The sequence below is a fragment of the Mustela lutreola genome, chromosome 2 (genome assembly GCF_030435805.1).
Source record: "Mustela lutreola isolate mMusLut2 chromosome 2, mMusLut2.pri, whole genome shotgun sequence".
In the NCBI taxonomy this organism is placed as follows: domain Eukaryota; kingdom Metazoa; phylum Chordata; class Mammalia; order Carnivora; family Mustelidae; genus Mustela; species Mustela lutreola.
Window position 1 is genome coordinate 142,863,150 of NC_081291.1, and position 72,089 is coordinate 142,935,238.

The following is a 72,089-nucleotide window of genomic DNA, read 5'->3' on the forward strand; positions in this document are numbered from 1 at the left end:
GTGATACTGGTACGATGGAAATAATGCCTACAGCATACCCACCTCACCAGAGGTGTGGGGAGGAATATTCCTTACTCACAAAAGGTGCTTTGAGATCTTTGGAGGAAGGTGATAAATTCAGTTATTACAAATAATATACTGCTGTTACGGCAGCCTGTATATAAAATTACAAAAAGTATAAAATAATGTTTATTTATTTATTTTTTAAAAAGATTTTATTTATTTATTTGACAGTAGGCAGAGAGGCAGGCAGAGAGAAAGGAGGAAGCAGGCTCCCCGCTGAGCAGAGAGCCCGATGTGGGGCTCGATCCCAGGACCCTGGGATCATGACCTGAGCCGAAGGTAGCGGCTTAACCCACTGAGCCACCCAGGTGCCCCTAAAATAATGTTTAAATGCAGCTGTGCTACCTTTTTTTTTTTTTTTTTTGGTGTTTAGCCCATCAAGTACTAAAATACAGTGGGAGGCTGCATCCTTATGTAAATATTTGACTTATAGACATTTCACTGTTAGTTGACAAATACGATGTGCAAACCAGAAGTTCTAAATAATTAGTATTGAGTAGCATTTGTGGTGACGATTTTTTATATAAAAGCTGAGACCTCTGGCCTATGAAGTATCTAGGAGAAAACTAATTTTTGATAACCCTTCCTAATTTGATTTGTGGAATCCTGAAGACAAAGAGATCCTCTTGGTTTACTTTCCTGTTGCTCAGTGACCAAAAGTCCTGGATTCGAGATTTACTCAACACATTAAGGGACCTACTGTGTGTTGAGCATTGTTCTAGGTATTAGAGATACACAGTAGTGAACAGAACTGTGGATTGTGTAATATTTAAATAATTTTGGTCTCTCTAACTACAAATAACCTTAGATATGGTAATACGTGACATATATTTTTGTGTAAATGTAAAACTTGTTCCTTGTCTCATCTTTTAGAAGCAATCTCTAAGAAAGGGAAAGGAAAAGCCAAAACCAAACAATACTGCTATTTTCCATCATTCTCCGTATCGAGGTTGCCCTCCTCTTTCTTAATGCCCTCTACCATCATTTTAAGGCAACACATGCCCTTTTTGCCAGGACACCCTACATTGTACAGTCTATTGACTGTATCATGCAGAGGAGGTGGGTAGGCACTGAATTCCAGCATCTACCTTCACCTGCTAAGACATGTGTTTTGCATCTACCTGAGGAAGGGGTATCTTTTTCTAATTTGAACACAGCACTGTAGCACCACCATGGCTCTCTTTGTTCTTCAGAGTTCTCTGGCAACTGACTGCCATCTGCCCTTGACATGTATTTTCATGTTATATTGAATAGCACTGCTCTGAGTAGCAAGACAGGGAACACTGGGGGATGGGGTGAAGTCAAGGCTGTAGAAGTGAACCAGCAACCCCGATCACCTTCCAGGATTTCAAATAATATCTAGATAAATGAAAACTAGCTGAGGCGTGATGCTGTGTAAAATGTTCTGCAGCAAAAAGGAAGCAGTGACAGAGCAACAAAACTGCCTTTTCGGTTTTAGCAAACTGGAAGAACTGTCAACTCACAACAGGTTGCCTTAGTATTGCATTGCAACTGCAGAACATGATATAGTCAGACCACATGGCTCAACCTTTTGGCCGAGCTCATTTGTAGGATTTGATATCAGGTGATTTGATATAGGATATATGTCCTGCTGAACCCCAGGGATGGCCTTGGGTATTAAAGTGTTTTCCTTTTCCCGTTGCTAACTTCGCTGTGGTCTGTTGACATTACATCATGTTGCAAACAATGAGTGGTAGAGTCTGCAGTGTCAGGATGTAGTGACCTGATTAGTCCAAACTCCTGCAGGGGAGCCGTGCGGATAGATGAGCCCCAACAAGACCTGAAGAACCATGTCGTTTTGAAATCCCAGGTGGATGGGCCACACCCTGAATACACCTTAAATCTCTTGTTGCTTTGAAGGTATAGTCATTGCTCAATAACTCCCAGGATGGAGTTAATTAGTTCTTTATATGACTTGATTATAACAAAGTGAGAGTTTAAATGTAACTTATTAAAATTGTGCAAATGTGGGCATAATATAAATATATTTTAAAACTTGGAGTTAATATCATATAAGAGCAGGGAAATGATCCAAATGCCTTAACACCTTCTAAAATGTCATCTCTTTCTAATAGTAGTCAAGCAGTTAGATTCATGGCTTAACATATAAGCCTAAAGCAAATGAAACATATGAAGAAATATGATTATTTTTCACTATACAATTTATCATTTTACTTATCAAGTAAAGATTCCTATGGTATTTATTAAATTGATTAATGATTATTTACAAAAGCCTTTGGAGAGTATTGCTTTCAATTTTATTGAAATTGAGAGCATCACTTTTCAGTTTTCAAGGTGGGGAAATGAAGAGATTAGTTAAAATACTCCATGAATCCAATACCTAGCACAGATAAGAATTAAAGCAATTGTGGAACTTTATACACAGAACACTCCTAGTAAAAATAGTTTACTACTATAACTGATATTAATGTAATTCCCTATCTGAGGCAATAAATGTTGCATGAATTATATTGTTTGTTTTCTGTTTGAGGACAAATACTGCTACATGTTGCTAGTACCATGCAGTCAATCATGATGATTGAATGAGTCAGTTAATGAATGAGTATGAGAGAAAACCCATAAGAACTAACTTCGAAGCACCCCATTCTAATCCGTAGGCCCTCCCAGTTTCTCTCTTGCTCATTGCCTTCCCAGATTATTGATGTCTTACATGAGCAATCAGGAAAAAGGAAGCAATCCAGATGGGAGGCTAGCTATGGTCAGATGCCTCTGAAATGAAAAAAGTATTTGCAGATGTTTCAACAAGTGGAGGGGTAGGGCTGAGTCTAGGCCACAGGAAACAACTTCCACACCTTGGGGCTACTACAATAAAGGTATCATCACTCAGCAGCACAGGGTTCTGTTGGAAACTTGAAAAGGCACTCAGGATTGGAATGTTGCATGAATCCAGACTTGCCTCAGGAATGCCACAAGTGATCAGAACTAAGTATAGAAATTAATGTGATTTGTAAAAATAGCAATAAGGATCATAGTTATCTGGGAATCAAATCCTTTCATCACTTTAGACAGAGCTAATGAAACTAGAAGAACCCATCATTGATTTTGAGAGTCTCCCTCTAAATTAGTTGGCCTTTGGCTTTTGGAGAGCAAAGTTCAAATTCCAGTTCCTGCCTGACAGGAAGATCAGTCAGACACAAAGTAGATAGATAGTCTTTTAGACTCCAATCTGAAATAGCTGTGTGTAAAGAAGATTGGAGTCGAAGAAACTGTTTTCAGAGTTGCTGAATTCATTCACCTACTGTGTGATATTTTCCGTTGTGCCTTTTGAGGCCATTTACTAGATTTATGATATTTGCCTTTGTTAGCTAATCCGTTTAGATGTTTCTAAGAAATTTTAGACTTTTTAATGAAAAAGTGCTAAGTTCTTTTATGTTCTGTGCATGCCCTCTTCCAGAGCACATTAGTTCTCTAGCTGAACAATGGATGATGGAGCACATGATCATAACTACCAGCTGCTTAATAGGATACTAATAAAATAGAAAGGCACTTTAAAAAGTGCTTTGAGGGGCGCCTGGGTGGCTCAGTGGGTTAAAGCCTCTGCCTTCGGCTCAGGTCATGGTCTCAGGGTCCTGGGATCGAGCCCTGCATCGGGCTCTCTGCTCAGCGGTGAGCCTGCTTCCTCCTCTCTCTCTCTCTGCCTGCCTCTCTGACTGCTTCTGATCTGTCAAAAAAAAAAAAAAAAATCTTTAAAAATAATAAAAATAAAAAGTGCTTTGAGGGGTGACTAGGTGGCTCAGTAGGTCAAGCAAGCTGCTGCCTTGGCTCAGATCATCATCTTGAGGACAGAACCTGCAGGGAGCCTGCTTCTCCCTCTCCTCCCTGCTGGTACTCTCTCGCTATCTCTGTCTCTGTCTCTCTCTCTCCCAAATAAATAAAATCTTTATAAAATAAAAAATAAAAAGTCCACGGAACTAGGCTCAGCCATTTACTGTTTTTGTGTCCTGGTCGTATTACTACATGAGCCTATTTTCTCATCTCTAAATATGTAACAACTGGAGAATGGTTTTGTTTTGGGCTCAGTGAACAAGGAAGAGATTTTCTAAAACAATAATCTGAATGCTTGGCAACATTGGATTTGTTCCATAAAATCCTAAGCTTTTCAGTTGAGAAGAACTTATAGTAACATAGCTGAGGACTTGACTAATAGAGATAAAGTTTTTAAAAAATTACAAGGAATAGAATAAAATGCTGACGATATTACTAAAAGTAACCGGGATATATAGGAGATAGAGAAAAATTAATTAACCCTAACATTATTAGAGAATTATACGTATGTTGCTATTCTTAATGAATTGTCTTTTGTAAATAATGGAATTCAAAATACAAAGACTAAATGAGAATGCTGGCAGCAAATCCTTTTGTTTTTGTTGTTGTTTTTAAACCTAAAAAAGCCACAGAGGTGTGTCAGATATTCTGAGATTCTCTATTATAGAATTAGATCATTAGCACAAGGAAGAGATTTAAATGTCAAGATCACATTCTTCATTTTATGGATGAGGAAGCAAATTCAGAGAGGAAAATCAATTCATTTAAAAACAGTATTACTGTTGTTACCATCTTCATCACTACAGGTACTATGCAAGGCACCGGTGTCTGTTCTGGGAATCCAGCAGTGAATAAGACAGATGTGGTCTCTTGCCCTGAATCACTCAGTTAATGGAGGAGCTAGAAACAGAAATGAGTCTGTGGATTTCTAATTAAAAGAGCTTCCATTAATCAAGTACTGACTCCAGACCAGGCCCTAAGTGTTTCACCTACATTAAGTGACATAATCTTCGCTAATTTACAGTAGGATGGAGTGTGTCTTCCCACTCCTGTTGTCTCCTTCCCTGTGAAGGGAGCTCCATTAACATATGAGTCCTGGCTTTTCTCCCTGCCTTATTTACTCTGCCCAAGGGGAGATGAAGTGACATCTGAGTTTGGAAAGAGTGACTGTGCCTAAGTAACTCAGTCCCTTCCCTTCTCTTTTCTTAGGACAATTGTGCCTGAAGGGAAGCTTTGTCTTTTGCACTTCTGGGCCCAAAGATGAACAGGGCAGAAGGAGGCCTCTTCAGGTCTTGTGAGTGGGGAAACAAATTTCATAGCGGGGGTTTTACATTAGGAAGCCCACTTTCCCATAAATAGTAGCTTTCTCATCAATAAAATTTCTGTGTGTATGTATGTAAGAAAGAAACATGGATAAAATTAAAAGAGCAAATAGGCAAGTGTGTCCTATCATATTCAAATCACCCCAAACCAGCCAAGTTCTACCCAGTGTGCATGTCTATGCTCCACATTCTGACCCCACCTGCCCCAGCACTGAGGAAATAATATCTGAAAATAATCTCAGCATACCCTTCTTAGATCATATGCCCAAGCAGCGAAGCAGCTTTGCACGGCAGCCTGGACCTTTCTCAAATGGCACCAAAAATTAACCATCACAGCTTCTACACAGATTTCGCCCAAGTTCCCACGTTTCTAAAACTGTGTTTGCTGCTGGGCTTTCTAGGAGACAAAGTGGTGAAATGAAAAGACCTTGGGATTTATAGAAATAGAAGCCCCAATTTGACTCCACCTGAATAAGTCTGTCTAACTTGGAACCTCTGTTTTTCCTCTAAAGAACAACATAGATTGCCTTAATAAGCTTGCACGGTCATTTGAGACCCAAAGAGGAAAATGTATGTACCGGTGCTTTATAAATGATAAAGGACTATAAAAATGTTAGTTGTTTTATAGGTTTAAAGATACAAGCTCTAGATAGTAGTTCTCATGTTTACTATGCATTTTAAGCTTGCCTTAATGCCAAGATGTTTGTATGGCTAGGTGGTTGATAGTGGCCTAGGTGATAATCATTTAAAGACTAAGAGGGGCACCTGGGTGGCTCAATGGGTTAAAGCCTCTGCCTTTGTCTCGGGTCATGATCTCAGAGTCCTGGGATTGAGCCCTGCATTGGGCTCTCTGCTCAGCGGGGAGCCTGCTTCCTCCTCTCTCTCTGCCTGCCTCTCTGCCTACTTGTAATCTCTGTCTGTCAAGTGAATAAATAAAATCTTAAAAAAAAAAAAAAAAAGACTAAGAACAACTCCACCAACTAAGCTCATCTCTCTCCCAACCAACATTATTTACTTAGTATAATTAAAAAATAAAAACCTCTCTTCTATTGCTGTCTACATTTTTGCCATTCATCTTTGGTGTTAGGTGGTACCTCTCAGTGACATTCCTGTAAATTCTGAGCAAGTTATAAAATACTTTTCCCTTAAGAAGAAGCAGCAGCAAATTTGAGAAGTAGGGGCCAAGTTGGGGAGGTTGATAGAGAGGCTAAAAACAAGTGAAAGGCATGGAAGGGTCAGGGCTGTCAGTTTCAACCAAAAGTTCTGATTTAACAAACAAACAAACAAACAAAACAACAACTGAGGAAGTAAAGGAGAAGGTAGCCAGGAGCAAGGGAACATTGTTTCAAAGTGGCATCCTTTCCATAAATCGTCTTAAGGCTTGCCCCCCACCCCCTGCCCGATCAATCTACCCTATCTCAACCAAGAGTCAGAAAAAAATGAACTACATCCCTGTCTCTCTGACTATCCAACTGTATGACCTTGGGTATGTAACTTTGCCTCCCTTGGTCTCATTTTCATTATCTGTAAATGAAAACTTTGGATAAATATTCTCTAAAGTCATTTCCACAAAAAAATATTCTGTAATTCTAGCAAAGAGCCTGTGAATTCCCTCCTCTTTCGACATTTAAGTCTTACCTTCCTCCAGGGGAAGAATTTATCTTAGAAATGTGCAAAGAAGTAGGTGTGTGTCTGTGTGTATGTCTCTGTCTATATGACTATGTGTTAGCATGTGTGTGTAGACACCAATGGTAAAGTTAGAACATCATAGGCCGGAGAGAAGCATTTCTGGAAAATTAGAACAGAAATTAGTCAATTGTATACTATCTTATTTGAACCACTTCTCTTATAAACAAAGAAACTCCCCAAGAAGTTGTTCCAATTTTGGTTGTATTCAGACACATTCACAGTTCAGTTAAAAAAAACTGTTGAGCCTTACATATCACACTTGAAATATTAAAGAATACATACTGGCATTTAAAGCAAGCACCAGCCTAAAAGCATACAGACTTCTTGATAATTGCTCTGTAAGTCACCAAGAGAATAAATGAATAAAATGTCTATAATAGTTGTTAAATTCTCAAAATGATACAATTTTCTCCTGAGTGTACAGAAAAGATTCTCCATGTTTTTCTGTATGGGGATAATTTTGCTCACTGCATGAGTAGGATGAAGCAAAAAGAATAACAGAAAGAGGTCAACTATATGACCTCAGGCATTAGAAACAGAACAATTTAGGGAGAGGGATTCATTGATTCAGTATTAATCATTTCTGAAAACCTGGTGGAATCAAAGACATTCCCATGTCTTTCATGTACTTTAATAAGCTATTAATAACTTTGGCATCTATTAAATAAAATTCTATCCTACAAAGAGATAGGAATACTATTGTCCTGCTTCTTGTTTATATAGATGACCTATCTAATTACTTTCTCTATTAAACATGACTACTGCTTCCAGAACTGAAAACTATAAGCATTAGACAAGGCTAGAGATGGGAGACCAGAGAAAATCAAGAAGTTTGGGGAGGGAAGAGAGTATACAGAAAAGACTGCAGTCTTTGAACAGAGATATGGGCTTAAATCCTATTTCCACTAAATCTAAGATTTATTTGATTTTTCTCATCCATAAAATAGGGCTGATACCTGCCTTACAGTTGTAAAAATTCCTGATATTGCATGTGAAGTACCCAACAGCCACTCAATACACAGTCGGCATTATCATTATTCCCCTGTTAATAATGTGCCCATGGGGCAAATAGCTAGCTGTTCTTCCTGATTTAAATTTGAAATCATGCTCCTTCCAGGTCTTAACTCCTATGAAATTATGCTGTTTCAGAAAAGTTATGGAATATTCCTAAGACTACCTGGGAAGATAATGATGGTTTTTTAGAATACAGTCTAATTTCTGACATAAAGAAAAGAAAAAGAAGAGGGGAGAAGGAAGAGGAACAAAAGGAGTGGGATTAAAGAAAAAGGAGGAGAAGTCAAAAGAAGAAAATGAGCAGAAACAAAAAGAAAAAGGAGACCTAGGTCTTTGTACCTGCATTTAGCCACATTCAAGAGTTTACTTAAGCAGTGCCTGGATGGTTCAGTCAGTCAAACATCCTCCTCTTGATTTCAGCTCAGGTCATGATCTCGGGATCATGGGATCTAGCCCCACAATTGCTCTGAGCTCAGCTGGGAGTCTGATTGAGATTCTCTCTCTCTCTTTCTAAAATAAATAAATCTTAAAAAAAAAAAAAAAAGTCACTTAAGTCCCCCCCCGATGGTTTTCATGAAAATCCCAAGGCTTTTCTTGTTTAACTCATCCAACTGTAATAGTTCTTTGAGCTGAAATACCTTTTTTTGGACTTTTTCCAGACCAGCAGATTTCTACTCTTCTTCTAGGCTCTCACTGAATCTCACTGGAGGACCAACATACCTAAAGCATATACTATATGCTCAGTATTTTGCTAGGTGCTTTACTTGAGCTGCCTCATTTACCATGGGTGTAGTCCTGAGAGGGGGAAATTATCAATCCTTTATAGAAGGAGGCAACTAGGAACTAAGTCAATTAGCCAGAAAAAGAGTCAAGCCTGGAATGGATCCCAGGACTGAAGGATCCAAAAGCATTCATTTTATTCTTTGCATCACAGTGCATATAATACTGACCGTCTCTATCAGAATGAATGAGGGGTGGAGTGGCAGAAGGAGAGGGAGAGAGAATATTTTTTTAAAAGATATTTATTTATTTAAGAGAGAGAGAGCAAGCATGCACCTGCATGGGGAGGGGGAGAGGCAGAGGAAGAAAGAATGCCAAGCAGACCCCAGCTTCTTGGGGAGGCTGACAGGGGCTCTATCCCATGACCCTTAGTTCATCACCCCACCACTTAACCAGCTGAACTACCCACGTGCCCCTGTTTTGTTTTGTTTTGTTTTTTAAGGTTTTATTTTTTTAGGTAATCTCTACACCCAACATGGGGCTTGAATTTATAACCCTGAGATCCAGAGTCTCATGCTTTACCGACTGAGCCAGCCAGGCATTCCTCACTCCATTTTGTTTTAATTTGTTACTTTTATTCTCTCATCTGCCAATTCTATTCTGTTAAACATTTGTTGAGCATCATCTATGGGTGAAATACTGGATTATATTCAGGCTTTTAGTAGGCTATAATTTTTTTTAATTTTGTTTTGTTCTTATTTATTATTTCCTTGTTTTTTAAATTGTGGTAAAAAACACATAACAGAATTTACCATCTTAACAATGTTTAAGTGCACAGTTCAGTAATGTTAAGCATATTCACATTTTATGCAACTGTAAATCATTTTGTTAATGTCTGTAATTCCTATAGTGCTTAATGCATGTTTGCTGAATAATCAGGACTTTGCCACCCAATCTTAAAACTGCCAGTCCCCAAATCCCAATGCTCCTGAGTGCACCATGCCTGAAGGGATCCTAGGCAGCCCTGTGGGCAAAGACAGAGTTAATATTTCTACGTTCCTACTTAAGAGCTGTCATGTATCCTAGATCTTGAATTTTATTTACTAATTTTCAAAATAGCTCATAAACTCGCATGGTTCCAAATTGAACAAGTATAAAAGAGTGTACAGCGAAAATGCTCCCATTCACTCCCCAGCCATCCAATTTCTCTCCCTGGAGATGACATACAGAAGTTACAGATGAGTTCCCTGTTGATCAACATTGAGTGATTTGAGGGGGTCCAGTCTTTTGCTGGTAAAACACTGCTGCAGCAAACAGCCTCGACATAGAGCATTTTGCAAGTGTGCAATCATATCTGTCTGATACATTTCTAGACTTGGGATTACTGGGTCAAGGGTGTGTACATTTGTGGTTTGAGCAGGCATTGCTGGGGATTTTTATATTACCGCCCTCCCTCTCCACTCCCTAGCAGTGGAGAACTGTAGTGCAATGACAGCTGTTACTTACTGATAATGGCAGAGTGAATTCAACATGTGAACAGTGTGGAGGCAGAAAAAATAGAACCATTACCGGCTGGCTTCTTTTGGTCAGGATTTCCAATTCATGATGGAATCTGCTTGACCAGGATCGTCCTGTCTCGCCAAGCCTCCTCGAGGTCTCCTGGAGTCACTAGCCCAGGGTTATTTACCGGCCTTGAGTCACATGCTCAACTGAAGCAGCCTCTTTCTGCAGGCAAACACTGGGATTAGGATATCTGTAGGGTGACCAGACTCTCCATTTTCCTAGGATGGCCCCAGGTTATGTCTGTCGTCTAGCATAATTACCAACCGAACTTACTTCCTTTCATGCTCAGAAGTGTCCCAGTTTGACCTATAACTTACTAACATTGCCTAAGTTAGGGCATTGCTGTTCCTACTGGGTTTAAAGAGCCATTGGATCTGTAAAGATGCCTGAGGAGAGACTCTCAGAGGGAAAGGAAGAGGCTAAGCAGGTGACAACCCGTTGCCACTGTCTAGTGTGACTAAGAGGAGATTAAGCTTATAGCAATGAACACATTTTTATCTAATAGGAGTTAGAGGTTTCTCAAAACTTTTAAGTCAGTTGCACTTGTCCCCTCTCTGATGACATGTTGAGTACTGTCAGGCATTTCCTCCACCAGAAGAGATCACTGAGAATCTCTTGAGGCAGTAATCGCTTGACCTCGGCAGATACAGCATCTGAATTTACCACTTATTTGACAGTGCAGATGGGGCCAGGCCTTGAACTAATGGACCACTTGTGGCTTTTACCAAGAGCTTCCCCGAATGCTCATTTATTTGCTCCACGAGAGTCAAAGCATGGAGCCTGGTCTAGGTGAGAGAATGGGCAAGAATGACATTCTGAGTTCAGTTCAAAGATGCTGCACTTTGATTTATTTCCAAAGCAGCATCCAAGCAGTGCGAAGGATAGACATGAGGTAAGGCAGATGCAGCTGCCCGTTGCCTCCTTTATTCTTCAGAGACACATAAATTTGGTGGTCTTGGCAGCCTGAAGAGAGTGAGATGTCTGGGAGGTCAGGGGAGCCCAGAAGTAGGGGCTCACTATCTTTCAACCTCCCACCACATCAGCAACCAGAAACAATTTATGCTACCATATAAGGCCAAAATGTGGTTCTCTGGCGGGCTACTTCCTTCAGGCTAGTGTCCAGATACCAGACCTTGAAATGGTTGCTGTGCCCAGCCTGGGGCAGTCTCTCCTTATCTACACCTGGGCGGTGGGGTGTAGGAGTTTTCTACTTACTTTGCAGGCAGGCTTGGCCTTGGTCTACCACAAACATATTTGAGCCTTTAAGTTCTCAAACAAACTCTTGGCCTTCTCCTGAATTAACACAGGCTAAAGGACGTCTGTGTTGATTGTGATCCTCTAACCCCATGGGCCAGGCTTTCCATTTGGTTAATCACGTTGCCTCATCTCTTGCTGATTACTCTTGATTGCAAAAGCCCAGCTCTTCAATTGCTGCGGGATTCTCTTTGTCCTTCAGAACTGTTCCTTGTGCGAAAACAATTCATCCCTTGCACACATGCAACTCTCATCTTTTTCTCCTCGTTTACAATGTGTATTCCCTCCACTGTTGTTTCCACCCTTGCCATATGTGTCTTCTTACTAGCTCTTCCAACAGTCTCACAGCCTCTGTACTCTCTGGACACAAAGAGGTGGAGAGTGTTCCCAAAGCGCACTCCCCACCCAAATCTGTGCCCAATCACAGCAAACATGGCCAGTGACAAAAACCAGCCACCACCAGTGGTATTAGTAATACCACTAATCTATGCCAAACAGGACAGATGAACATTTCCCCTGGAGCCCAGTTTTGTTCAAATCTATGGAAGCGTGTTGTTGTAAAGTTCTTAAAGAAAGTAACTTATTTTCCTCCCTGTTTCACTTCCTTTTTTCCCCTTTTCTCAACCTCTCAATCAAAGATGGTTTAAGATGGCTTGTAGAGTCCAAAGAAGCTGATGAAGGCTTGAATGACAGGAAGAAAGTGGGTGGCCTATAAAAACAGGAAGACTGCAAAAGTAAAAAGAGAAGAAGAGTGGAGCATATCACTGCTAACTTGGATCTTCTAGATGCCCATTAAGTTCACGTTTGATTTGTATCAGTTTGCGAAAGCAAACACAAGCCCAGCTCCTCTCTACCAGCCCCTTCCAACAAGGGAGGATGATTTTGTAGGAGAGGCTGTGCTAAGAGATTACCCTTCCCACACACCAATATTATGTTTGGCTTTCTGACTTGCTTCTACTAATGAAATGTGAGTAGAGAGGGCATGTGACATTTCTAGCAGAAGCTTTAAAAACCATTGCATAGTTCTGCCATGGCGCTTCCCTCTGTTATAAAATGACCAATGTGTCATAGGTGGGGATTGCTCCTTCAGTCCAAATCCCAAAATAAAGATGACCTGGAACAGAAGCTGATCTGTTATTGACATGAGTGAGAAAATAAACCAGGAAACAACCTTTGTTGTTGTAACCACCAAAATAGAAGGTTCATCTGTTATTGCAGCATAATGTGGCTTGACCTGGCTGATAAAGCCATTAATTCCAGAAAGCTGAGAGAGAGAGCGGCAGTATAAATGTTTGGGGTGGGGGGGAATCAAGGGTATTATGGCACAATGACACAGGAGACTTAGGAACCATTGAAACATCAGGAGGACCTCCTGATTCTTATAAGAGGAGTCAGTATCAGGGAAAACCTACACAAGGACTCCTTCAGAAAATAGGAGGGGAGAAAAGGGACACAATTCAGAATGAATTGAAGAACCAAAGTACCTTATTCTTAGTTACCTGTAGTGTAGAAACGATGTAGACTTTGAGGGCTAAGACTAAGAAAAAAGCCAATATTTTCCTTTCCTCCAGCCCAAGTTTGACTGCTTGCAGTATGATCTTGGAGTGTGATTAAAAGCCCCAGATGGAATTCCTAAGGTGCCCCACACATGTCTCCATGTGGAAGGTACTGTTTTAGAGAGCACGTGGAAGTTATGGTCATTTCAGGTCCTGCCTACTGCCTGGGACAATTCCTATGGTTATAATCCATCTAGGGAGGCTGCAGGGGTCCCAGCTAGGAAAACCAGGCCCTGGACTGGCATGAAGCTCAGAGAGAAGAGCTTTTAGGGCCATTTCCTACCTTTCTATATTCTTTGTCTTATCTGTGCTTTGGGTTCAATCGATGTTGAAAGCAAGGATTCTAATCTTCTCTCTGGTGCTGAGAGAAGTTATATTTAGAGGTAGGTTTTCCCCACAGGATGAGAATGCTGTTTTCCTTGTTCACACTGCCACAGAGCTGGTTAACTTCTGTCTGTAGCAGGTCCAGAATAGGAGGTCAGAGTCACACATACTGCCTAGGTCTCTGGGAGGCAGCAGGGCAGTGGGTTCCTTTAAAGTGTCATCCTTGGAGCATCAGCATCACCTGGAAACTTGTTAGAATGCAAATTCTTGGGCCTCATCCAACACCTACCAAATTTAAAATTCTGGGAGCGGGGCCCAGCAATCTGCTTCAACAAGCCCTCCAGGGGATTCTGATACACACTTAAATTTGAGAATCACTGCATTGGACACTTAAATTTGAGAATCACTGCATTGGGGGGCATCTGTGAACAACATGCGTCTTTCTCAAGACCTGTCTTAATAGACCCAGGCTAAGACAGGATCAACTCCAAACCCTCCTCTGAGCTTATTGAATGAGGATCCACTCCACTTGCCAGCAGGGCCTTCCTATCTTCATAGCACACCTCAAAGTGGAGAAGGGATGAGAAGGGTTCAGGTCTTCCCATGGTGCCATATCAAGCACCTTCGCCAGCACCTCTTAGACCAATCCAGCTCAAGCCGAGGCCAGAATTGGAAGCCACAGATAAATGTCTCTGTTCCTATAAGGTCCACATAAGACAAAAGAGGCTGGGGATGAAATCCACTCTGTGAGTTGGTATCGTCTCCATTTTACACACAGGAAACCTGACAAGAGATTTAAATAACTTGTCACAATCATAAAATTAGCAAGTGATGGAGCTGGGATTTAAATCCAAACAGTCTAAATGTGAATCTGCTGGGAAATTGTTTGCAACATTCCTGGGCACACACTTTGAGAGTCCTGCTCAGAAATAATTGATTTGATCGATTTGAAGCCCATGCCCAAACGGTCCCCTTATGTCAGCCTGCTGTCACCAGTCATTTGCTTTCCAAACTGAGGCAGTTGACCCAAACATTAGTAAGTGAAGGTATAATTCAAATTCCAAGATAGACATATTGTTATTTCTCTTAAACGATTTGCCCTTTAAACTCTTCTCCAAATGTAGGGGCAAGAGCTGCAAATTGAGCTCTAAGCTCTAGACACCTCTGCTGGAGTAGCTCATGGGCATCCCACATTGCGCATGTGCTGGTAGAGCTCTTCATTCCAGCCCACAGCCTGCCCCTCCCCTGGCCTTCCCTAGCTCAGCGAACACAACACAGTGGTCCAGCCAAAATCTTAAGCGCCATATCTTCTTCCTTCCTTCCCTCTTTCTCCCGTATCCATCTACTTGACTTCAACAGTAAGTCCTGGTATTTCCCAAACTGTATTCCGAATCCATGCCCTTCTTCCCACCTCTACTGCTACCATCTAGGCCAAGTCGCCATCTCCTTTCATGGACTGCTAGATTCGCCATCCAACCAGACTTCCTGTGTTTACCATCTCACCTCCTTAGATCCATTCTGCACATATATTCGGAATGACCTTTTGAGAATACACCAGCTATCCTTCATCTAATTATTCAACTTATGTGGTTGTTCTCAGTAATAAAGGGTCACATTTGCAGTTACTGTATTTGTTCTTTTAAGTTTATTTCTGAATCCTAAGTAGAAAATAAATTGGCCCAGGGAAAGCAAAAAACAAATATAAGTCAATAAATTAATAAACGCACACATACATGCATACAGTACACTGGCTATATCCCTCTCCTGTTTAAGTCCTCGAGTGTTTCCCCATTACATTTAGAGTAAGAGCCAAATTCCTTTCTTGGGCCCACAGAGGCCTCAGAGGCTCCAGACCCTGACTGGTCCCTGGCCTCCCTTCCTCCCCTCACCCTGGCTCATGTCTCTGCACCATGTCTGGCCTTCCTTTCGTTCTTCAACAGGAGAGGCTGCTCATTGCTGCATTAGGGTAGAAATGCTATTCCCTCCACCCCCAGCTTCTTTCTTGGGATCTTGAACTGACAATCCAAGATATCATCTGTCAGTCCTCTGAACAAATACATTTCCTAAGAAAACTTTTCCCTAATCATTTTTTTTTCGAGATTTATTTATTTGAGGAGGAAGGGGTAGAGGGAGAGAGAATCTCAAGCAGACTCCACACTTAGCACGGAGCCCAATGTGAGACTCAAATCTCACAACCCTGAGATCACAACGTGAGCTGAAACCAGGAGTTGTATGGTCAACTGACTATGCCACCCAGGCATTCCCCCAAGCCGCTTTTTTTAAACGAATGCCCACCCCACCTAATCTTCCTAGTGAAGGGATCAGAACATGCATTCCCAAAGTTGCTACTTTGGCATACTGATTATTTTGAGCTGAAGGCAATTGAAAAACAGCAGATACAGGAAGGGCTCTCTTCCCTTCCCCCACTCTAAAAAAGCAGGGCATAAATTTCCTTTGAGAAAGATGCCCTGCTGGTACCAGAAAGAATAGAAAATTTTTATCACTGGAGCTGGGGAGTTGATGCCAAGATGAGCCCACAAACCAACAAATCTTATTAAAGTAATCCTTAGCTTCCATTTGTTTCCCTCATATATTTCCTAGTCACTTTCCCACAATTTACCACCCCCAGAGGTCCAAACCTCTTCCCTTTATCCAGTTACTTCTTCACAATTTCTCACCATTTGTTGAAATAGCATAAAAGCCCCCAAGTCTGTTTTCACCTCTTTCCTGTGGTGTCCCCTATGCCAAGTAAGAATACTAACATCAAATAAAATGTGTATGATTTTGTCCTGCTTAATGTCACTTGTCAGCTGAATTTGCAACCCTAGCTACAGAAATAAGAGAGTTAGAGAAAAAACTTTCCTTCCCTACAGTCGCACTTCCTTATCGAAATGTATTTTGCATACTTACTGTTTTGTTTAATGTCCTCTGCACTAAAATGTAAGCTCAGTGAAGGTAAAAGGAGCACTTGCCCTATTCATACAATATGTCCAGGCCCGGCACATAGCTGGTGCTCAATAAACATCTGTTAAGCTACTAAATCTGCAGAGAGGTGATGTAGTTTAAGCCCCAAGGAGAACGAGGTATCTGAGAGAGAATGTTAACAGAAGAGCCTCACTAACTGCCCACCATTGACAGCATTATTCGTTTCAGGTCCCACACACAGGCCAAGCCACCACCTTGACTGAATACTTATTAAACACGATTAAAGGTAACAGGTCTCCTAGTTTCAAGAGAAAGGAAGAAAAGTGTGAAGATTTGAAGAAAGGGAAAATGAACTACCAGGAAAGGGACTAGTGAATAGTCCACAGCAAGAAGTCTAAATGTAGAGCAGATATCGAATCCTAAACGCCTGGTTTTCAAAAAGCAGTCTTAACACAGAAGCCTGGAGAGAGAAAATGGGTAGGGGTGTGGGGTTCAGAGAGAGAAAGCAAGAGAGACGGAGACGCAGGGAAAAACTGGGGCAGAGAGTCATTAGATCATAAGCCCTCTTCTGCTCAGCCGTGGATTCAAACTAACTCTTCACACCAAACAACATGCATACATCTATTCACTGAGGAGAAGGGTAGTCAACAGAGTATTTTATCATATACAAAGAGAAAGAAAACAAGTGTGACGTGGAGGCCTTTGCCAAGGTGACAGCAATAACAGCCTTCTAACAATAGTGGGTTTGCCCAGTGACACAGGCACGTAGACTCTGACGGCCATGATGACCTCTTCAGGTTTCATGTGCTACGTGACCTTTCCCATGAAAAGTCTGCTGTGGGGGGTCTGGTGTGTGCCGTGCAACAGTGATGGTATCCCCCTGCAATCAAGAGTTTATTAGCCAAGAAGTACCAATAAAGCGTCAGTGTAGGGAAATGCCAAAACAGAAAGCTAAATGATTTTTAAAACATAAACTTCTTAAAATGCAAGAGGTATTTTACACACACACACACACACACACACACACACACACGCATTCGTTTATAGACCAAGAGAGCTTCATAAAGTGGCTTATAAATTTAGATTGTTTTAAATAATAATATGACTTTGGGCCATTTCTACTTTAAGCTAATATTATGGAAAATGCTTTTTGGGCGATTCTTTTTCTAAAAATTGGTGTTTAAAGAAAAAATATCATGAGGGAAATTATAAATGTAAAGTAATACAAAAATACATTTGATGGGAAGTACTCTGCTTGTCAAAATAGGCCTGTGATAGACAGAAAATGAATTTGAAGAGATTTTTTAAATTGCATCAGATTTTTGTCTCTAATCCATTTGCACATCACTTGGTATCACTGATGTCAGTTTATTATCATTGTGGTGACCAAGGTACATGAGGGTCAAGTAACCCTGGATTCTGATTCTGGCTCTAGCCTGCCGTTGCTGGCTGAGTCATTAAATCTTCAAGCCAAGCTTTTGTCACCTATAAAATGGGGCCACAGGATTGCTGTAAAGATAAAATGAGATAATGTATGTAAAATATCTGGTACAAAATAATATACAGTGCATGGTCCTAGTAATTACTATGAATTACAGTAATTCAATAAATATTTATCATGTGCCTTTGGTGTGGGAGGCATTGTTTTAGGCATGAGGAGTGGGATCAGGGCTGCCTGTATGATTGTACAGGTTATGCACAAAACAAATCTGCAGGCCACCATTTGCATCATCATCCAAAGGAACAGTGCAACCTGAAGACAGTAGGAATCAACTTGGGAGTCATACTTTGTTGCCCCAGTAATGGAAAGTAAAATGGGGAAAGCTTACATTCCAATGAAAGGAATAACATTTATTATTATGATTTGGCACTTTATAAAAACATTATCATTCTATATAAGTAGTGAACCAGTAAGTATTAGTCAAATGTTTACCAGACATCCAAAGCTATTCTTTTTTTTTTTTTTTAAAGATTTTATTTATTTATTTGACAGACAGAGATCACAAGTAGGCAGAGGCAGGCAGAGAGAGAGGAAGGGAAGCAGGCTCCCTGCTGAGCAGAGAGCCCGAATCGGGGCTCAATCCCAGGACCCCGGGATCATCATCTGAGCCAAAGGCAGAGGCTTTAACCCACTGAGCCGCCAGACGCCCCCAAAGCTATTCTAGACAGAGTAGGCAATGCAGAAGTAAAGGATTGCTTTGCCTGATTTCTGTAATTAAGCAACTTAAAAATCCAGTTGGAGTCAAGTACACAAAATATACATAAGTGCTAATCTGCATGACATAATAAGTACAGGCAGCCCTCACTTTGCATGGCAGTGTGGGAACATAAAAATGACCTATGTAAGCTGAAGCCATGCAAAGTAATCTTAATAATCAGTAGGGAAAATTACGATTATTCCAAGATCTTCAAAAACTTTTGTGAAAACATTAAAAACTCTCTGAAGGTCAGTTACCCATGTATTGGGAAATGAAAAAAAAAAGTAAAAACTGACATTCAGTAAACTAGAATTTAAAACAATAAAAATGAATGAAAATGGGGCACCTGGGTGGCTCAGTGGGTTAAGCCTCTGCCTTCTGCTCAGGTCATGATCTCAGGGTCCTGGGATTGAGCTCCACATTGGCTCTCTGTTCAGCAGGGAGCCTGCTTCCCCCTCTCTCTCTGCCTGCCTCTCTGCCTACTTGTGATCTCTGTCTGTCAAATAAATAAATGAAACCTAAAAAAAAAAATGAATGAAATTGTCTCACTTCCTTGTGAAAAAGCATCAAGAAGAGTTTGAACAGTACTTGCTTTCCTCTCATCGTATAACTTTTTACACATCTTCCCACTGCCTGGGCAAAATTGTCACATTCCTTCCTAAATCTGGGTCAGTTTCCAACACTTTATCCTTTGCACATTCAGTGTCACGAAATACCTCCAAGATTTTATTTAATGTGGAGTATTTTCCTGAATTCACTTCCCCTGGAACATCGTCATCCTTTTCATCATGGTGGGTTTCCCCACTGACATCAGGAAGTTGGCTTTGCTGAGGGCCTGGCTGCCCATCTGGAGGGGCTCACACTGCACTGACCAGCAGTGTCCTCAAGAATTCCATTACATTGCACTCAGATTCTACTTCCCACGTGTCTCTTATCATTTCTCTGCTACACTTCCCTCTTGGTTGGTCAATACACTCCTTTGATGAACTCTTCCTATAAAATGTCACAGAGGTTTATCCCTGGGCAACAAGGAGACAATAGCACACTTTGCTATCTTTGGGTGAACTGAATAACAGATGCGAGGGGACCCTACAGACTTTCAAGGAAGTGATTGGTCATGGATCGTGATTCACATCTGTTATTTACATAGTCATCTGTGTGCTGAAGGGCTAGGAGCAACGTTTATACTTTGGGCAAATACAGGAAAGATCCCACAGAGCATTGTAACTACAATTTGAACTGTGTTATTGGCACACTTGCATTACTTAACTACAATGTAGTAACTGATATCCATGTGTATCAGAGCCATGCAGAGGACTACCTATCCTGCATTACTATCTTTGTTAGCTTTTAGCATATATATCAATGGAAAATGCATCCTCATGATAGAAAGCTATCACATCTATTTTAAGTGAATTGGATTAAACATGGAAGGTTAATAAGAGTAACACATCAAATGAAGCGTTAAACGTTTATCTTAATGTAACATAAATAAAGCTGATAAGCATCTACTAAATCACAAAGATTAGTATTCCTAGTATACAGTAGCATGACGCTAGAGACCAAAGTCCAACGCTTCAGGTGTTTTCTGACACTTTAATCCATCTTTTTCCCCTTCTACTTTTGCCTTTTTCCTTTTCTATTGAAATTCAGATACAGTTAAATGTAATGTATTTTATTACAAATAGCAACACAGAATTTGACTTTTATGAAAGTATTTCTCTATTTCCCTCCTCCTTTTTTACCCTTCTATCTATCCTTCTGTGTCTATATGCAGAGAAAGCGTCCAGACATTGTTTTCAACTCTTAGTAGTGATAATATTATTATGAACTGGTGGAAAGTGTGACTCTTTTTCATGTTCATATTTGTACTGTGTGCATTATTTGAATTTTCATGATAAGCATTGATGTACATGTTAATGTTTACAAAAGCAAGGGATTTTCCTCAAAATCAAAACAATGAAAAATTTTGGATGTCCTTTTAAAATAATTGAAAGAAACCCTTTCGATTTTTCCTAAATGGCCTAGCTTTCTCAGAATTTCCTTGAGGAAGGTTTAGTTTGGCATTTTGAATAACAAAGTTGATCCCTGATCTTTTCATCTACACACAACTTGATTCTTCTTTTTAAAAAGGAATTGACACTGGCGGAGGGTCTCCCACAAAACAATCAAATGCTTATTCTCTAACCCCCACCTGGTGCTCAGCTAAAATAGTCATTCCTCTACTATTGGAGGTATTACCAAATTCTTTTTTGTTGTTGTTGATGAAATTGTAAGCTTCATGAGAGCAGAGACCATGTCTTCATTCTTGTGTACAGGTACTAATAAATATTTGGGACTATGAAAAGTTTTTTACAATTTTTGTTGAAAGATAAAATTAAGGCTTTGCTACATAAAGAGGAAAGGGTTGGTTTAAAAGACTGCCTGAAATTTTGCTCTGCTTTGTTTTGAGACTCAGAGGTTGCAAGTTCAAGATAATCAGACTTTCTAGACTACATAGAGAGGTTGCAGATTCTAGGAAAACACTCAGGTTTATATTCAAATATTAAGTAATCATCAATAGTAAGTAAAAATTAAAAGCCTTCCAAGCTTATTTGTTCCCTTTCCTTGAAACAGATGGATGGTACTTTGATAGGAATTGCATTAAATGTGTAGATTGCTTTAGGTAACATAGACATTTTCACAATATTTATTCTTCCAATCCAGGAGCATGGAACATTTTTCCATTTCTTTGTGTTTTCCTCAATTTCTTTCATGAGTACTTTATAGTTTTCTGAGTATACATTCTTTGCCTCTTTGGGTAGGTTTATTCCTAGGTATCTTATGGTTTTGGGAGAAAGGGGAACCCTCCTACACTGTTGGTGGGAATGCAAGCTGGTGCAACCACTCTGGAAAACAACTTGGAGGTTCCTCAAAATGTTGAAAATAGAACTACCCTATGACCCAGCAATTGCACTACTGGGTATTTACCCTAAAAATACAAATGAAGGGGCGCGTGCACCCAAATGTTTGTAGCAGCAATGTCTACAATAGCCAAACTATGGAAAGAACCTAGATGTCCATCAACAGATGAATGGGTAAAGAAGATGTGGCATATATACACAATGGAATACTATGCAGCCATCAAAAGAAATGAAATCTTGCCATTTGCGACGACATGGATGGAACTAGAGGGTATCATGCTTAGCGAAATAATCAAGTGGAGAAAGACAACTATCATATGATCTCCCTGATACAAGAAGTGGAGATGCAACATGGGGGGTTAAGGGGGTAGGAGAAGAATAAATGAAACAAGATGGGATTGGGAGGGATACAAACCATAAGTGACTCTTAATCTCACAAAACAAACTGAGGGTTGCTGGGGGGAGGGGGTTGAGGAGAAGGGGGGTGGGGTTATGGACATTGGGGAGGGTATGTGCTATGGTGAGTGCTGTGAAGTGTGTACACCTGGCGATTCACAGACCTGTACCCCTGGGGATAAAAATATATGTTTATTTAAAAAAAATTAAAAATTAATTTTAAAAAAAGCCTTCCAAGCGGGGGCACCTGGGTGGCTCATTTGGTTAGGCAACTGCCTTCAGCTTGGGTCATGGACTCCTGGAATCAAGTCCTGCATCAGGATCCCTGTTCAGTGGGGAGTCTGCTTCTCTCCCTGACACTCTCCCCTCTCAAACTCTCTTTCACTCTCTCCCTTGCAAATAAATTAATAAAATCTTTTTTTTTTAAAAAAAAAAAGCCTTCCAAGTAAGTCAAAATTTATGTTTCTTTAAATTTTGCTTCAATAAACAACTTTCTTATAGTAAAATATATCAATATTTATTACATTGATATAGAATAACTTCCTGCTTCTTACAAGTATTTTTTCTAAACTTGAGTTGACCAAGGGTCTATGTTTTTTTCCCCCTGATTAACAGATCAACTTAAAAAGCAGAACAGAGCAGGGGTACCTAGGTGACTCAGTCAGATAAGCAGCTGGCTCTTGATTTTGGCTCAGGTCATGATCTCAAGGTCTTGAAATGGAGCCAGTTCCCCCCACCCCACCCCTGGACTCCATGCTCAGTGGAAGTCTGCTTGAGATTCTCCCCCTCTACCTTTACCCCTCCCCCTGCTTATGTGTGTGTGTTCGTGTGTGTGTGTGTGTGTGTGTGTATGCTCTCTCTCTAACATAAATAAATACATCTTTAAAAAATAAAGTAAAAGAACAAAACAGAGCAAACACCAAGTTACCCTGTACTTTCAACCTTGCTGTGGATATAATCAGGATTTAGTTTTTTGACCTGATTCTCTTCTTGACATTTCTTTCTAGGAAAGTTCTCTCTCTTCTCCTCAATCTCTACTGATAGAAAGAGTAGTTCCAAACCTCTCTCCTGACCTCAACTCTCACTTCCAAGGCCTCTCTAATTTTGTATTTCTAATTTCTTATAATATATATCTTATGATCCAGTAAGAGTTACTATCTTGATAAATTCCCTCCTATCTTAATTATCAAGACTGCTTCCAAAATGGCTTCTAACTCTGAAACTTAAGAGATCCTCACAACAATTTTCCTCTCCTGTTTGTTTTGACTTACAACAGTTCATTCTGTTTAGTGTCCATGATACTCATTTTCCTCCCCTCATTTCTGTCATTCTTGACTGAATCCTAATCCTCCCTTATACCTGGACTTGTACAATAGCCTTTATCCAGAGCTCCTGATCTCAACCCATCTATACTCAGCAGACAGAATAGACTCTCATACACCAACTTTGTCACTGTCTTTCTGCCCACTGAAATCTACAGCATTCCCACAAGATTAGCTGTATTTCATCAGCTTCCATTCAGGAACTTCCATTATCTACCTCCTTTTCTCATGAAATTATGCCACTTTCTTATCAGAAGTGGTCTCTATATAGTCAAATTATGCCGCTTCCCTGTGGAAAACCTCATTTCACTCCAGACTCCTTACCAAAGGCTAATACGTGTCTGCCAATCTTTCCAACCATGTTTCTAATCATCCTTGCTACAGCTTACATTTCTTTCTGTTCTTTCACACCCAAGGCCCACAGCACTAGCTTTCTTCTCTGTCTTGAAAGTTCTTAGCCCAGACCATTGCATGATGGCTTCTTCTCATCATTTGGGATTCAGTGCAAATGCTTTCTCCTCAGAGAGGTCTTCCCTGACTATCCTGTCTAATGTGCATTCACAGATGTACCTGTCACATCTTTCTTTTAGCTGTATTTTATTCATAGTACTTTATATTTTTTTCTACTTGTTTTTTACCATGGTACTGGGGGAAAAAAGAGGTCACAAGAAACCAGATTGGCTCTCTTGTCCACTGCTTTATCTACAGGGCCTAGAATACTTCCTGGCACACAGAGCCTAGGAAATATTTGCTGAGTGAATTACAGGGACATAATTCTTACTCCCTGTTTAAGCCAAGCCATTCTCTACACTGTCTTACATATCCATTTGTGAATTATTGGTTATATGTTTTCTTCATTCTATTCTCCTCTACCTAATTCCCCTTACTGTTATCTTTTATCAATTCATATTAGTCATTTCCTTCAAAATCTAGCTCAAATGCCACTTGTAAAACCTTGAATTCTTTCTACTATGAGCACTCTTTTACTTCTTCTCCCCTAAGATTTACCTCATCATTTTCATGGTTATCTATCTTGTGCTTTAAAAAAAAAAAAACAAAAAACAAAAAAAACTTCAACATACTGCTTTATAACTAACATTTTTTTTTTCTTTCTGAGCCATCTAATTGTTTTCTTGTTGACAGAGGTGTAGTTAAGTGACAAAAGCTTTGGACTCAGAATCCTGGAGAATAATTCCAGACTGCAGAGGGGCCATTTCCCACATCTGCACATTATGGAACCGTTAGTCTAGACCATAGGTTGCAAAATGCCAGCCCTCGGGTTGAATAAGGTTCACAGATGTGTTTCATTTGGCCTTAGTGAAACTCAAATTAGTTAGCATGTTTAAAAATTGGGAAATTTTTGGAAAGCTTGAAATTCTACCTCCTCCGGGGGGGGGGGGGGATCAATAGAATAGGCAACAAGAGACCTACATTTCTTTCTTTCTTCTTATTTTTAAGATTTTATTAAATCTTAAAGATTTAATAAAGAGAAATAAAGAGAGAAAGAAATAAAGAGAGAGAAATAAAGAAATAAAGAGAGAGAAATAAAGAGAGAAAGAGCATGAGAGAGAGCACAAGCAAGGGAGGCCCAAAGGGAGAGGAAGAAGCAGGCTCCTCACTGAGCAGGAAGCCCGATGGGGGACTAGATCCCAGGACCCCAGGACCATGACCTGAGCCGAAGGCAGCCACTCAAGACTGAGCCACCCAGGTGGCCCGAGACCTACATTTGTGCATAGTGACAAATCCACTGAGAAAGGATGCCTGGGTGGCTCAGTGGCTAAAGCGTCTGCCTTCAGCTCAGCTCATGAGCCCAGGGTCCTAGGATTGAGTCCCACATGGGGCTCCCTGCTCAGCAGGGAGTCTGCTTCTCTCTCTTCCTCTGCCCCTCCACCCCCCGCTCATGGTCACATGCTCTCTCTCTCTCAAATAGGTAAAAATATTTTTTAAAAATCCACTGAGAAAGAAAGCAATTGTCTTTATCTTTAAGATTTATTTATATATTTGAGAGAGAGAACATGAGTGCGTGTAAGTGGGGTGAGGGACAGAGGGAGAGAATCTTCAACTTCTGGCTGAGTGTATAGCCCAATGCTGGGCTCCATCTCACAACCCATGAGATCACCACCTGAGCTGAAACCAAGATTTAGACACTCAACCAACTGAGTCACCCAGGTGCCCCAACAATTGTCTTTAACATGGAGTGGGGACCCTTTGATGTGCCATGGTGAAGTAGCCTGCACACTTCACTTGTTTATGTTAGTTCTCTCTTAGAATTTGAATATATAACCCAAGACTATATCCTTTCTGGAACCCTTCTAACTCTATATATTCATGATTCTGGATAAATGTGTCTTCTCTCTCTAGCCAGATTTAATTTCTGGAAGGGCGGAGTCTGGTGCTTTTCTTCTGCCTTTGCAGGTAACAGTGTAGGCATTGTTTAAAAGTCATTTGTTGAACATTAATTTAGTTACACACAAATATGTGGCAAAACCAGATTCCACCCAATTAAAAATGTACTGTTCAGTTGGCTTTTATAAGGAAAGACTCCCATGAAAGTGGAATTCAAATAGTGACAGAGTTTATGTGATATAGAAAATTTAACTCTGGACAGATAACAACCAGATGAAGTTTCGTTTGGGCAGCAGAAAAGAGATGTAGTTCCTCAGTCTCTTCCCTCTGTGTGTAACTCCCACTAATGGTTCATGGTAGTTATGCAGGCATATCAAGAGCAGAATGTACTCTGGAGATGGAAAAATATTGTTATTTGTACTCCTAAGTAATGATCATATGTTCAACAGCTGGAACTTGTGGAGACCCTTATTTATTACAATACCAATAACTACATTTGCTATATTCCCACAAAACAAAAGACCATTTGGCATGGTTCAAGACTACCATATTTAATAAATCCCATTATTCTTTTTGCAACATTTTATTAACTTTCAAGGGGAATGCATCACGCTGAAATATTTTCCACGGGTTAACACCAATAGCTAAGCTTCCACACCCAGGTTGTGCCCTGCCTGGTATAGCAAAATGAATGGAAGTCCCAGGTCTATAACCCAGGGCAGATCCGGTAAACTATTGTCAAAGAGTACAATCTGAACACTTTCTTCTTCATTTGTCCATCTTCTACCCTAAAGAGTACTCATAAATGACATAAATATTTCATGTGAGGAAAGATCACATTCCTCAAAAACTGTCTATTTTAACAGAGGACACAGCTGATATTATCCCATTCATATTAATACTAGAATAAATATTTGTATGAAGTTTGGATTACTGTAATACTTGAAAAACATTTCAAAATTTACATTTGTTTGGAACATTATATTCTAAAGAATTAAAGGGAAAATACATTAACCTGATTAAAATAATTTAACATTTACTTTAGACAGCTATAATCTCTAAGTTTCTTATAATGCATGCAGTAACTGAGCTGAAAGTGTACTTTTGTACTCTCTGTGAGAAAAACTGTCTTCCTTAGTAAATGAAGAGTATAAATAATATTTGAAAGGTTACTTACCAAAGAAAATAATTTGTTTTCAACACTCGAGATTGCTTTCATTTAAAAAAATATATGTATTTTATTTATGTATTTGTCAGAGAGAGAGAGGGAGCATACAAGCAGCCAGAGGCAGAGAGAGAAACAGGCTCCTTGATGCAGGACTCAATCCCTGGACCCTGGGAACATGACCTGAGCCAAAGGCAGCGGCTCAACCAACTGAGCCACCCAGGCAACCCGAGATTTATTTATAATACACTCTATTCAAGGGGGCACCTGGGTGGCTCAGTGGGTTAAGCTTCTGCCTTCCGCTCAGGTCATGATCCCAGGGTCCTGGGATAGAGCTCCACATCAGGCTCTCTGCTCAGCAGGAAGCCTGCTTCCTCCCTCTCTCTCTGCCTGCTTCTCTGCCTACTTGTGATTTCTGTCTGTCAAAAAAATAAATAAAATCTTTAAAAAAAAAAAACACTCTATTCAAAGTGTAGGCAAGATCAGAACTTCTTAGATATATTAATCATTTTTATCTGTTTACTGAATCTGGGCCTGAACTGACAGTACTTACTAGTCATTTTTTTCTGGTTACTGTATGTACTTGAAAGTGATAAAGCCCACATATCCTTTGAAATGGCCCAGTTTTCCAGATTAGTGAATTTTCTCTATGTATTTGTATCTTAGGTTTGAATGATTTTCATCTTTCATTGGGGTCTAAACCATTGTAAATAACACAGTTTACATATTAAAGAAATCTAGTTGTGCACAACAGTGAGAAATAAATTAGAGGTCTCTATGAAAGCTGTGTGATCTTAACCTTGCTAAACCTCAGTTTCCTCATTTATAAAATGGGGGTGAAAATAATATCTATTTCCTGGGGACGAAGGGGAGATTAATAGAGATAAGGCAAGCATTCTCTTAGTAAACAAATTCTACATTATTGTCTCTCCTACTGTGTGTGTCAAAGATCCCCTATGTAATGAATTATGTATTTTCTAATTTACACGGCATTACCCCCATTTTGCAGAGAAAACCACAGAGGCTCAGGCAATTAAGAATCTTGCTCTAGACCACACATGTCGAGGAGCCAACCTCCTAACTATTTCTGCTCATAAAATGACTGCACAGAGCACTCTTCTTTTACAAAAGCAATCTTAGAAATTAATCTTCGAAAGTGGAGTCAACAATCACCCATGAGTAGTGACTGCAGTTCTGAGACTGGTTTTCATACACACTTTGTAGGATCGGCATCACTATTTTGAGGCTGCACCCTGTGCAGGAACATGAGTCATCGCCTACCCACGCACTCCTCCACACTCTAAGGCTCTCCTTTATGAATTAAGTCCTAGGAATTCCTGTCTCATTACTCCCCAAGGGTGCTCAGTCACAGCCATCTCTGACTTGTATTTTCACCCACCTAGTTAATTGCTTTCTTCGACGCTTCTATTAGGTCAGTCGATGTCTATGTCTACCTCAGCAAATAACTTGACATCATTATAGAGGAGCGAGAAATTGTTGGGATTGGAGAAGGGTTTACAAATGCTGCACTTTCCAGTTTATACCATCCCATGACCCAGTAACTGTGGGAGAACAGGGCCCTGAGTTCAGGGGAAAATCCCTATAAAACATTGTTTCCCTGGGTCCTTTCTCCTTTCCTAGACAACCTGAGGGTTAATGGAAGGCGCATATTGCTGGTGGTTGTAATAGCAGGGGGGATAACATGGTGGTGGAAAGAGTTTATCCAACCACGTGGGCACCTCACCCAGGAGGAATTTTATTCTATTCTGACAATCTGAACTTATTTGGTCAGTGTTTTAGAGTTTATTAGTTGCTACTGAAGTTCCCAAATAAAAGTATCTCCATCTTCCAGTGGCATATGCCTTCATGTATACTGCTGAATTCTTTTTTCCTTTAAAATTTAAAACAGCCTCTACCATTTGCCTAAAGAAAATACGTTTAACTGAAGACCCAGGGATAGAAGGAAACCATGCTATACAGATTCAGGTAAATCCTCAATTCTTGGCAATCTAGGCGTGGCGCCCGTGCTAACTAAACCGTGAGCTCCCAAATTAGCAGTATCTTATGGAGAATGACAGTCATACACTTGTCATTTTGAATAACTAAAAAATTTAGAAGAAATGTAATTTTGTAAGATCCTTTACATCAATGAGATATTTCTAGCCATGTTTGCAGATCACAACACCACTCCGCCAAGCAGCAGAAGGTGTTTTAAGTGTGTTCAATCTCAGGATGTGGAGGAGGCAGGCCAGAGAGGAAGGCAGGACAACACCCTGGGGAAAAGTTTTGGTATGGCCTCAGGAAGCACAGAAGGGACCGCAGGAAGCCGGGACTGGGTGCAGAGTTTCCTGGGCTCTTTTATGGCTTTGTCTGTTCTTGCTGCCTATGACCTTAGGCACTGGGCAGCCTCCTTCCTGTATCTGTCAAAGGGAGGAATGCAAATCCAGGACCTCTGCTCTGCTTTTCTCCCCCAGGGGGGCCAGAAACTGCCTAAGCCTCACGCTATAAAACCCAGATCCTTTGCTCTAGGTGTGGTTAAAAGAACAAAATTATTATAATTACTGGGCGTAACTTTAGTCATTCTGCATCACATCTTCCACTGAACGTGTGCCCTAGGTTTGCATGTCGGTTACCAAGAAAAGAAGGTGACTGCGGGTATGGGAGAAGTGCTGCTTAAATGCTGACTTTTCCACTATTTCTAGAGCCTTTCTTAATAATAACCTGCAAAGCTGCAATTGTGGCGATGTGAGCTGGCGGCCTAACTCACCGTCACTGGGTCTTGGATTATTAAGGTGTCTCCCCACATGCCCAAGCCTGCCGTACTCTCTTCTCACTCTCCTCCAGGTTTTACCATGTCGCCCCCTTTCACACACCAGAGTCTCCATGTGCATCACCCCACAGAACCGCAAGGAGCCAGCATGGGCCCTGAGCAGAAGCAATAAAGCCAGTCCGAAAGAAGTGTGAAATTACACACTCAATTTCCAAGACCCAGGGTGGAAAAAAGAATGTAAAATATCTCATTAACAACTTCCAATATGTCTTGCAGGTCGAAATGAGACTGTTTGGAACATACTGAGATAAAGAAAATATATGATTAAAATGAATTTTACCTACTTTTTCAAAAAAATTCTTTTCTAATGTGGCTATTTGGAAGACTAAAATTAAAATGTGTGACTTGCATTTGTAGCTCACGTTGTATTTCTGTTCTTTAGTGGTCTAGTTTCCAGTCCTTTGCGTTACTGTGCTCTACTTAAGAAAAAGCATATCTTGGGGCACCTGAGTAGCTCAGTTGTTAAGTGTCTGCCTTCAGCTCAGGTCATGATCCCAGGGTCTGGGGATCAAGCTCCACATAGGACTCTCTGCTCAGGGGGAAGTCTGCTTCTACCTCTCCCACTGCCCCTGCTTATGCTCTCTCTATGTCTCTCTCTGTGTCAAAATAAATAAATAAATAAAATCTTAAAATAAAATAAAAAAAAAATTTTTTAATCTCCTTGGCCAATACCATTGAAAAATTTTTAATATTTTTATAGAACTACCAAATAGTTTCCAATGAAATCTCAACTAAATTACGTATTTTTAACTTTTTTTAAAAAAGGCATTTATGTCCCCCAAACAAATCCAGCTGTACTGGAAGTTCAAATCCATTGATGTTAGGACAGATATTAGGATAAGCTAGAGTGATACAGAGGCATGTAATAAAATCAGTGGTACTGATCCTCTTCTGTGTCATGGACCCATATTGTTCATTGAACCAGTATTTATTATTTTTCTACTATATTCCAGACTGTGCCAGCCTCTAGAAATACAGTTAATAACTCTGATAAAAGTTTTAGACCCTCTCCCCAGGGGAGAAAAGAAAGTATACAGGAACATATTTACATACCTGCATTCTGTTCTAGGCTCTTGTGACTCTTCCAAAGCCTATCACGCATCCTAAATTAATAATTTCTAAGTTTGAAAAAAAGAGCATGGACGGGCCAGATATGAGTTCAATTGTTGCCTCCAACAGCTTCTGGGGTGGCTTTGGGCTATATTTATCTTCTCTAAGTTCAGTTTCTTCATCCATAAGATAGGGAGATATGGACAAATTGTGGGGTGTTATGAAGATTAGCTCTGAGACATATCAAGGCCTTTCTTGCACATTCCTTCTTAAGCACCTTAGTAGGTGTTACAGGTCGTAACTATTATTTCTTTTCTTGAGTTATGTAGGGAAGTGGCTCAGAAGAGAAGAGAATGGATTCTTGAGCCTGAATCTTCTTTTCTATGTCAAGTTCTTAATTCATGTAGTAGCCCTTAGAGGTTAGTTGCTGAAAAAAAAATAAAAGAGTTTGGTTCTCCAACCACGCCATGACCTTTTAGAGAAGATGTCCAAAATTGGTGTGCGAGTGGTCTGGGGTAATGCGATCTACAGAAATGAGAACATGTCTGCCCACACCTTGAGAGATGCTATGTGGTATGTGCATGTTTTTCTGTGGTTTGAAAACAAATTTCTGTCTGCAAACCTACAGATGGGTTTCTGTTTTGGGGGGTTATTTTTTGTTTGTTTGCTCATTCATTTAGAAACCCATGCTGGTATGTATATTCTCCTCACAGGCGACCTGCAGACAACCTCCAGCAGGCACCAGCAAACTTTGGGATGCAAGTAACCCTGAATGAGTAAGAACTTGAGCTAAGAAGCAGAGCGCCATGCCATTTCTACACAACTTCTCCTTCCAGTGTCACACTCTGGAACAATCCATTCTCCAAATCACCAAGTTAAAGGTAGAGCGATTCACCAACTGCCAGCAGGTGAGGGGAAGCCAGCCTTGTCATGATTTTACAGACTCTTTTTCTACTCACGAAAACCAGTTATGTATGGTATTTATGTACATCTGTGTTCCTGGGCATTTTCCAAATGCCTTTTGGAGAACATTAAACAGGAAATTGATGCCACAGGGCAAATATTCATTCTTCCCATCCTCTCTCACAAAAACAAGTACAGATTTGCTGTGGCTAGACTGACTTCCTGCAGGGTGCTGCAGCTTATTCGATTTTACACTAGGAGGGGAAAAAAAATAACATTCTCTGTTTCAATTTAGAGCATGTTGAAAATGGCCAAAATGCATCAACGGAAAGCTTCCCTCATGAGAACTCTGAAGGCTGGAAGTCAGTGCTTTATAAACTCATAAAATTAAAAGGTTAATGATTGTTTTTCATGCCTATTGATGAAAGTAAATCCATATTATACTGGACACATCAAATTTGGTTAAACAGCGTGTTCTCTAGTTCTCAAATGAAAAACAAACAAACAAACAAACAAAACGTTCAGTATATGGCCACTGAAGCTTTTCATAAAAGGACGGCCTCTTTTTCTAACCTGTTACAGGGGTCTTTGGTTAGTGTCCTCCTCAACATCTGTTTTTCCCAGTTCACTTCCTTATCAGCCCAGAAACTATTTTGGGATCTGTGACACTCTGGAAGAACTTAAGCTACTTCAGCCCCAGGAACAGAGGATGTGACTTAGGTTAAGCTATTCAACGGGTTATCTCTCCTAGCCACAGAGATTTCGTGCAGAGGCCTATGAACTAAGTTTATCCAATCAAAGTGAATCTTGAGGCTTTTGCTGGGAAAACATTAGTCACTTTTTCCTGATGGACAAGACCACTGAAACAGTTGGCAGTCACCTTAGGGTCATAATGGGGACTAACCCATTTGCCTAAAAAAGGCAAAGACCACAAAAGGCAGGATAGAGAAGGTGGAAAAACAAAACTGTTATGTTTTACTGCTGGATCAAGCTTTGCCTGAAGATCTATCTCTGGACCATTTAGTAACATAAACCATTAAGTTCCCTATACTGCTTAAACTAGTTTGATTCAAGTTTTTTTGTAGTGTGTAACCAAAGCTTAATAACTGTCATACTTACCTGTTAGAAGACATTTACAAAAGAAAAATAAGGGGACAAGGTGATAATCTAATGGGCTACTATTATGGTCAATTTCAGAACTAATTACAGAAAAGCAAGATCAATAAGGAATAAGGAAGTGGTTGCTACTGAGAAAAGGATGAGAAAAAAAATGTTTCCAAGGGATAAGTAACTACCGCAGCAGTGTGGGGCTAGAGAAAAGCCAATCCACATACTTCTTCTAAGGCCCAGCCTGAGTGGGGACTGGGGTGGGGACTTAGCAGCAGGAAGGGTCTACCCTCAGCTAAAGCCATTCTTAAGTTATTCCCTCTCCTTCAGCTACTACTGGTGAACTACTTAGCAATAGATGCAGTCTGCAATTTTTAGTCATTTGACTTCCATCCTTTCTGTTGAACCTTGCCACCTCCGTCTGAAGAATTATGTTATTATTATTATTATTATTATTATTATTATTATTATATCCCATTTTATAGATTGAGAAACTGAGGCCCAGAAACTGCAAGTTATATGCACCATAAACAAGCTGTAGAGAATAGACTCAGAGCTCAGATCTTCTAATTCAAAAGCCTATAATCTTTGTCCTACAACATACATCCTTGAAGACTGTCTTTTTGTAATATATGTGGTCATTGGGTTCATCTAAAGTGAGGCCTGGAGGTATTTGACATCTGGCTTCATACCTACTGTTTCTCTTACCAAGACTAGTCAGAATTTATTTTGTCCACAGAGTCACCATACTTTCCTTCAGCAGTGCTCCATGCTCTGAAAATGTCCCCTTTCTACTTCCTGTGACCATCAAAACTCCCGTTTCTTTAGCCCCTGAAGACAACAGACTACAAGGAGGGGTGTTTCTGAATGAATGCACACTGAGGTGGGAAATACTGATACCAGCTTTGTGTGTTAATCCTCTTTCTGAACAGAAGTACTTTGTAAGTGGGCGCTTGCAGACAGAGTGACTTCCACTGGAGAAGTTACTCTCCCAGCATCAAGTTCAGGCAGTGTGGGCAAACCGGAGGGAAAATTACTTTGGGTGGGAGATCCTTCCTGGTCATCTTGCTGCATAAACCACTTCTTGCTTCACCTACTCGCAAGGCTTCACTATGCTTCAGCCCACATGTTTTCGGAGAGCTTTGGATACACCTTGAACCTTGTCCAGAACTACTCTCTCACCAGCCTACAAGGACACAGTCATTCCCAAAGTCATTCTGTACATCTCAACAGGGCATTCAACCAGAGCAGAATGACAAGTCACTGTATATTTAGTGGTAATTTGGAAGAAAAGAACAGAATATTAGTGTTAGGGTCCGAAGTACTGAAAGCAACATGGGAAAAATAAGGTAGCAAAATTGACGAGGTTACTAAAACACATGAACTCATTTAATCAAGACCTAAAAGTAGTGTTACATGTTCCAAATGCACCTTAAAGACAAGATAATGGGGACCCACAAGTAGAGTTCACAGAAACATGGAATATAAGAGCTGGAGAATACACAGCAGACCACCACCCAAACCTCTTATTTCATAATTGGGAAAAGCCCATAAAAGTTAATTGACTAGTTAATTAACCCATATAATTAGTGGTGGAGCCCCAACTCCTGAGTCATGACTAATAAACCACTAGTCTGCATTTGTGAGCTAGGAATGGACTTTTCTTCCTAAAGATGGTATAGATCACACTTAATGCTCAAAGGACTCCACTCATTGTCCTACTGAATATGGACAAGGGCAAATAGCAAAGTTGGGGCATGGTGTTTTAAGGTATTCACACAAGGTAGAGTCTGTGTTTTCTACAGGAGTACAGGATATAAAGAGATGTAACAGAAAAAAAAAAAGTAGGACTTTGGAATTTGAGATTCCAGTGTCATTCTCCTGTAACCAGCCAGCTGTGTGCACAGGATCTATGATCAACTCTCTGAGCCTCAGGCTCTTTATCTAGGGAAAAATCAGACCACAGGACCCCACAGGTCCCCTGTACCCTGACTTGTCCCATTCTGATCATTCTAGGAATGATCTACGTTTTGAGCTTAAGCCCAGAGGACCAGGAGTACCAAGCCTGCTAATTCCCAATCAACTAAATTGAGAATCTCATAGGTTGTTCTCAAAACTATCTAAAGGCAGATGAACTAAGGAACGAATGTGGCCTTTCATAGAATCTTGGCTTAGCTTTGTTGCCATCTCTGAAAGTACCCAGAAAGGCATTTAAAATCATAACATTTCACACAGAGTTAAAAAAAAAAAAAACTATCTCTAGAGTACACCATATATGGAGACATATTTAAACATGTAAGCATTTTTTTCTTTCTAGTGAACTCAAAATGGAAGAGACATGACAAGTATCCAGGACACTGACTGGCATTTTAATACATTCTCTTAACAATAAATTTTGATGGATGAAAACTAAAAATGGGCAATGTAGAGAGAAGGATCTCCCAGTTGGAAGTCTTTCTCTGAGAAAGCTATTAAGTCTGTAGGCCACTCACAAGGTCACTGCAGATAGTTAAACCCAAGCAACTCTAAGATGTGCCGATCATATCCAGTCTCAACGGGTCATGGCCTGGGAATGGTCTTCTGCACAGGCTACAATATGGTCAACGGTGGCTCTGACCATGGGAGTATTAATGATATCCTTCAGAACCCATGGTGTTAAATGATACTTCACTAGCTATCCCTGGCACTGGCTCCTCTCATGATGTTTCAGAACAAGCAACTATTCAAAAGGACAGGCATGTGGCAAGCATGTGGAAATTATTGCAATTGGATGAAGAAAACATTTTCATTTCCATAACCAAGTTTCAATCACGGGAACATCCAGTAGCAAGAAACTGCCTGGATTTTAATCTAAGCTTTGGCATTGACTACGAGCTCTATAAGCCTTAGGAATGCTATTTAATCTCTCTGTGTATCATCTTCCTTCTATATAAAATGGGGATAATAATAGTACATATGTCATAAAGTTTTTATAAGAATGGGATCAAATGGTTTCCTATTAAAAGACCTTAGAAAAGTGCCTGGCACACAGAAAGCACTATGTATGGATTTGTTAAATAAGTAAGTAATATATACAAGTATGTATTTATCATCATTTATGACTGTTCCAGTATATTCTAATTTTTGGACAGAATGTTATGTTAACCATGGTACATTTTCAGTTATATATCCAACTAAAACTTAAGATAATAGTTAAAACTGAGATAAAAGACAGTCGTTTAAACCTGTCCTTCTCCAAAATAGATTAGACATGAAACATATGAGTTAAAGAACTGTGTTCTTAATTTAGGTAGTATTTTGGATTTTAAAACAAGTGTGTGAGTTCAGTATGGGGGGCAGAAATTAGATCATCAGACAAGGTGAAAGAGCATATCCAGATGAACACCTTCCTATAGGTTTCATTTCTTCTTCCAAAAATCATAGTTATATACTGGTTTCAGAAGCTGACTGCAGCCCATTTCATTATAAGACCGTATGAACCCAAAGAAGTTAATTTTCTCTTCAAATCTGGATTTATTACACAAATAGCATAGCAACCATAATAGAAGGAAGGAAATACCATTAACACGTACACCCCGATAAATCAGTTGTTTACATTTTTCTCTGTTCCTTTCTATACCAAGTCCATTTGCCTACCTTTTTTTTTTTTTTTCAACCTAGTGGTTGAAAGAAGAAAAAAAAAGTTAAGTGCTCTATAAGCCCCAGTCGTCTGTCCTGTTCCCTATCATACCACACACTCCCTCTGGGAGAAGGTTTTCTCCATTCAGTAAATATTTATTGAATATCTCCCACATGCCAAGGATTGTCCCAAGTACTACAGATGTAAGGATGAACAAGACAGACAAGGCCTCAGGCCTCAAAGAACTTAATTCTAGTCAGGAATAAACATGTAAACCAATATATAAATAAGATGATTCCTGATTTTTTAGGGTCGGAGAAGGCTCCTATGAGGATATGTAGGCAGATAGAAGAAAGATGAGGTGGTAAGAGCCGTGCACTGAGCTGAAGGCCTCAGTGACATGGGAAAGAGCTTTGTGTATTTGAGGAAGCTAAAGGAGGCCAATGGGAATGAAATCAGCCAGCAGGGACCTAAGGGAAAGGCAGGAGTCAGCTTTGTAGTGCTTTGTAGGCCACGGTGAGGAGTTTGGATTTTATTTTAGTGCAACAGGAAGACTTTGGAAGACTTTCACCAAAGGCAGCACGTGTTTTGCCCTATTAGGTTACTCTCATTGCTAGGCGAAGAGTGAATTATGGGGAGACAAGAAGAGAAAGAAAGAGACCCATTAGTGGGCTCTTGTAGTAGTGAAAACAAAAGAGGATGGTGACTTAGACTGGGATGATAAAGTAGATGGTTTCAAAATGTATTCCGGAAGTAGCACTTACACATTTGCTGATGGATTAGATACAGAGGATGAGGGCAAGAGGAACCTAGAATGATTGGGATCCTTGTTTTTTGGGGTGAAGCAACTGGGTAGATGATGGAGGTATTGACTTTGACTGGAATAGGATCAGATTTAGGAGTCCTTTTTCATGTGCATTTAGTTTACAATATCTATTTGGAGTTTAATTGGAAATGTCAGTTATGCAATTGCATCCGTGAGTCTGAAGCTCAGGTCAGTTCTATATCAGCACATAGTAAAATTTAAAGCCATCAGACTGGAAGACAAGTAAGAAGGGAGAATTGACTACCAGGCCCCATGACACTCCAGCTTTCAGATGTTGGTCAATGCAAAAAGCCAGCCATAATAATTGAGAAGAGTTCATTAATTTGGGAAGGAAATCAGGACAGTGTAATGTTTCCGAAGCCCAGAGCATAAGTTGATTCAAAAAAAGGAGAGAGTTCTTATTTGTGTTAAATACTGTTACCGGGTCAAGTAAAGTGAGGATGAAGACAAATCCACTCCATGTGGTAATATGACGAGTTTCTGTGATTTTGGCAAATCACTGCAGCGGAGTCCTCGAGACTTGAAGTCAGAATGGACATTGACATTGAAGTCAGAATGGAGTGGGTTGAGACTGAATGGATTTAACACAATTCAGTAAAAATCCTAATAGGCTATTTCTTTCTTTTTTTTTTTTTTTAAAGATTTTATTTATTTACTTGAGAGAGAGACAGTGAGAGAGAGCATGAGCGAGGAGAAGGTCAGAGAGCGAAGCAGACTCCCCATGAGCTGGGAGCCCGATGTGGGACTCGATCCCGGGACTCCGGGATCATGACCTGAGCCGAAGGCAGTCGTCCAACCAACTGAGCCACCCAGGCGTCCCTAATAGGCTATTTCTTAAAAATTGACAAACTGAGTTTAAAAAGCATGTAGAAAATCAAAGGGCCAAGAACGGCCAAATTACTCTCACAGACCAATGAGTTTCTTCATTTCAGATATCAGGACTTCTTAAAAATCCAAAGTGGTTATAGAACATTGAAATATGGACATGTATATGGCATGATTATTCAGTAAATGGAATCATTGATTATCCATGTAAAAAGCATAAAATTCAACCCCTCTGCCATACCATTCTGAAATATCAATTTATAGGTGGATTGAGAGTGTAAAATAAATGACCCAATTTTAAAACTTAAGAGAAAATTTTATCACCTCCGAGTAGAGAAGAATCTCTTGAAAACAAGACATAGTTTTAACCACTAAAGCAAAGTCTGATCAGTTAAGAACATCTGTTTCTCAAAAGACATTATTAAGAAAGTAAAAACTCATATCACAAACTAAGATAGGGATATTTGGAAGAACTAGAACTAACAAAGGATTCGAACCAGAATATCTACAGATCTCTTACCCATCAATATTAAAAGGCAAGGGACTTGATAGCAAAGGCAAAACAAAAAAAGAAAAAAAAAAAAAAAGGAATCTCACACAACAGAATTCCCTAATGACAAATAGACACATAAAAAGATAGTTGACCTTTTTAATCCCCAAGAAAATGGAAATTAGGGGCGTCTCCGTGGCTCAGTTGTGGAGTATCTCATCTGCCTTCAGCTCAAGTCATGATCCCCTGGTCATAGGCTTGAGCCCCGCATCTGGCTCCCTGCTCTTCGAGAAGGCTGCTTCTCCCTCTACTACTCCCCCCCACCCCCCGCTGCTTGTGTTCCCTTTCCAACTCTCTCTCTCTTTCTCTGTCAAATAAATAAATAAATAAAACCTTTTAAAAAAATGAAAGAAAAGAAAATGGAAATTAAGATGATAATAGGATAATGTCGGAGGCAGGCCCCTGGCTAGGGCGGCCTCCGCCATTAAAAGATGGTGCCTGGCTAGTTGCCAGGTTAGGATTGCCTCATGAGACTAAGCAGAACGCCCAAAGAGGAAGTAAACAGCATTGGTTGCTAGCAAAGTTGTTCGTTTAGGTGCACAGCCTGATTCGCTCCCTCCTGTGCCCTGCTCCCTGATTGGTCATGTAAGCGTATATAAGTGTGTCGACTTGCGGAAATAAAGAGAGAGAAGATGCATCTGAACCAGGCTCCTTGTCGTCCTTGCGGGGCGAGGGCGATAAATGGTGCCGAAACCAGGGAACGAAATAAAGGAATCTTGCAAGGTAATCAGCAGGAAAGCGGGGAGTAAAGGTCCGCAGGTAAGCGGGGACATTAGCCACGTTCAAAAGTGGGAATTCTGCGGTAAAGCGGGGAGTAAAAATAGAAAAACCTTGCAAGGGAGAAGTCCGCAGGTAAGCGGGGTAAAACCACAACAAAGGTGGTGGGAAACTTGTACAAGACCGCAACAAGAAGCGGGGCGGCCATAGAGCCGGGATTTTCTTATCGAAACCACAGGTAAGCGGGGAAGGGACAACGATCAAAGTGGTGGGAATCTTGTACAAGTCCGCAATAAGAAGCGGGGCGGCCTTAGAGCCGGGATTTAGCGAGTCCGCAATAAGAAGCGGGGTGGCCTTAGAGCCGGGCTATATATAGCGAGTCCACAATAAGAAGCGGGGCGGCCTTAGAGCCGGGATTAACTTGTACAAGTCCGCAATAAGAAGCGGGGCGGCCTTAGAGCCGGGATTAACTTGTACAAGTCCGCAATAAGAAGCGGGGCGGCCTTAGAGCCGGGATTAACTTGTACAAGTCCGCAATAAGAAGCGGGGCGGCCTTAGAGCCGGGATTAACTTGTACAAGTCCGCAATAAGGAGCAGGGCGGCCTTAGAGCCGGGATTTTACAAGTCCGCAATAAGAAGCGGGGTGGCCTTAGAGCCGGGCTATAGCGAGTCCTCAATAAGAAGCGGGGCAGCCTTAGAGCCGGGATTTAGCGGTGAGTCTTTAACGTCCGCGTCTGTTGTCTGTGTGTTCATAATGGGATCTGAAGTATCTAAAGTGTGGTTGGAAGGGTCTTTAGAAGACCTGCTGAAAGCCAATGGAACTCCACTAAAAGCAAAAACTGCTCGGGCCTTTTTGAATACAGTGGAAGAATTTGCTATGTGTATCCCTAAGAAGAAAGATTTTGGTATCACAGCTGCCGTTGTGACAGCATTGGCTATATCTACAGCAGCTGCCACGGCAGCAGCAGTCTCGCTTGCTGCAACTATACCCACTGCGGAAGCTGTGAACACCCTTGCAGAAGGAACGGCTGCTGCCCTTCAAACACAGACTCAGATCAATGCACATCTGCAAGCAGGAATCCTGATAGTCAACCAGAGAGTGGATTTGGTTCAAGAACAAGTGGACATATGGGGGGCCCTATTGGGACTGGGATGTATAGTACCCTTCCCGGCAATTTGTGTAACTCCCATAGCCTATACTAATATGAGTGACTTACAGAATGTCTCCCGACAGCTCTCCCAATACTTGCGGGGGAATTAGTCCGCAGAATTCCAAAACTATACTCAGCACCTGCTACTAGGCATGACAAGGATAAATAACACCAGAGTTGAGCTTGCAACCCTCCCAGAGATAATCAAAACATTGCAATATGTGTTAACCTTTACGAAACAATGGGCTATTGTAATTGGTCTGATGATAATCCTCATAGTGGGCTTGATTCTGCTAGTAAGGAAACTGCAAATTTGGAGGCGACAGCAACCTAGGCAACAGCAAGCCATGGTGCAGGCCTTGTTAGCCATCGAGGCTGGAACATCCCCCCAAGTGTGGCTAAGTATGCTGGATCGGTAGTCAACCACGGGTAAGATTGGTGGGGGAAATATACCAACCTAAGATAGGACGCAGATCATTGATATCTGCCGTCTGATGACGGGTAAGGATATTCCCCGCCACTGACAACCTAAGACAGGCACGATCCCTGTCATAAAAGAAAAAAGGGGGAGATGTTGGAGGCAGGCCCCTGGCCAGGGCGGCCTCCGCCATTAAAAGATGGCACCTGGCTAGTTGCCAGGTTAGGATTGCCTCGTGAGTCTAAGCAGAACGCCCAAAGAGGACGTAAACAGCATTGGTTGCTAGCGAAGTTCTTCGTTTAGGTGCACAGCCTGATTCGCTCCCTCCTGTACCCTGCTCCCTGATTGGTCATGTAAGCGTATATAAGTGTGTTGACTTGCAGAAATAGAGAGAGAAGATGCATCCGAACCAGGCTTCTTGTCGTCCTTGCGGGGCGAGGGCGATAGGATAATATTTTGCATTCGCTAGAATGACAAAATTAAGAAGTCAGATAATACTAGGTGGTGGAAAGGATGTAGTCAACAGAAACCTTAAAAATACTGCTGAGAATTCAAACTGGTATAACTAACTCGGAAAACTTTGCATTACCTTATAAAATTGAACAGTCACATAGCTTATAGCTCCACCCCTAATGAAACAGATGCCATGTTCACAGTGTTTGGAAGAGTCAGAACAAGAAACAGCACATCCGTTGACCAGGAAATGGATTACCAAATCAGAGAATATTCTCACAATTCACTATATTCAAATGAAAGTGAATGAACTGCAGCTACATGAAATAATATGGAAAACTCGAGTTCCACACCTGGAGTATACCATTTTGTAAAGCTCGAAAACAAAACCATTCATTCTACTATTTGGGGATATACTTTCCCAGGTGCATCCTAAGGGACCATTGTGGCCCCAGGCTAGCACCAGGCTTCTCCGCCCAGCAGACTGAACAGGCTGTAGTTGGAGAATTGAGGAACAGACATTTTGTTCTGGGACTTAGAGTTAAATGTCTCAGGAAGTTCACACACACACACACACACACACACACACACACTCTCCGCCCTGCCCAGGTCTTTCCCAGACGTGGGGGGTGAGGAATGAACACAGCAGGAACGCTGGAATCTGACATGGTGGTTGGTGGCTCCCCTCTGCTGCTGAGGGCTTTTCTTTTGTCCTGTGGAACAGCAACGTGCCTTCCCTTCCGTCCTATCCTGTGTGTCCCTACTCGATGGCTCCTTAGAATTAAGTCTGGTTTCTTGGCTCTGATAAAGCTTTTGCAGTGTTGAGTTAATTTTTTTCCATTTCAAAAAGCCGTAGTTTTGCAAATCAAAAGGGCTTGTCCTCAGGCTATCTTGTTTCCCTAGGGACTTAAAAAAAAAAAACTATTTTGAAATTCAAAAATGGAGGCAATGACCTATTTGTTCTGGGCTATATCAAATACTCCCCTTCCCTGGGACAAAAAACCCCCCTCAGATTCAAGGTTATTCTTGAGGGTAAACACACACACACACACACACCCTAAAAGCGGAGCTATTTTATTATCTGGCTTTGCTCTTTAGCCCCGGAGTCCCTGCCCTTTCAGCCCCGTGGTTCCTTTCAATCCCTCCAGTTGCACTGCTCATGACGTTCCCAGTGTGTCTGGTGTTCCAGCTGCACAGGTATCAGCACTTGAACTCCCAAGAGCGCCAAGCCCTGTGATGGCATCACGCACGCCTTAGCACCCGGAATTTCTTTCCGCCTGCAGTGCCCTCTCTGTAAGCCGGCTTCCTCACTTGATTGGATTTACACTCTGAACCCTGAGACAGGAGATGAGGCTATTCTCTGGCCGCTCTCAACCCCCTTTCCTCTTCCCTCTTTTGTGAGGTTGCCTTACAATGCCAACCACCTTTTTCTTTTGTCAGCAGAATTCCTTTTGGTTTTGTCAATAGGGGGTGCTAAAGGGAGCCCAGAAGGCAGGAGGAAGTCGAAGGGACCTGTGCTTTCTGATTTGCTCGCTTTTCCTGTAACGTCACCCAGCAATGACCTTTGGGCCTGACAATAGCCCTCGTTCCCCGTTCCCAGTTTCTTTTAGTGTACCCAGAGCCAGCTTTGCCCCACCCTCCTTGGAAACACCAGCACCAGCAGGCCCGGGAGGGATCCCCTCTGTGCATCATCTCTCTCCAAGTTTCTGAATTCTGATAACCCCAATGTCTTCTTTGTTTGCTCAGACTAGAAGGTGGTTTTGCTTCCTTAGGTTACTATCTCTATGAAACCTCAGTGTTCCCTTTTTGTATTTTCAGTTCTCTCTAAGATCTGGTTAACTAAATCCCTGTATTACATTGTCTCTATTGAAATTCTTAATGTGTTTTTGTTTGTTTTCCTGACTGATTTATCCTCTGTTAAGTGGTGGGTAGCAGATTATGTCACCCCAAAATATGCCACTTCAACGTCCCTAAGGATTATTTTGAGCTGAAGGCAATTGATTAAGAAACAGATGAGAACAAAGCTCTCCAACCTCCCCATATTTGCCTAAAAGCAAGATGAAAATTTGCTAAGGTGTCATCCCCCTGGCTTCAACACTCCCCCCCCACCGCGCCCCCCTCTCTACCAGGAAGGACTGAAGTTAACTACCCCAGGGAATCTGTGTAACAAACTTTACTACCTAGCCCTTATCATCCATTAGTTCCCCATATATTTACCTTCCCACAGTTTGCCACCCCAGAAACTCAGTCCTTTTCCATTGTCTTGTCACTTTATTAAAAACGTATTGTGTGTTTGTTAAAACTCCATGAAGTCCAAGTTCTAACTTACACTGCCTTTGAGTTACTCATCACTGAACACTCCCGTGTACATAGGTGATGCATGCACTAACCACCTTTTTTCTCTTAATCTAATTTACAGAACATCAGCCAACAAGCCTAAGATGGACAGAAGGAAGACAGTTCTTCCTTCCTTAGATAGGACTCTATCTAAGACCTAGGACTCTATCTTCTATAGAACCTTGTAGATGGCTCCTTTGAAGTGCTGATTACCACAGTATTAACAATGCTTTTCTTTGATGACAGTGTCCCACCGCTAAGGTTGTTAGCCTCTCAGAGGTGGGATCATTTTTTATTCATCTTTATAGTCCCAGTGTCTACCACAATGAATACATGCTTAATAAGTGATCCTTGAATTAACAAATAAATATTCAAGTGAATGAATGAATGCATGACTATAGTAGTCATATATTTTATCCTCGAAGACTTACAATAACACCTCTTTATCCACACAATAAATCTCAAGGGCCCCTTAATCTGGCCCACATCTTCCTTTCTGGCTCCACTCCCTCCCACCCCTCTCTTCCTGGCCATACTGAACGGCTTAGAACTCCCAGAACATACGTCTAGCACTCTGCATTCATTGTCCAATTTCTTCTTGAAATGCTTGTCCATGCCTGATGCCTCTACTACAGTGTCAGCTATTTGAGGAACTCCTTTATTTCCACTGCCCAGTAGAGTCCTAGACTACAGTAAACACTTAGTGCATAATTATTAAATAAACATGTCCATATTGCTGTAGTTTCCATAATGATCAACTTGGATTCTTATGCAATACTTTATTTAGGTTATATGCCATGATTTACTTAATCATTACCTTATTACTGGATACTAAGATAGTTTTCAACATTCATTATTACAATTAATGCAGTAGAGTACTTTCTGTGCAAAGAGTTTTTCTGTTATAGAGAGAGGTTTTTTTTTCCTTTTTCTTAGAGAGTATGACTTATTTAAAAAAAAAAAAAAAAAAGGAGTTCTCATTTTTCTTAGTTGACATCAGTGATGGTGGCCCTAAGTTCTAGGGGATGCTTTTGAGATCACCATGTCTCCAGAAGGTCAATGAAATAATCTGGCTCACAATAATTTTAAATATTTTCCCAAAGATTTGCAAATGAAGATGTCAATGTCCAAGTATTCCAGACCCAGTATACCTACATGCCTGAAACTTCATTGTCTCCAGCTTCTCTTTGAGTACACAGAGGCAGGAAGCAAACAGGCGTCATTTGACTTTGGGGATGGGGTGGTTGGGGGTTGAGGAACAGGGTAATATATAATTAGCTTGTTGGTAGAAATTAAAATCAACTGAAACCACTATCACTGAATCATATGAAGTTTTGTTTTGTTTTGTTTTGTTTTGTTTTCACTCTCTTCATCTGGAAATGTCCCAGAAATAAAGAAATCCCTCGGTACACAAAACAGAAACACTCATGAAAAATCTAAGTATAAGTCCCCTCTATTGAACTGTTTTCCAAAATGGCTTCCAGTTTGTAATTGCAGATGTGTCTCCAACTAGGACATGAAGTCCAACCAGATCCTTACCTGCACTGCCCTAGGCCACTATCGTTTCAAATAGGTTGAGAATTTCCAACTTACAAGAGAGAGGTTGACAGAGAAGAGATTAAGGGGAAAGTGTTGTGACCCTGGAAGTGACTTGACTTCTGGCTGTGGGATGGAAGCCCTCTGGACCCGTGTCCCCATTTATAAATTGGGTAGTAGATCCCCAAAGTTTCTTCTAACTCTGAATTTCTAGGACTTTCTGTGTTTTAATCCTGATAACGTGCAGAGAACTCAGCTAAGCCTGAATTAGTTTTTGGCTTTCCTGAATCTCAAGAACAAACAGCGGAGCCTAATTCCCTTGCAGGTGTAACTCATCTCACATCCCCCATCCAGATTTTAAAAAAAAGAAAATGCCCAAAGAATCTAACTGCTGTGACTCCTCAGGAAATCTTTCTCTACTTCATTCATTATGATTTGCATGTTCTCCTTCCTCCAAATCTATGTGGAATCTGACTTGAACTCATTTTGCACTCTTTGTTAACATAGAATCCTGAAATACATCTCTTACAAACTGCAAAAGACAACTTTACCCAATTTAGCTGATCCACAGACCTAATCAGGAGAAATCTAACGGAAACAAATGGCTCCTCCTTAAATTTATCCAGTCTGTTTCTCATTTTATATTGTTGTTGTTTAACCTGAAGTTAACAAAGATCCCCTTCAATTTGGAGAAGTTGCTCTTGGTCATACCACATGCCCCGGGCTTGGTTTGCAGATAATAAAACGGCCACTTACCTCCTTTGCTCCTTCAGGTTTACCCAGATTTATCAGAAGAAAAGCCCTTATACAACTCTGTGTTTCTTTTTCTTTTCTTTTCTTTTTTTTTCCCCAGCCAGCCTGTTACTCTAATTTCCTCTCCCAAAGAACATGCAGCTGTTTACAAAATACCTCTATTTGGAAGTCCTCCTTAGGAGGCAAAAGGAAACCTCACACTTCTATCCTGTTTTGGCTATTTTACATCTTTGTTTTTAGATAACAAGTGGTAACAAGCAAGGGATAAGAATAAATAATATATTCCTGTTTGTTAGGGGGAATACAAGAGCAAAATCAATGCCTCCCCCACTACCCAGAGGGATGAGTCCTCACCATAGGCCTCTGCTTTGAAAAGGTGTCCTTCAAAAGGCAACCAACCCTCTTGACTGCTGGCTCATTGGCTACGAGCCAGGACAGCCACAGTCCAGTTCAGCTAACCTGGAGGCACTGTTTTCAAGGTGAGATGGAGGTCACTTGTTAGGGCAGCCCGTCTTTGGCCAACTCAGCTTTTAGAAGCAATACTAGGCATTCAGAGTGATGAGACTCAAGCAGAAATGTACAGTAAGACCAGCTGGTCACAATTAGGAAAGCAGATTTCCCCCCATATTCTTCTTCTTTGAATGAATTTAAGGGGTTGGTGTTTTGCAAAGTTCAATTGATGTGACAAATAAATGATCCAGTAAGTCGTGACATAATGCAATGTATATTTTAAATACAAGCTAGAATTCTTTATTTACTTATAATGCTGTAAAATGAATACAGTGTTCCTTTATCATCATTATAGCCTCAGTTAGGAAAGGGCAGCATTTCACTCCTTGGTGGTCATATTCAAGCCAGAGTGCCTTCAAGAGTCCATACACTTTCATCAAATACCAACTATCTGCCCATCTGATTCTGAGTTAGAACCTTCATTCAGGCTCCATTTGTTACTTTATTTTTTAATGCAAACATGAAAACAAAAATATTATTATTTAAGTCCTGTCCTAAGTCAGTGAGCCATTATTCTGTAGGCTGACCGAAGAGAAAACAGCCCGGACACCTTCTACTATTTCAGTCAGCGGAAGTCTTAGGTCTAGAGATACGGCTCCACACAAGAAGCACTCCCTGCTCCTGGGAGAGGTCTTTCCACAGGGGGAAGCAGACAGTAAACAGGTAAGTAATTGAAAAGTAATTTTAGATAATTACAATTGCTATTAAAAAGAACTAAAACAGAACACATGATAATGGCTGGCAAAGTAAAGGAGAGCTACTTCAAGGTGGTCATAGAAGAACCATTCCGGAGGAAACCTGTTAAGCCAGACCTGAATAACAAGGGAGGCCCAGCCATGGCAAGTCCGGGGGAAGAATGCGAGGAGCATCCCGGGAAACCCAAGGGGAATGCTGGGCATGTTCAAAGAATAGGAAGAAGGGTAACGTGGCAGCTGGGGTGTAAGTCAAAAGAGGTACAGGAGATGAAGTCATACAGGTAGGCAGAGGCTGGAGAATGCAAGTCCTATAGATCATGATAAGGTAAAACCAGAAAACATCTCGAGATTTCTAGCAATACATAATATTATTGATGTTTTAAAGTTATTATTCTGGTAGCTCGACAGGAAACAGATGAAAGCAGGAAGACCAGCTTAAAGTAGTTGAGGCAAAAGATTGGCGGCTTAATACCATTAGGGACACGAAACACAGTAGATGGATTCGAGATGTTTTAGAGGCAGAACCTCCAGATCTGCCCAAGAATTTGACGTGGGGACCAGGGAAAGATCGGCAACCTGGAAAATTCTAGGTTTGAACAACGGGGGGGGGGGGGGAGTGGTGCTGTCATGACGGGGAGAATTGCCTTCAGGGTGGAGGGGAGGACGAAGTTTGAGACAAGGTAGGAAGTGCGGCTCTTTGCAGCTCTGTGGAATGGGAGATTTCTACTGGAGATCTGACCCGAGGCGTGGAAGCCGGCATGGAAGCCGGGGAAATGAAAGTAGGAGCGATCAACATGTAGAAGATACATAAAGCCAGGGGAGGAGGGACAAGTGAGGAGTCCAGGACCAAGCAACACTGCACTCTAACATTAGAGTGTCGTGGAAACGGATACAGTATCTAACACGCAGTAAAAGGAGGTCCAACCCAGAGCATGAAATACATTGGAGAAAGAGTCAAAGGTGACATAGACGGAATGCTGCAGCTTTCTCATATGCCAACTTTCCGTGGTGAAAATAAAGATGAAAAGCATTTCATCTGAGTTAGCAAATATTACGGAAAAGGAAAGAAGATCTTTATTCCATGAGGGTATTTATAACAGGTGACTGTCTCTGCATCACTGGCACCCTGGTAAGCAGTTCTTCGGGAACTGGGATTTGTCTTAGCAGTGTGTATGTGTATGGGGGTGGGGTGCGGCGGGGGGCGGGGGAGAGCTCTGTATCCTGGGACGAGTTTGGGGGAATAGACAGCACACCTGTGTTTATTCAAGATTTGGAGAGTCATGTTTGGTAATACTGAGTCATTTCCCCTTAGCTTCTAGAATTTAAAGATGGGGTGGGGATCTTCCGTCTGTGTGTAAAGTCTCCAGATTTGTTCCATAGCGGGCATGGTCCAATCTGGTCAGTTCCTAGTCACCAAGCCTTTTGGAGTCCCTGGGGGTTGTTCTTGCGTCAGCATGATAAGTGAGCCAACACCAGCCAGGACAGAGTCCTGTGGCCCTAGAGGTGACCGCAGGCTCTGGAGTCTAGCCCATCTCTCTTCAAATCCCAGCTCTGCCTCTTGCTGCCCGTGCCTGAGATGAGTCCCCAAGTGCTCTAAGTCCCAGTTTCCTCATCTGTAAAATGATGACAACACATCCCAAACCTGTTGTGACATTTAATGAGATACCATATGCGGAGTGACTAACCTAGTCCCTCCATGAATAGTCAGGAGGTGCTCAATAAATCTCGGCCTTTCCTCTTTCTTTTTATCCCAGAGCTTGTGGTCACACACTCTGACCCACAGAAACCCCGGGTAATCCTGATTCTGGCTCCATTTGCTACATTACTTTTTGAATGTAAGAATTAAAACAAAAATGTTAAACATTTAGGTCATTTCCTGAGTCAGTGATCCTTTTTGGGAGCTGGCAGGGAGAAAATTACCTTGGCAACTTCGGCTGCTATTTCAATACGAGAAAGATTCTCAGTCAACGAGCAGCTTGCTTTCTCAGTCTGGTTAATTTCCTCAACATTGCTATGGTGCTAAAAACTCCTGTTTATTGTAGAATCTGAGTCTGGTATCTAAACTCTCAGTAAGAACAGAGAAACTTCCAATCAACAGCTTGCCAGATTTCCCTGTTACACGTGGTACAGTCATTTGTCACAAAACCACTGCCTTTTTTTCATGTCCCATTTCATTTATTAATTCAACCAGTCTATACTGAGACCATGCTAAGTGCCTGAAACGGAGTAGATACTGCAGTGATCATGACAAGGGAGAGGGTCCCGGCTCCCGCACTCACTCCTGCACGGGCCAAGGTTAACCAGCCGGTTCCACTGGCAGAGAAACGGCTTTCCTTCCCCGCCGCATTCCCAGGAGGTTTTTTACTTAGACAAAAATGCAACTTGTTTAAGATTCCTAGAATTATTTAGAAATATGAACTAAAGGTTATTGTCATCTTTCCCCAGACGGCTTTCTCTTTAATTGAAGAAAAGATCTGCTTCCTTTGTGTTTGCATCTTTAATTATAGAAATAACAGGGGCTTGCTTTAAAATGTGTTAATCTAACCTAAAATGGGAAGACTCTCCTCCTTGATAGTGGAGAAGCTATTAAAATTTGGAATTTGGTGTCTACATTTCCAGACTCTTTTCTAAGCAGATACAAATATATGTGTATGTAAACTCAGCTGCATGCACTATGAACACACAACGTCCTGCTCGTTTTCACAAAGATAATACATTCACGTACTCTTCCTTCACTTGTTTTTTTTTTCTTCAGGTAGCAATTTGCCACAAATATGATATTATTTTAGTATATTAAACCATTCTTCCTTTGATAGCACTGTAATTTGTATCTAACTTATTGCTATAAAGGCAGTTATTAAGTAAATGTTCTTGTACATATGTATTTTCACATTTGTGTGTACTTATCTGTAGAATAGAATCCTGGAAGTAGAATTGCTAGGTCAAAAGGGTTGTGCATCTTAAACTCTGATAATGTGAAACTGCCTTTGAGAAAGATGACACCCGGGGCACCTGGGTGGCTCAGTCGTTAAGCCTCTGCCTCTGGCTCAGGTCATGATCCCAGGGTCCTGGGGCCCAGCCCCACATCCATCTCCCTGCTCAGTGGGGAAACTGCTTCTCCTTCTGTCTGCCACTCCCTTTGCTTGTGTTCCCCCTCTCACGCGCGCTCTCTCTCTCTCTGTGTCAAAGAAATAAAATATTAAGAAAGAAAGAAAGAAAGAAAGAAAGAAAGAAAGAAAGAAAGGAAGGAAGGAAGGGAGAAAGAAAGAACACACCCATGGAGTGCCTGGGGTGGCTCATTCGGTTAGATGGTCAACTCTCAGAAAGGATCAGGTCATTATCCAAGGTCATGAGCTTGAGCCCTGCCTTAGGCTCTGCCCTGAGAATGGAGCCTGCCTGGGATCCTCTCTCTCCCTCTTCTTCTATGCCTCACCCCACTAATGTGTGTGCTCTCTCTCTCTCCCTTAAAAAAAAAAAAAAAAAAAAAAAAAAGAAGAAGAAGAAGAAGAAAAAAAAAAGAAAGATGACACCCAATTTAGATTCCCATCAGGACCATATGAGAATGCTTGCTTCCTTCCTCTCTCTCCGCTACTGAATATTATCATTCCTAAATTTGCCAATCGGATAGACAAAAAAAAAAAAATGGGATTACATTTTAGTTTGCAGACTGCTGGTTTTCAGCCTGACATGTAAAAAGCTTAGAAGTTGCACTTCCCATCCTCACAACCAGGAAAAACTGGACAAACTGAAAGCCAGTGACTTTTCTTAGATCCATCAGGGAATTAAAGTTTGAAATCAAACTACTCTCTGAAGTCTGGAGAAACAAGAGCTTCCAGAAAGATACAATGGAACAAACCACACCTGAGTGGTAAGGGTGCGGCCACTTAACTTCACTAGTAATTGTGATAAATTGCTGGAGGCTGAATGTAGACTAGTGTGATAGCGAGAAACACTATGGGGTCTCATTCATAAGGGGGTCCCACAGTCTGAGGTCTTTCTTCCTTAGGAACCCCAAGTTCTCATGGTGAGGATCTGAGGAAAATCCTCTGTTGGCTCTGGCAGAGAGATGGGAAGAGTAGCAATAGTATAACCTTCATGGAAACTTCTCGAAACCAAGGTCTACTAGGAGAGCTTGCCCAACCTGGAGGCAGGGATTTCCACCCTACTCCAGCACCTAGCCTTTCTGTCTCCCCTATAACAAACCCAAAAAACATAGTTAACCAGACAGGAGGAATGGGATGTAAAGGAGGGGAATCCTACACTTAGGGAGGAGAGACAGAAACACTTGTGAAAGCACACTTCCAAGACACAGGCCCACCAAAAAACTGAGACTTCATCAGAATGATAGAACAATTATTCCCTCCCCTATACTTTACCACCATACCAGTGAGCCTCCAGAGGATTAAAGCTGAAAGAATTGCAAGACCCAGACTCTGAGTATGAAGGGAAGCTCCAAAGCCAAGAAAGGACACAAAAATCAAGACAGTTGAGGAGTCTGAAGCCTCTGGAACTCCTAACTACAACGAACATTAAACATAGCCCTACTCCAAGCCAGATTAACAGAAATCCTCATTTTTAAGGCCTATTACTAATACAACAGATCAGGCTTCAGCAAAAAAAATTGCAAGGCATATCAAAAGACAAGAAAAAAACATGGTCTGATGAGACAAAGCAAACATCAGAATCAATTTAGATATGACACAGACGATGGAATTATCAGACAAGGAATTCAAAATTGTTATGATCAAAATGTTAAACGTTCTAATGGTAAAATAAACAGCATGTAAGACCAAACAGGTCATGTAGGCAAAGAGGTGGAAATAGTATGAATCAAACCCTAAAAATGAAAAATTGTAATGGAGATGGAGCGTCTTCAGCGGACTCATTTACTGGGCACAGTGAGGAAACAACTGGTGAATTTGAAGGTAGCTCAATAGAAACCTCCCAAATTGAAACTCAAAGAGAAAAAAAGAATTTTTTAAAACAGCATTTGATAACTACTGGACAAGACCAAAAGGGCTAATATGCGTGTGGATTAGAATACTGCAAGGAACAGAGAAGAGGGCAGAAAAAATATTTGAAAAATCAGGCCTAAGAATTTCACAAAATGAATTATAGAAAGCAGACCCCCCCCCCGCCCCCCAATAGATCCAGGAGGCTCAGAGAATACCAAGCAAGATCTAGACAAAAAACAAAACAAAACAAAACAAAACAACCCCAAACCTAGGTGTGTTACTTTACATCTCTTTCATTACTAGTGAAGCTTGGAATTTTGGCACTTTGTATTTTTTCTCTAAATTATCTGTTCATACTTGTTAACTGTTTTTCTGACCATTTTACAGGAACATTTCACATATATTGTAATCCTTTATTATATACATGGCAGGTATTTTCTCCCATAACTATGTCTGTGGAGTCTTTAACTGAAATATTAAAAATGTTTGTAACAGATTTTGTCAATCTTTGTCCTTCTTGATTTTCAGTGTTTTTTCTTCTTTTTTTTTTTTATTAAGATCTCAAGTAAGTGCAGAGGCAGGCAGAGAGAGAGAGAGAGAGGAGGAAGCAGGCTCCCTGCTAAGCAGAGCGCCTGATGTGGGGCTCAATCCTAGGACCCTGGGATCGTGACCTGAGCAGAAGGCAGAGGCTTTAACCCACTGAGCCACACAGGCACCCCTGATTTTCAGTTTTTATATGCCATTTAGAAATATCCTTCAACTCCCCGAAATTACAGAAACATTCTTTATTTTAATTCAAATGCCTTTTATATTCAATTCAATGAATATGGAATTCATTATTGTGTGAGGTAAAGTATGCTTTACTTTTTTCGAATTGAATAGCAACATTCTACTACCAATTAGCAAATAATGTGCTTTTCCTTCCATTAAAATGCCACCTTTGTTATCAAACTAGACATATACATATTGAAAAAGCTATCATTCATCTACCAATTTACGGCAAACTACTTTTGGACTTTTAAGTTCATTTTAGTGAACTATTTATTTTTGTGTTAAAACCACTTTATATTTACTACAATTTTCTATTTATGTCTGAATGTTCTCTTTGGTGAAGTAAATTATCTTTTCTTGTTCTCTTTTCAACTCAGCTATTCCTACCATTTGCCCTTATAGGTTTTCTTTAGAATGGACATGTCAAGTTTCATTTTTAAAAGTACAAATGGGGTCTTTGTTAGCATTTATTACATTTAGATATTAGTTTAGGAAAAAATCAGCAGCTTTATGATCTTGAGTCTGTCCATCCGATAACATGGGCATTTCTGTCATTATTCAGGTGCTCTCTCGGGTTAAAATTTATAGTTTGTTGTTGTTGTTGTTTTTGAGAGAGAGTGCACATAGGTGGGCAAGTGGGGTAGAGGGGCTAAGGGAGAGGTAGAGAGAGAATCTGAAAGAGGCTCCATGCCCAGCACAGTGCCCGATATAGGGCTCAGTCTCACAATAGTAGGGTCATGATCTGAGCTGAAACCAAGAGCCTGATACTTAACTGACTGAGTCACCCAGGCTCCCCTATAGTTTTCTTAATATAGGTCCTGTCTAGTTCTTGTTGGGTTTATTCTCTTCTACGGCTGATCATCAATACAGTGTTTTAATGTTAAAATAAGTTGCACTTATTTCTGTAACATTTTCTGATTGGTCAGTGGTATTCAATTATAGAAAGTGTTTTCTTTTTTGTATGTTATCTAATACATGGCCACCTTAGTAAATTTTTACTCATTATTTCTAATTTTTCTCCATTAATTATCTTGGATTCCCTTAGTAGATTTTTATAACCACAAATAATGATGATTTTTCTATTTTCTTTTATCATCTACATCTAATATCTTTTCCTTGACTTATGACATCGGATCTATGCATTCTTAAATAGTAATGATAATTATGATACCTTTGTGTTTTTTTATTTGAATTTAATGGATTGCTTCTAATGTTTTATCATTATGGATAATATGTACTATAGTTTCTGATATCAAGTAAGAAAGTTTTCCTTCTAATCTTAACTTGCTAACACTTTTCAAAAGATAGTCATTCATTTTTAATATGCTTTTACAGCATCTATTAAGATGATCATCTAGATATTCTCTTTTATCTAACTGTTGAATAGATTTCCTAATATTTATTAAGCCATTCTAGCATTCTTAGGTAAACACTAATTATAGTATTTTATTCTTCCAGTATATTTTGACTTGCTAAAATCTCTCCAGTATCTATAATTAATTCTCCCCTTTTCCTTCTTAATATTGGTTATATATATATTAGTTTTTGTTCAAAGGTTTATCTTGCATTTTAGTTTCCAAGGAATCGGCTTTGTATTCTATTCAATTTTCATGTCAGCTTCATTTTTGCTTGGTTTTCCTACTTTCATTTATTTATTTATTTATTTATTTGACTTTTTATTTTATTTTATTGTTTTTCTGCTTCAGAAAGAAAAAATGCTTTCTTATCTTCTTTTGCTTTTCCAAGATGTTTATTATTTTTCTTTTTCTTAGCTCCTTGAAATAAATACTTACTTTCAATTTTTCTTTTTTTTTTTTAAATGATTTTATTTATTTATTTGAGAGAGAGAGAGAGAGAGCAAGCACAAGAGGAGAGAGATCAGTGGGAGAAGCAGACTCCCTGCTGAGCAGGGAGTCTGATCTGGGACTTGATCCCAGGACTCCAGGATCATGACAACTGAGCCACGCAGTCGCTTAACCAACTGAGCCACCCAGGTGCCCCTCAATTTTTCTTTTAAAATGCCTGGGTCCAGGGGCACCTGGGTGGCTCAATCAATTAAGTGCGTGCCTTCAGTTCAGATCATGATTCTAGGGTCCTGGAATGGAGCCCCACAGTGGGCTCCCTGCTCAGCAGGAAGCCTGCTTCTCCCTCTCCCACTCCCCCTGTTTGTGTTCCCTCTCTTTCTGTCTCTCTCTGTAAAATAAATAAATAAAATCTTAAAAAAAAAAAAAAAAGTAAAAAAACCGACCTGGGTCTGCCTCCAAGAGTTTTTAGTTTTTAAGAAATAATTATTTTTCATAATAGTCTTTTTTGTTGTTTAATGAATTTAATATCTTTTGGATCTCTCAGAAAATCTTAACTAAACTTGCCTTAAAATTGTTATCTATTTCTCAAAAAAATTCTGTTTCTTTGGTGCTTCCTTCCCCAACTAATGGCACCCATTGGAAGGCAGATTCTGATTACAAGGGTGATGGCTGGGACCAAGTGAAGTTTCATTTAAGGAGTCAAAGTAAATTGGCATCTGGTTGCAGAACCTCATTTCACTGATCTTAATTAACTCTGGGTTATCTAGAGCCTTCATCTCTTCTCTGGTCCCAGGGATCACTCTGAGAAATTTCTACATGGAAGCTCCCACTTCCATCTAGAAAACTCTACTGCTGACTTGATCCTGGTGACAAACACCACACAACCCCACTGAGATTGAGATTCATATGCAGCCCATTTGTAACATTTAAATAATTACCTATCCCTGCTGGAGGTCCATTCTTTTTCTGAGCCTCTGCTACTTTTTTTTTTTTTTTTTAGCATAACAGTATTCATTGTTTTTTGCACCACACCCAGTGCTTCATGCAATCCGTGCCCTTTCTAATACCCACCACCTGGTTCCCCCAACCTCCCACTCCCTCACCACTTAAAACCCCTCAGATTGTTTTTTTGGAGTCCATAGTCTCTGCTACGTTTGAACCTGGGATTTTACTGGAGTTCTGCTGAAAAACTCACCTTTAAAAAAATGTCTTCTTTTCATCTCCTGAGCTTTCATTTTTTTCTGTTTTGGGAGGTTATCTGCCAGTTTTACCTCCATACTTTTCAAGAATTTTCACTGCTCTGAGTGAGCCTCATAATGACATCCTTTTTGTTTTCTTAGCTCTGTTGTCAGTTAGTCTTACTTTTTATATATTTTTTTGTATCATTTCAATGAGATTTTGGGTAGATTACTTAGTTAGCCATCTTGAAAGCCTTTCCATCTTTTTCTGTGTTCCCAAGCAGATCCAATTAGGTAAGAATTATCTGTATCTTGAAGGCTTGCTAGAACCTGCCAATAAGCCACCTGGGTCTAGCCTACCTCTTCACTCACAATTTTTTTTTTTTTTAAAGATTTTATTTATTTATTTGTCAGAGAGAGAGCGAGTGAGAGCGAGCACAGGCAGACAGAGTGGAAGGCAGAGTCAGAGGGAGAAGCAGGCTCCCTGCGGAGCAAGGAGCCTGATGTGGGACTCTATCCCAGGACGCTGGGATCATGACCTGAGCCGAAGGCAGCTGCTTAACCAACTGAGCCACCCAGGCGTCCCTTCACTCACAATTTTAACTACTTCTTGTGCTGCTTCCTGCACTCATAAAAGTTAGTCTGTCTTCCGGCCTTGGGATTCACCTTTGGGTACCTCCCAAAAGGGCCCATTTTGGTTTCACAGATGCTACCCTTATTCTCCATTTTAGCAAATCCAAATATGGCTTCCTACGTTTCTGGAAGCAAGGACTCCGTGAACTCTTTTTCCAACTTAAGTGTCCCCTCTTGGTTCCACTGTGCATTTTGAACCAATTAAAACAAAATAGGAAGGTCTTATGTTTTCAGTGATCATATTTCCCAAACCAAAAATTGGTACTTGAAAATTGAGAACTGTGTGTCATTTTCAAGAAAAGTATATTGAATATTTGCAATTAATATTATAAGTTAGATTACAAGATCTACAAGCTGCACATTTAGTCAATGGTGGACTTAGAAAGGAGGGTGATTAGTCCACATATAACTCTGATGTGTTATTGTGTGTGTTTAAATATCGGATAGTAAGCCTCTCATTCCCTGGGTTGGAGCAACCTGGAGGATTTTCTGCAAGGAAAGAGTTAATGGATTAATTCAGCTCAAAGATGAGTAATCTTTTAAGGACATGAGGCTTTAAGAGTAAGAGATACAGAAAAAATAAAGAATAATATAGGAATAAAACCACCTCAGGCATATAGTACAGATTTTTTTTTTTTTAACTAGAAGATTTACTTTATGCTGCAAATACCTACATGTCCTCATTAAATGACTATATATTTATCACATGGAAAACAATACAACTGTTAAGAGAATGGTGACAGCTTAGTCTTATGTGGGGATGAGTTATATTAAAAAAAAAAAAAAGGAGTCAAAAAAATCCAGAAGGGTTGTACCTTCACAAGGTTTAACTTTCACACTTGAGCAGTTTGTATAATTGCTGAAATTGCCACCAGGCCTTCATGCAAATCTTCTGATCTTTCTAGATGAGAATTTCCAGCAATTGCTTGCCGGCCACGTGCTGCTACATGACTTACCTAGCCTACTTTAGATAAAACATCTAGCCAGCCCAGAATTCAAAAAGGACTGTGAAACCTTTAACATCACTCCCCAAGTCCACAGAGTTTGGGGACTCTTTGAAGCTGGTGGTGCAATGGAGCAAAACTTTCTGCTCCAGGAGCAGCATCTTCCAAACTAAATTGATTAAGCCTCACCCCATGCACTCGCTTTCTGTGCTGCTAAAGTGAGATCCTGTCCTTCTCCGAAGATACTGCTCAGTGTGATCTTCCCAAATAACACCCAATAGAGTTACATCCTCTATAGCAATTTTAATGACTGAGCATTAAGAGCTAGAGTCTAAAGTGTGCCCAGGAGCTCCTGAAGTCTGCTCTGTGTGCCTGCTTTGGGAACACGGCAGGGATTTGAAGTCTTAAGTAGCTAGGCACGCCATGCATCTGGAATGAGAAGCAGGCCCTAAAATGTTCACAGCGTGTTGCAGCTGAATGTTTTCTCTCTTCTCCAGAAGATAAACTAGAGTAGTTTTGATTTGTTTTTTTGTTTGGGTTTGGTGTTTTCTGAGTTTAAAAAATCCATAACGACAACACGATGGGGAGGGAAGACATGTTGAACAAGCAATTCCACAAATATATCTTAAGCAAGAGCCATTTTCCCACAGGCCACTAACCTTTTGCAAAGCTTTACTCTGCCTGGAGATAAGCCTGTGAAAATCCTTAAAGTGGAGTGATGTGGATAGAGGCAGGGGGCAATAAACCTTATATCAGTTCTTAATTTAGACCCAGAAACTGTGCCTGCACCAGTCCAGAAAAGCAGAAAATTCTTACTCTCTCCTTTTTTTTAATCTCCCAAGTTCTCTTTTTTTCACCAAACCAGGAAGAGCCATAACTTATCCAAAATGAATCATAGGAAATACAGTCCTCATCATTTATTTTTAAATAACCCATATAGTCATATTAGGAGGAGTCATAAATAGCATATATAAATCTAAAGATCCAGGCATTAAAAAAATATATATATGTGTAGCCTTCCCTGCTTAATTCCAAGGAAACCTTGAGAACTATTTATTTTTGAAGATCAGCATTATTTGGGTGGCAACCTTTGAAGGTTTTCCTTTCCTGGTTAAAGACAGTGACTCATCTTGCTCTGACTAAGGCAAACCCAAAGCAGGCTTGCTGATTCTCCAAGAGGTAGAGTCAGGGACACTTGTTAGCAAACACTTTTCCTTTTCAGAAGCTGTTTAGTTTGGAGCATGGTTTCTATCAAGTGCCTACTAAAGAAACTGCAGTATCTTTCCTGAAATTTTCCTTTGCAAGAAGCTATTTCCAAGAACACATCTGATCCCAGGTAACGGGTTCTCATTTCTGTGAAGGCTGCTGTCCTCCTGTATTTGCATTTTCACTGATTTCCACAGCCATGCTTGCCCTTCTACGAGGAGAACAGGAGCTGAGGCTCTGATGTGACCCCTGGTAGCGAGAGCAGGTCCACACAGTTGTGGCGCAGAGCTCCGCAGCTCCAAAACACATGTGAGCACACAGAACTCTCCTCATTTTTCAGTCTCAGGATCAGTGGGTTTATGGGGATGATGCTGACATAAAAAATGAAATGAAACATCTGAGTCTAACAGCTGCGCAGAATTTGGACTCATGTAAACTGGTCTGACATCACACGTTCTGCATGTGAGTTCCATGAGTATTCTCCATATGGTGCTAATACAATAACATGCCTACAAAGTCCCTGTGGTTTATGGCGTGATGAGCTCCAGAGCGGAGGAAATGAAGCCAGGAAGCCTACGCTATTTGCTGAATGGAGTTGGCTTTGGGTAATGTCTCATTCTCCCTGCGCTTCTCAAGTTCACTAGGGATAAGAAGCCATGCTGGGCAGAAAACCAGCAATAAGCCTGATGTTGGGGATTTGGGTCCCTTCTCTGGAAGGGTAGGAGAGAATGTTTGGGTTTTTGTTTTTGTTTTGCCTTGTTTCATTTAAAAAAAAAAAATGGGTTTAGGATTTTAAAGGAATTGTTGAAGCCAGCTTACTCCATCTTGATAGTCCAGAAAAGGCAGGTAGAAAGAAACTGTACATAATGGCTCAATACAAAACCCTGGCAAGATACAGCAACCCTTTGCTGGAAAGCTGGAGTTCTGCCCAAGGCAGTGGTAGCATTGATCAGATTGGTGAAAGCCCACACTGACCCATAGCCATAAACAAAAACCTTCATGTGCTCTCTTCTGCTAAAGATAGTCATTCTGTGTCACCCTGATGGGCTATACACAGAACCTAGAAAAAATTCTGTACTTATTTTAATTTTTTTTTTTTTTTAAGACAAAGTCACTTGCTTATCTGTCAGCTAAATAACCCATAGAGGAAGACTTCGGGAAAATATTTAGCAACAGCTCGGCTTTCCCTGTTTGCTCAGCCTAATGCCCATTTTATTCCCTCACCATCCGTTGCTAGAATCAGAGGATGTGCACTGTAAGTATAGCATTATAAACAAAGCTGTCTGATTTTCAAGGTCAGCAAAGTTATGGAGTACAGCACCTGTTTGCACGAGAGAATAGTAAATGGGGATCAGAAGTTGGGGTCCCTCATATTTTAGAGCAGTTGGTTCTGTGTGATAGTGCCCCCAGCTCTGTTAGATGCTACAAATATCCAGGCAGAAAGAGATCTACCAAAGGATTTCAATGGTCCAAGAAAGGGAAGAGAGAACAAAGAAAGTAAGGGTAGGAGAAATTTCAGATCGGGAGAGTAATGAACAGTTTTCAAGGGCTATAAAGCATGTCAAAATACAAAAATATCAGTCCTACTGAGCTACTTTTTCCCTCCAGTGAAACATAACTTAAATTTTATTAAAATAGGGGCAGCTGGGTGGCTCAGTGGGTTAAAGCCTCTGCCTTCTGCTCAGGTCATGATCTCGGGGTCCTGGGATCGAGCCCCGCATTGGGCTCTCTGCTCAGCAGGGACCCTGCTTCCTCCTCTCTCTCTGCCTGCCTCTCTGCCTACTTGTGATCTCTGGCTTTCAAATAAATAAAATCTTTTTAAAAAATTTTATTAAAAGAAACTGCCAGCAGAACAGAATTACCTTAATAAGTAACCACTTGATAAACAATCTAACTAAAATTTATTCACTCTGTAAAATTGGAAACACTTGTGATTTTAATTGATGCATAAGCCAAATATAAGTTAAAAGGTAAGTTCAATGATGGAGTCATTCCATAGTGCATTGTAAAGCTAGTTTAAAAATTCTCCTCTCAGATTGTCTGGCTGGCTCAGTTGGTGGAACACGCAACTCTTGATCTCGGAGTCATGAGTTTGAGCTCCATGTTGGGTGTAGACATTACTTAAAAATAAAATCCTTAAAAAAAAAAAATCCTCCTTTATTTTGACCATCTATGCCATCACCTACTCTTCTCCGTCACAATGGGCAATATAGAGATGATTGTCAAAGAAAGCAAATCGGTTTATGAGGAATTCTAGTCTAATCTACCAGAGCCCAAGGTGGTGGCTTAGATGCGCCCCCCTGCTGCTGAGCCCAGAGCCTTTTTCGAGTTCCATCCAGGTTCTAGAACCTTCTTAATTGCCTCATCTGGAACGAAGCAAACTTTCCAGCGTTAATGAACTGTGTGGCCGCATCTGCTTCTGTCAGGCACGCTACAGCAGTGCTGCGTGCTGTTAGGTTACCACATACTAATTATCTTTCAGGTTTTCTGCACATTCTTTTCCAAACAAGGAAGTCCTGCTAACTTGTCAACAGGGCACTCCTTTCTAAAAATGAAGTGACCTTCTTTTCGCCTGAGAATGCCCACAGTGACTTTCTCAGAGGCCTAGGAAGAGAGGCAAGATTGTACCATTCGCTGCCTTTTTAATTTAAAAGAGAAAAAAAATCTCCGTAAATGAATATGTAGCTTCGTTGGGGATTATAGTGCTTCAAACTTGTCTGATTTGAACCAGAGAACAAGAAATGTCACCATTCTCAGCTGGGAGGGAAGAAAACACCGTGCAGGTGGATGGTGTGGAATTTAAGCAGACTTGAGAAAGAACTAATCCACGTTTGGAATTCTCCACTAGAGATTTGTTTTGACAGTTCTCTAGTAATTTCCTGTTTGGTTTGCCCACTTGAGGTTAATGCTTGAAGCAGCATGCAATTGCTGAAAAAGCCTGAGTTTGAGATCAAGGGTCCTCGTTCTGTCACTTTTAGCTAGGCTAATCACTTCCTTCTCTAACTTCAGGTTCTGTATCTGATAATGGGGGTAAAGGTACCTGACCCAGTGAGTAACTATAAGAAGTAAAATGATAATGAATACAGAAGTACCTTATATGGCTGCCTACTAGTTACTAGCCGCATGATTTTATGCAAATCAATTAAGCTCTATACCTCAGTTTCTTTATCTGTAAAATGGGGATGGTAATACTACTCCCTCCACCTTTGGCTTACAGTGAGGATTACATAAATTAATACATGTAAATGCTTAGAATAGCACTTAGCATACGGTATGCTACTACATATTTAGCTGTAAATGTTTTCTGTTATTTCTATACATCAGATGGCATATATACCTTATTTATTTTTCAGGTCCTCTCCATTTCATATTAATTTAAATACCCCAGAACCCATATTTAAACTTCAACTATTACTGAGTATTTTGGGCAAAGCACTGAAGTGCTGTATATAAATATAAACTAAGGGGATGATTAGCTATTTTGCAAAAAGAAATAGCAAGACAGTGCTTCAATTCAAGAATTCACTTGGACAAAATGCAAAAGTTATGTAATACATCCCTCAAAAAGTGTTTTAAGTATCTTTTATTCTAATGTTAATCCATGATCATTGTAGAAAATTTTTTAAAATACTGATAAATGGTAACAATGATATTAATAACAGCAATAACAACATAAAATTGAAATTACTTACCCATATTGCCACCACCAAGAGATAGCTGTGTCTCAAATTTTAGTGTGTGTGTGTGTGTGTGTGTGTGTGTTGGGGCACACTAAATTGGAATCATACTGCTTTTTAAAATTTAATGCATCATAAACGTCATTCCACATTACCAAATATTTTTCTCTCCCTTATTTTTTTCGAAAATTTTTTTAAAGATCTTATTTATTTATTTGACAGACAGAGATCACAAGTAGGCAGAGAGGCAGGCAGAGAGAGAGGGAGGAAGCAGGCTCCCTGCTGAGCAGAGAGCCCAATGTGGGGCTCGATCCTAGGACCCTGAGATCATGACCTGAGCTGAAGGCAGAGGCTCTAATGCACTGAGCCACCCAGGCGCCCCTTTTTTCAAAATTTTCATTCTGAAATAATTTTGGCCTTAAAGAAGAGCTGCAAAAACGAGTACAGAGATACTTGGATAGTATGCAAATATATTGAGTTTCTACTTAAACATTTGCCTTCTCTTTTTAGCATACATTGGTGGATCATGCCTACAATTATTACTGTGGTCTTGTATTGGGGATTTTCATGCCCTCTACATTTATTAATTAGTATTCTTCTCACAGGAAAAGCTATCCTTTCTCTCCCATTTATTTACTCAATCATTTATTTTTATCTATGTGGACTCATGGACATTTATTTTGCCCTTTTTGTTATAACCTAATATTGTACTATTGCTTTTTATTTTGTCGCTCAAATTTTTCCAGCTTTGATTATCAGCAGTGCCTTCAGATTCTCGTGCATTATATATATATATATATATATATATATATATATATATATATATTTCTTTTTTTTTTTTTAAAGCATTTCCTTACATTCAGACATCATGTAAAACGCTTATGTTTATTTCCACTGTTCCGTCCCTGGAATAAAACAATTCTGCAAGAATCTGTGATTTTGTTTATTTGGAGGATGTATTTAGAAACCAATAGCATTGGGAGTTAGGCATTCCCCTTGTCACTGTCTCTATCCCCTTCAGTGGCTGGAGCTAGGATGCGTGTCCATGTGTGTCTGTGTCTGTGTGTGTAGATAACTAACTCATACAAACATACTTATCTATACTTCTGTACCAATTTATCTGTATATACTTAATTTTTTTTAACTTAACCTTTAAAACATGTGTCGGTATGGGTATCCCTGAGGCTAACTGAGCATTATGGGAGTCATTCTAGGCTTCTCTGTCTTCCTGGGTGTCATTTCTTCCTACAACAGTGACAAACCCGGCTGTCACCATCCACAGTGGATTTAGTTTCTGGTTTAATCCATGTATACAAAATAAGTAGGTCAGAAAACAGCTGAAGTGCAGTGTTCATATTTGCCGCTTAAGCTTTATATCAAATCAAAACGATGTTTTCCCAAGTTACTTAGGTCAGCTCCTTTCTTCCCCAGCCCTTCGGTGTGCTTATGGGATTAATTTGTAGTAAATTCAATGTATCTGTCACAATCTGCATTCCATCTTTTCTCCCACATCCTGGTAGGGTTTTTCTCTTTTTTTTCCACACATAGTGAAAAAATTCACTTTTTGTGGTGTACAGTTCTATCAATTTTGAAAAATGCTTAGAGCGGTATGGGGAGCCACAGCCCTGTACCCAACAACTGCCTCACCCCAAAATTCCCCTGGTACTCCTTTAAGGACCACCCAGTCCCCAGCTCCTGACCTGTCAACTGCTCTTCTGCTTTCCTCTTTATTATTTTGCCTTTTTCACGGTGTCTTGTGACTAGAAGCAAACAATTGCGGGTCAGGCTTCTTTCACTTTGCAAAACGCGGGTAAGACTCACGCGTGGTATTTTGTGAGTCAGTCATCCGTTCTCTTTTACTGCTGGTCGCCGTCAATTATAGGATTGTGCCACAGTTTGTGGTACATCTAGGTTGTTTCCAGTGTTTCCAGTGGTTGTGAACTTACTTGTAGCTTTCCGGTTGAACATGCTTGCTCCCCCGCCCCCCCACCAATATCTCAGAGCGGGATTCCTGGATCCTATGGTAGGTACGCATTTAACTTTACACAAACTGGACAAACTGTTGCCCAAAGTAGCTGTACCATTTTGCATGTTTCACCATTTTGTGACCGCACCGGCATGTGTGAGAGTTCCGGTTGGTCCACAGACCCACAGGCACCTGGCATTGCCAGGTTTTGTCATTTCCAGTATTCAAATCGGCATAGGTGTCTCTTACTGTGGTTTTAGTTTATATTTCCCTAATGGTGAATGATGCTGAGCCTTTTTTCTTATGCCTCTTTTGTGTCTGAATATGTTTTCTGGTAAATATCTGTTCAGATCTTTTGCCTGCTTTTAAGAATTGGGTTTTCTGAGTGTTGAACTTTAGTTCTTTGTATATTCAGGATACAAGTCCTTTGTCAGTTGTGATTTAAAAATATTTTCTCCCCATTTGTGGCTTGTCTTTTCATTCCTGTAATTAAAAATAACAAGATTTACAGAGAAAAAAAATGTTTTTTAAAGATTTTATTTATTTATTTAACAGACAGAGATCACAAGTAGACAGAGAGGCAGACAGAGAGAGGAGGAAGCAGGCTCCCCGCTGAGCAGAGAGCCCGACATGGGGCTCGATCCCAGGACCCTGGGATCATGACCTGAGCTGAAAGCAGAGGCTTTAACTCACTGAGCCACCCAGGCACCCCCCCAAAAAATGTTTTTTAAAGTAAGCTCTTCGCCCACTGTGGGCCTTGAACTTACAACCCTGAGATCAAGAGTCTCATGCTCTACTGACTGAGCCAATCGCCCCTCCCCCCATTTTTTATTTTAATACAGTCCAATTTATCACTTTTTTTCTTTCATAGACTGTGATTTTGTTGTCATATCTAAAAGCTCTGCCTAACTCAGGTTTTCTCAATGGTGGACATTTTGGACTTGAAAATTCTTTGTTGGGGATGAGGGCTGTCCTGTGCACTGTAGGACGTTTAGCAGCACCCCTGGCCTCTACCCACTAAATGCCTATTGCTTCCCCCTCCCCTACTTCTACCCATATTCATGACAATCAAAATGTTCCAGATGTTCCCTGGGGTATCAAGATGACTTTGTTCTGAATCCCTGGTCTAACCCAAGGTCATGCATGTCATTTTCTTCTATGTTTTCTTTGAGAAGTTTTATGATTTTGTGTTTAACATTTTAGGTCTATGATCCATTTTGAGTTAATTTTCATATGAGATGTGAAATACAGCCTGAGGTTTGATATCTATAGAAAAGTCTGCTGATAATTTGATTGGAATGTCAATGAATCTATAAAATAAACTGGGGGGACTTCACATTGTAATAATACTGAATCTTCTAATCCATTAACATAGTCTATTTCTTCATTTATTTTGGGTCTTCTTAGGTTTGTTTTTGGTTTTTTTTTTTCCTTTAGTGTTTTGTTCTTTGCAGTTTCCCAAATCTTTATCCTTCCTTTCTTTTTAAATTTGTTTTTTAGAATAATATCTAAGTCAGGTGTTTTTGGTGCTCTTGTAAGTAGAACTGTTATTTTACCTTTGCATTTCAATTGTTCTGTGCTGGTATATAGAAATATCTTTGATTTGTATGCATTGATTTTGTATCCTGAGACTTTATTAGACTTATTAGTACTAGGAGCTTCTGTCTAGATTTCTTTAGGAATGTCTACATAGACAATTTTGTCATCTGTGAAGAGAGATGACCTGTCTTTTATTTCCATGTCTTGTCTTATTATAATGGCTAGGGTTTGCAGTATTATGTTAAGTAAGAATAATGAAAGAGGATAGATATTTTTGCTTTCTCCCCCATCTTAGGGGGAGAGCATTCAGTCTTTTCCTGTTAAGGAAAATTAATAATCAATAATTATGAGATTATAATTATAATATTATCATATATAATATATATTATAGATAATAATATAATTTAAAAATTATAAATATTTTATTATATAAAAATAATTATAATTATGGGTAATTATGAGAAACCTATAGCTAACATCATAGCTATAGGTTAGCTATAGGTTTCTCATAGATTTCTTTTGTTAGATTAAGGAAGTTTTTGTTACTAGCTTACTGAGAGAGAGTTTTAATCATGAATGAGGGTAGAATTTTGTTAAATGCTTATTCTGCATCTATTTTCTTCTTTAGCCTGTTAATCTAGTGACTTACCTGAATTGATTTTCAGATGTTGAACCAGTCTTACACTCCTGAGACCAATGCCACTTGACCATGATTATCTTTTTCATATGCTGCATTAAATTTGCTAGTATTTTGGTAAGGAGTTTAAAGAGATTTTCATCTATGTTAATGAGGGATATTGTTCTATAGTTTTCTTCTTTCATGATAACCATGTCTGGCTTTGGTATTAGGGAACACCAATATCATAAAATGAGTTGGGAAGGTTTCCTCTTCTTCTATTTTCTGAAGAAAATTGTGCTGAATTCATAAAGTTTGGTGGAATTCAATGGTAAAAACTTTTGGGGACTAGAGACTTCTTTATGGCAAGTTTTTTAAAATACAAATTAAATTTCTTTAATAGATATAGGACTATCAGTTTACTTCTTCTTGAGTGAGCTTTAGTAATTTGTTTCTTTCAAGGAATCCTTTTCAGCAGTCAAATTTCTGGGCACAGAGTTGTTAATAATATACCCTTCTAATCTTGTTAGTATTTGTGGGGTCTGTAATGATATCCCTTCTTTTGTCCCCAACACTGGTAATGTCTATCTTTTCTCTTTTTGGTCTTGGTAAATCTGGCTAGAGGCTTATCAATTTTATCAGTCTTGTCAAAGAAGCAGCTTTTGGTTTTATTACTATTTCTCTATTGTTTTCTGTTTTAATTTCATTGATTTCTGCTTTAACTGTTATTATTTTCTTTCCTTAGCTTATGGGTAACTAAAGCATACTTTGCACTTCTTTTCTTCTTTTTCTAGTTTCTAAAGGCAGAATCTTAGATAATTGATTTAGAACCCTTTTTCTCTTCTAAGCATTTAATGCCTACATTTCTCTCTAAGCACTCCTTTCAGTGAACAGCACACATTTTGACATGTTGTATTTTTAATTTCTTCAGTCAAAAATTTTTTTTAATTCCTCTGAGACTTTCTCTTTGGTCCATAGATTATTGGGGGGGTGCTTAATTTCTGATATATGGGGATTTTCTAAATATCTTTCTGTTATTGATTTCTAGTTTAATTACACTGTGGCCTGAGAACATACTTTGAATGATATATAGTCTTTTGTTTTATTTCACAGAATATAGTACATATTGGTGAACTTCCCATGGGCACTTGAAAAAAAAAAAGTATGTCCCACTACTGTTAGGTGGAATGTTTTACTTATCAATTTGGTCTAATTGTTGATAGCATCATTCAGAGCTTCTATTTCCATAATAATTATGTCTGCTTCTTTTATTAATTACTGAGAGATAATTGTATATTCCTCCTTTTAGTTGTGTATCTTCTGCCTCATGTCTGTTGAAGCTCTGCTGTTAGTTGCATTCATAATTGGTTGGTTATATTTTCTTAGAAAACTAAACCCTTTATCATTATGTATTATACCTCTTTATCCGTAAAATAATATCTCTTGTTTTGAAGTTCGCTTTGATAGCATAGCTACGCCAGCTTTTTTAAAATTAGTATTTGCATGGCGTATTATTCTTTATCCTTTTACTTCTAACCAATCTGTCTCTACAATTAAGGTGAGCTCACTTGTTCCATCCGTCCTTTGTTTCCTTTTTTCTTTTTTTCCTGTGATTTCTTGTGCTCATTGAGAATTTCTTTATTATTCCATTTTATATTTCCTATTGACTTATTATTCATTCCTCTTTTAAAAATATTCTCAGTAGTTTCTCTAGGGTTTATAATACACATCTTTAATTAATCGAAGTCTGCCTTCAAATATTTTACTTATTCCTATGTTTTATGAGGACCTAGCAACAGTGTATTCCCAATTCCTCCCTTCCATCTTTCTGCTATTGTTTTCGTATCTTTCACTTTTACATGTGCTATAAATACAGAATACGTGGCACTATCATTGTTTTCCACAGTGAAAAGTTATCCTTTAGAAAAATCATAAATAAGAAAAGAAATGAATTTTATTTTTCCTTTATTTATTTACTTACAAGGTCTTCATTTCTCTGTATAGATCCAAGTTACAGTCTGATATATTCTTTCTGCATGAAGAACTTCTTTTAACATTTCTTTTTTCTTTTAAGATTTTATTTATTTATTTGACAGAAAGAGACACAGTGAGAGAGGGAAAACAAGCAGTGGGTGTGGGAGAGAGAGAAACAGGCTTCCTGACAAGCAGGGAGCCTGATGTGGGTTCCATCCCAGGACCCTGGGATCATGACCTGAGCCGAAGGCAGACACTTAATGACTGCGCCACCCACACACCCCTCTTTTAACATTTCTTATAGAGTGGGTCATCTGGTAAGAAAATCCCTCAGTTTTTATTAGTCTGAACCAGTCTTTTACTTCTTTTTCCTTCTGAAAGAGATTTTTGCTGGGTGTAGGATTCTGGGTTGGCAGGTTTTTGTTTGTTTTTCTTTCAGCACTTTAAAGATGTTACTTCATGTCTTCTGGCTTACATTATTTCTGAGAAGACTGTTGCAACTCTTCTCTTTGTTCCATAGTATGCAATTTCTCTTTTCTCTGGCTGCCCTAGTGTTTTCTCTTTGTCATTGGTTTGCAGCTGGTTTGGAATATGATGATGTTCTTAGGAGTGTGGTGTGTGTGAGATCATCCCTACTTTGTGTTCTCTGAGCTTCTCGGGTTTAACATTAAATTTAGATAAGTCTTGGTCATTATTTCTTCCACTATTTGTGTCCCTCTCTTTGTCCTCTACTTCTAAGATTTTAATTATGCATATGTTAGAATGTTTAAGAATGTCCTGAGATTCTTGGCTGTTATATTCTGTTTTTCCCCCTCACTCATTTTTCCATTGTGTTTCCATTTTGGTCATTTATAATGAGTTCACTGTTTCTGCCTCTTTTGTCTGAGTCTATTGATGAAATTCTCCAAGGCATTCTTTATTCTTGTGGCTTTCATTTCCAGAATTGTGATTTAATTCCTTTTTTTTAGCTGTTGTCTCTCCATTGATATTAACCATCTGATTTTACATATTGTCCACCTTTTTTTATTAGGGCCATTAACATATTAATCATATGTACTTAGAATTTCCTGTCATTTCCAACATCTGTATCATATCTATATCTGGTTCTGATGATGACTCTCTCTTGGAATCTATTTTCTCTGTCTTTTTATATGCCGTGTAATCTTCTGTTGAAAGCCAGTCATCTTGTATAGGCTAATAGAGACTGGAGTAAATAGTTTTTGGCCTTAATACAGACACAACTATCCTCCTGCTAGACCTTTAATGTAGTGGCATAAATTAATCTAGGTTTGGGTTACTATGTTTATCCTCAAGGCTTGAAATTCTTACAGGGATACCTTGTGTTTTGGGTGGATGGAAGTGAATTTACCAGAGCACTAGCTGTTTGATTCTGAATTTTAGGTCTTCTTGCATTGTACCTAAGAGAGTATCTTTATGTTCTCGTGTTTCTCTCCCCTCCTTCTCTCCTTTGTATTCTGTTATTTGTTATTCAAATCTTGTTAGCTTGACAGTGGGAGAGAGGTAGTGTGGGAGTTTATTCTCCATGTTTTGAATAAGCCTGTCTTAGGTATGTACCTTATCTCTGGATTAGGGAAGGGTTTTGTCTCTCAGTTCTCTTGTCCCTACCCCCAATGTATTGTAGACCCAGTGTATAATAATTCTGTCCCTCCCTGATTTTTTCCCTTTTGGTGCAGTGAGTTTTCACCTGTGCCCTAGGGAAGTCATGCTTTGTGTGCCTTCCCTTTACCGAGTAAGGCTTTCCCACCCGCAGGGGTGTCTGGGTAGCTCAGTGGGTTAAGCCTCTGCCTTCAGCTCCGGTCATGATCCCAGGATCCTGGCATGGAGCCCCGCATTGGGCTCGCAACTCTGTGGAAAGCCTGCTTCTCCCTTTCCCTCTGCTTGCTGCTCTGTCTGCTTGTGCTCTTTCTGTATCTCTCTGTCAAATAAGTAAATTAAAAAATTTTTTTTAAAGATTTTATTTATTCATTTGACAGAGAGAGATCACAAGTAGGCAGAGAGGCAGGCAGAGAGAGAGGAGGAAGCAGGCTCCCTGCTGAGCAGAGAGCCCCACGCAAGGCTCCATCCCAGGACCCTGAGATCATGACCGGAGCTGAAGGTAGAGGCTTAACCCACCGAGCCACCCAGGCACCCAGTAAATAAAATCTTTTAAAAAAAGGAGGAGGGGAGGGCTTTTCCCCCTCTACTGGAGATAGGAGAAATAGATCCAACTGGAGTTTCCTACTCCTCCCACAAAACTGCTCTCTCCTAGGTCCGCAACATGATGGGCCACCTAAGGCCATCTTTCCAGTCTTTTCCGTGAATACTTGTTGGGGTTGTGGAAGGAGCCTGAATGACGCGCAGACTCCCCAAACTCTGTGGTCCCCAGGGATTTCATACTTGCCTGTCATCCATATTCAGTCTTCAACAACTTAACGGCTATTTTAGTTCAACTCTTCTTATTGGTGTCCAGTGGTACCCACACCTGGTGAGTACTTCGCGTTCTCTTTTTCTCTGCAGACATTACCTCTTCTTAAGTTTGGGACCTGTTGCTTGCTCCGTGACCTCAGCTCTCTGTTACTCTGTACAAAATTTGACGTTAATCCAGCTACTTTCCTTGTAAGGATGAGAGGGACGTTCCTTCTAGCCCTCTACATCACAAAGCAAAGCCCTTCCCTTTCATTTTAATGGTCAAACTGTATTATGTTAAATGAATGTGTGATATATCTTATTTAACCAATTTCAATCCCATATTATTTTACCGTTAGGCAATTTTCCATTTTTTCTGTTACAAACAAGGTTGCATGATTCTTATAGGTAAATCTACCTTTGATTATCTCCTTTCTCAGTTTACAACCTCATTAAAAAGAACAGGCAGGCTTACCAGGACCAGTTAAGAAAAGCACAGGTAGGATATAATGAATGTCCCAAATAGCATTCTCAGGTGCAATCACAAGGAGGAATCATAACGGAATAATAAGGGTACCTCACATCCGTGTGCAGAATAGCAATACCTCCGCCCCTAGTAAAACTTTTGGTCTTAACAATAATTCCCCATTTTCCATATTAGGAAAATGAGAACTAGAGGACTTCTACCCATTAACTCAGAGCCACACGGCTTTTAAGTGAGGGAGCTAGGACTTGACTCTCAGGGCAAGTCTTCATAAAGGAGAAGGTGGGCCTGAGCTGAACCTTGAAGGATGGATAGCTTGATGTCAGGCAAAGACAGAAGATGTTTTCTGGAGAGGCAGCGCGTCTCTTGAGACACCCATATAGAGTAGTGTATGTATGTCTATGCGACCCACAGACGCACATGTTGACACTGAAAAAGGCTTGGATGAATGACTTCTGTCACAGATGTGCTTCTCATGCTCATTTTAGAATAAAGGATAGCCATATCAGATTATCCAGGTGATTAGCACAATGGGTCTGATTTGAAAGTAGGAAGCCTGGGCTCCGCTCTTGCCTGGAGCTCACTGATTTAGCCCACGGGCTCCGCCCAGCCCAGGAACCCAGCCAACCTCTCCTTCACCCAATGGAGAAGTGTTCAGTGTTTGGGTGGGAAGGAAGATGTGTTCCAGCTGTCCTAAACAACAAAGACAAGCAGAAGATGGGGTCATTTTCCTTTTCTTCAATGAAGTAAACCTGACCTTCTGGTAGGAGAGTCTGTCTTGCATCAGAAATGGTTTAACCAAATCACAACAGGAAACTGCTCTGGTTCCGGCGCCCAGCTTGCTCCAGGTCCTAACAGGCAACCGGGGCACCCCATCCCTACTTCCTGCATCCCTGGGTCTCGCAGGTAGCTAACCCAAGGACTCCTGGCAAAGAAAGGGTGCTGGACTTCGCCTTTGGGATTTCTGTTCTCTCGGAAGGGCCTGAAGAAGAGTGGCTATTCGCCAAAGGAGAAAGAGCCACTAATCCAATCATCAGGAACCCTGTCTCTAAATGTAGTTAATTTCTATTTAATTGGCCAATAACTAC

The 72,089-nt window shown here is 40.2% G+C and overlaps 1 long non-coding RNA gene across 1 annotated transcript; it reads left to right on the plus strand.

Annotated features, from left to right (window-relative positions):
- The first annotated feature begins 436 nt into the window (after nt 1–436).
- LOC131824946 (uncharacterized) lies at nt 437–37,522 on the plus strand. Its single transcript, XR_009351053.1, has 4 exons — nt 437–1,944; nt 28,477–28,553; nt 31,161–31,355; nt 34,775–37,522. It is a non-coding gene; the product is annotated as an uncharacterized LOC131824946 (long non-coding RNA).
- The last annotated feature ends 34,567 nt before the right edge of the window (nt 37,523–72,089 follow it).